We start from the raw sequence: 72,089 nt of genomic DNA on the forward strand, positions 1-72,089 counted from the left end.
TTATAAACTGTATTACTCGGTCCCCGTTTTCTTCATTTTGGGCAATGAAAGGCGGAACGTCACGTGCGTTTCGGGAAGGAGGACAGTACTCGCGCTTAAGCCCTTTTTGCTTCCCGGGACTGCGGTGAGACGTCTGTCACCAAGGCAACCGTCAACTACCCGTCGAAACCACGTGCGATGGAAGGCCCGAGGATCGGCAGCACACCCCATAATATCCATCTGCTTTACATTCAAGGCTCCATTTTCCCCTCTACAACAATAGAGAACTTGTTTCCCGTAATTTCTCTTATCCCGTCCCAGCGGTCGTTGCTTCGTAATCACATCCAACACCTTAAACTCCCTCCCTCACCCTTACACTTGCGCTCTTCCGCACCAGCACGCAGCGGGCCCCTGTTGCCTGGAGCATTGTTCGCTAGGGACGCGGCGCTTGTGCGCAGGCGCAGTGTGTGTGAAATTGGGCAAAGAAGATGGACGAGTTTCAGACGGTGGAGGAGGTGAGTCTCGACTACCGCGGTCCAACCTTGGTGGGGGTTACTGCGCCGTGTTCGGCGTAACTCATGCCGGGAGTCATTGCAGTGATTCGAGTAGTGAGGCTGCGTACGGTCGCGTCGGGAGCAGTGTATCCTGGCCTAGCTTTCTCTCTCTCTCGAGCTCCCTAATGTAGCGGGACGGAGTGCTGATAGCTAACGACGAGGCTGGTTGCGGCACGCCCCTCCCCCCCGAGCTTCTGCTGTATAATAAAGCTGCTAGCTCGGGGACATTTTCAGCAACATGCACTAAGTACGTGACAACAAGGAGGGGGAACTAGCTGCAACGCCCACAAAAGAAATCCCATAATACAGTAGCGTTCCTCGGAATGCTTATCTTTTATTTGTTTTTCTACTTTTTACAGTGTTTAGAGGTTTTTTGGTGTGTGTTTATATACCTTCTTACTTCAATAAGGCGATTTACAACCTATGCTACCTAGAAAATACAGTTATAACAATTATACAAATTGCATCAACTAAATACAGTATTCCTTTTTTTTTTTTTTGCTTTAAAGGAAAAATAATTTCTATTAACAGGCAGTAGTAAAAGGACAGCTTTCTTTAAAGCGCCTCCATTTTCTCTTGTGACATTCTAGTTTGAAATAGTTCTTTTTAACGTTTCTTTTGCTTTTTTTTCTATGTCGTATTATACCTTACTCCCTTTATTTTATTGTGCTCGGCTGTTCTCACTGGCCTCCCTCCATAAATCGGATGTATCTGTATCTGTGTGTTCCAGCATAACTTTGAAACGCATGGACAGATTTCAACCAAACTTGGTATACATATCACTGTCTGGGGGGAAATACTGTGAGGTGGGACGGGGGTAAAATACTGTAGGGGTGAGAAGGGGGTGACATTTAAAAATTATTGAAAACGACAGATATTAGTGTCTCATGGGGCTCCTTTTACAAAGGTGCGCTAGCGGTTTTAGCGTGCGCTAGCCCCTACCGCTTCCTTTTAAGCAGGTGGTAATTTTTCGGCTAGCGTGCGCTTTTATTATATTTGTTTCTTTATCTATTGTTTTACATTTGAAGCTCGGTGCCAGAGATTCTTACTTGTTGGGACCTCTGCCTGGGAGAAGACATAGACTTGCGCAGTGCTAGTAGGATCAGCCATTGGAGATGCCTATCTAGCCAGTCTGCTCTAATATTTTTAGGGCTCGGGGGCTGTCCCCTAAGTAGCTGCTCACATCCTTGATTTATCAGGAGATGAGTGCAGGCTGTTGGCTCCATCCCAGCTTGGCTGAGCTTAATAGTGGACCAACTGCATGGTCCTCCCCCCATTGTGGCGTGAGATTTTTCAGGGTTTAAGGCTTAGTCTAGCATCGGACCAACTGGCAGCCTGAAGCCAAGTTTGTAGAGCGAACCTGTGAGGCAGAGTTCTCCATTTGTTCTAGCTGCACTTCTGTGCAGGCAGGCACCACAAGGCACAGTGAATAAGACTATTATTGCCTATGGGGAAAATTGGAATGGTGGGAAAGGGTCTGAAAAAGTGAGTCATGGAGCCCAAGAGGACCTTCGGGGAGTCCCTGCTGGTATCCTCAAGACCCCCAATGCAAAACTTCACCCTGGATTTTGTGAGCCTGATGTGGAATGCATATTTAAACTGCCAGGGGTGCTCCGCATCTTTATTAGGCACGATTGTGGTGCAGTGCCAGAGAACAGTCCTCAGCATGTACCATGACCCAGAGTTGGACCAGGAGGTTCAGTCTGACCTCGAATGGGATTCCATGCTCCTTTTATCCCAGGGTGCAGTTTCCCTGGTAGTCTGGTTCTCTGTATGAGACCAGTGGTCAAGAAAAGGTAATAGCCCTGGACAAAGGAGGAAGACCCCATGGGGTGGCAGCTGTTCAAGGTATCCACGTTCCTGGGCATAATTTCTAATTCACTTTGGGAATTGAAGCTGGAAGTTCTGCCAACCTGCACCTCTCAGTGATCTGTTATGAGTAGCTCAGTTACACAGACCACATTCCCTCACATCCTGACAGCAGAAATCTAGTCACTGACCACTGGGAGATGCCAGAGGGGTTCCTGTGAGAGGCTAAGACTATGTCAAAGCTTTATCCTATGGCTCTTTTCCAACAGCTGTTTGTTCAGCCGAAAGTGGATTTGTTGGTAGTGCAGTTTACCAAATTATCTTTGCCCAGTGAAGGAGGTGTGATGTTGAAGGATACACAGGACCACAAGGTAGACGTGGTCCTCGAGACAATTTGAAGTCTTAGGAATTAAGGTGGCAGCAGCAGTTCCTCTGTGGCACGAGCTTGCCACATAAGCCTGACTTGGGTCCCAGCCTTGGAGGAAGATGATGACCCTCAACTGATCCTTTCCGGGGTGAATTATACAGCAGAAAACTCTGTATGACATGAGAGTCATGAGCATGATGTCTACCTATTCTGTCTCTGTCTGATGGATGCTCGTGGGCAGGATATTTGGCTTCTAATGTCACCCTTGGCAGGCTTCCTTTCCAGAGACAGATGCTTTTTAGAAAGGATCAGGATGACCTGAGTGGCTTGGGGTTCAGGACGTGGGAATTTTTCAAGTTTCAAGTTTAATAAGGTTTTTGATTGATCGCTTAATCATATTTCTAAGCGATGAACATAATAATAAAATTACAATATTTAGGGAACAATACAATACTTAACAATAATTAAGTCCTACAGGACTATTAACAGACTTAACAAACCCATAAACACAAGGAAGGAAAGGGAAGTGAACTACAAAATATTTAAAAGAAAGCAGAACAATCAAGGAAAATACATAAGGCAGGGGAAACAGAAAATTTCCATAATATTATACAACAGAAATAGAATTAGCCAGAAAACTGGCTAATTAGTTATCAAAGGCATCTTTAAAAAGAAAAGTTTTTAAATTACTCTTAAATTTCTGCAGATTGCACTCTTCCCTCAAATAAATAGGAAGAGAATTCTAAATTTGAGGGGCTGTAACAGAAAAAATAAATTGCCGTCTCGTATTAATAACCTTAAGAAAAGGAATCGTCAATAAATGCTGTTCATTAGATCTCAATGTTCTATTGGAAGTATAAGGGATTAATAATTTATAAATAAATGCTGGGGTTTTATAAAGTAGGGATTTGAAAGTAAGCAGGCATAACTTATGTTATCCGGTGAGATACGGGAAGCCAATGCGCCTTCCTAAGAAGGGGAGTTACATGATCAAATTTCCTGGCTTTTGATATGAGTTTAATAGAAGCATTTTGGATAATTTGTAGACGTTTGATTTCATTCTGAGCAATTCCCTTAAAAAGGGCATTGCAATAATCAATTTTGGAAATCACCAAGGAGTGAATGAGAATGTTAAGAGATTTTGAGCAAAGAAATTGTGAAAGTGAGTGGATTTGACGAAGCCTGTAAAAGGTTGCTTTAATAATACTGCTAATGTGATCATGGAAAGTTAGTTTATAATTGAAAATAACCCCTAAAATTTTAATGTTGTTAACTGATTGTAGGGGGACATTTTTTATGGAAATAGGAGAAATGAGTTTAGAACTATCTTTCCATGGAAAAAGCATCACATTTGTTTTATTAATGTTAAGCGCTAATCTATTAGTATCCAGCCATTGGTGAACTTGGTCGAGCTTCTTGTTAATTGCTATGATGTCCAAAGGGTTATTAGTATAAAAGATGTAAAAGCTGAATATCATCAGCATAGGCAAATACGTGAAAACTAACAGATTGGCACAAAGTCATCAATGGGGCAAGAAAAATATTAAATAAAAGTGGGGAAAGGATAGACCCTTGAGGAACACCATACGTAGTCAATTAACTTTTAGAGATCGAATCGTTAAAGGAAACAGTAGAGGTAAGATCTGTAAAATATGATACAAACCAGGAAAAAACTTGGTCTGTAATTCCAATAGATTGAAGTCTGTCTAACAAAAGCTGGTGATCGATTGTATCAAAGGCTTCAGAAAGATCAATAGAAATTAGTAGAACCGATTGATGATGATCTAGAAAGTATTGTATAGAGGTGGACATACCGATCAATGAGTGTTCTGTACAATGGTGATGTCTAAAACCGTTTTGATTCGGATGTAAAACATTGGTTTTTTCAATAAATTCTGAAATTTGATTAAAGACTACCTTCTCTATCAACTTTGCTAGGAAAGGAATATTTGCTATTGGTCTGTAATTAGACTAATTTTTTGGTCTTTAATAGGTCGGATGATTGATTCCTTCCAGGCCTTTGGCATGATGCTTTGACGTAGGCTTTCATTAACTAACGTAAGGATGAAAGGACCAAAAATCTCAAAGTAGGGTTTAAAGATAAAAGGAGGAATTAAGTCTGCTTTAGAACCCTTAATATTAATAGACTTAAAGATGGACTTAATCTCCTTAAGATTTGGTATATTAAATTGTGAACATTTTGAGTAAAATGAATCTAAGACAATTTGTTCATGATCAGTTATTGCATGATGACTTGCTGTAAAAGTTTTTCTGATCTTGTTAACTTTATCAATAAAGTAGTCTGCAAGTATCTGGGCAGTGGGCAAGGAATTGGTAGTTTGAATTTGTCACTTGTTTGAAGATGTTACTGAGTTTAGTATAGCATAGAGTGCTGAGGAGTTTTTGGCTTTCAAGATTTTGCCTGAGTAAAATTTCGTCTTTGCCTGATTTATTTTTGATTTGTAAAATTTTTGAGGCTCTTGAAGATTTTGTTCTTAACAGCAAACCTCAAGTTTAAAGGAAACTTGTTATTTCGATAGGCTTTTAACATGAAATTAGGATGTCTGTATATGTTTTAGTATTTTAATTATATTTTGTACATTGCTCATCTAGGATTACCAGATTTTCCAGAACTAAAATCCAGACCCATGGCCCTGCCCCCAGGCCCCCCAGTTCTGCCCAAGTCATGCCCCATTCTGCCCACAGCCCCACTCCCTCAAACTGTTCACTTGTTGGGAGGCCATCTGCGCATACGCTGGTGTGACTCGATAACATCACATGCATGTGCGTGATGTCACCACGATGCATCCGCATCGCAGATGCTGTCCTGAAGTCGCTCTTAGCTGGAAGCTTTCCAAAACCCGAATAAAGTGCTGGGATTTGAAAAGCCATCCGGACATGCCCTCTAAAAGGAGGATGTATCTGGGAAAATCTGGATGTCTGGTAACCCTACTCATATAACGCAGCTTACTAGCAGTCATGGGTTTAAATTGTAGTTAAATTCAGTTTTGTTTTGTTTTTTTGTGTTGGCATTATTTTGTTTTAGATATTTTACAGGCCAACTTCCAGAATCAAAATTTTGTGCATTTTATTAAGGACAAGTTTTGCACTGTGGAGCTACAGTATAATTGTAAATCTAGAGGTGAAAAGTAGAAACTAGTACCATATTTACCCATGTATAGACCGCTGCCTATACATGGATTTTACAATCTGATGCAGTAGGTGCGGCTCCCTTATATGGGACAGCCTGTCTAAAGGCAAACAAGCAAAAAAATCCAACAAAACTGCAGTGATATGTCGAATTGAGAAACAAAAGAATGGTGTACAAGATGCCAAGTCTTTAATGAACAAACGTATATAAAGTCATAAATATAATCAAAAGACAGTTTGTAGCCACAAGTGTTCGAAACACGGACCAGACCCGACATGGTCCGTGTTTCGAAGAAACACTCCTTCCTCAGGGGTCCAAAAATATACCATATACAGGAAACCTTATGGATGACAAAAGAAAATAATGGTGTGGTGAACGGCTTAGCAAACCAAAGTGAGCTCCTACGTGTGGTGTAGGAACAGTAGCGAAAGTGACTTGCGAGTATCACGAGAACTGACAGCAGGCATTGAGAAAGCAGCGTGGGGCCAGGCTGGATGCTGAAAAGATCACTCCTGCCCCGCACTGCTGGCTGCGACATTGCAGGAGGCAGCCGTCAGCCGTCCAGGAGGTATTTACTGACGAGGGAGGTATTTAAGGGGGGGAGGAGGATGTATAGGCCGATGTAGGTTTTAAAACTCTTAGATAAGCCGCGGCTAGTAACATGGGATGGCTTATCTAAGTGTTTTTAAACCTACATCGGTATTATCCCAGGACAAACAGGCAGCCTATTCTCACATATGGGTGACGTCATCCACGGAGCCTGGATGCAGACAGCCTCGCAAGCAGACTTGCTTGGAGAAACGTAGACGTTTCAAGTCTTCGCACCGCACATGCGCTAGTGTCTTCCCGCCTGGCACAGGGCGAGTCTCCTCAGTTCTCAGTTTTCCGCGGAGCCGAGAAGTCTGTCTTTGATGCTCTTCGTGAAACTTCGTTGCTTCATGCCTTCTCTTCACTGTGGTTTGTGTTAGTTATTTCACGAATCGCTGTGTTAATTTCTTTATTTTCTGTTAAAAAAAAGAGACTTATTTTTTTCTTCGTCGACTGGCGGGGCAGGTTGCTCGCCTGCGGGCTTCGTCTTCGCAGCGGCTATCTTCCCTTCTATGTCCCGGCCAGTAATGGGCTTCAAGAAGTGTAGCCAGTGGCAGCATGTGATTTCCCTCACGGACCCACACCGCTGGTGTCTTAAGTGTCTCGGACCTGATCGTAGTCCCAAGTTGTGCCCGTGCTGTGCTACTCTTCAACCTCGAGCCCTTAAATGTCGCCGGGTTCAAGTGGAAAAGCTCTTCAGGATGGACTCTTCAGCTACACCTTCAACCTTGGGTCCTGACTTGGTCCAGACTTCAGCCAGTGTCCTCCTGCTTCCACGATTCTGACCTTGAGTCTCATCAGACCTTCCTCATTTGTATCGTCTTTAGCCTCGAATACACCTGCTTTATCTTCCCCTGAGCTTCCCTCAGGTCAGATACCTAAGCAGAAGGTTCATGCGGTGGTCCTCAAGCTCTCCAAGCATCAGTCCAGGTCAGAGCATGTTTTTACTGCCACCTTAGAGCCTATAGCCTCAGCAAGTGGTCCAGTTTCAGACTCGGATCCACAATTGCAGGCTCTGCTCTCCAGACCATGTTAGAGCAGAAATTTGTTCAGTTACTGACCAAATACATTCCTGCCTCGACCCTGTTTCCTCAAAAACAACAAATAGGAGCACTATAAACTTAAAACTACTTTATAAACTGCCTAAAGGAACTCAGGGAGGGTTTCTGACTTAGAGGCGTTCAGTCAGAATCCCCCCTAAACGGAACGATAGAACCGGATATTAGAGAAGTCAGGAGAGCTTTGAAGAATGCAGTTCTCTTTTTGATTGTCATCTTGTTGAAGTGGGTTTTCTGAGGAAGTCGCCTTGGCAAAATACGTCAGACCTGGCTTTAGCAAGATAAGATTTTGCTTCAGAAAGATAACTTTTACTTATCTTGAGTTTTTTCAAGAAGACTAAGTTCAAAGTTTAAAATATTAGAAAGCTGTTGTGAATTAGTGAAACACTTTTGCACTTCTATTTACATTTTTTTTACACAATATGAAACAACTTTATAAACAACTCCAAAAGGGAGCAATGATAGACATTTGAAACACTAATCAGGGTTTTACCCTGGTCGTGTTCATTACACCATCTCATGGTTCTGAGCTCCTTTAGGCAGTTTATAAAGTGGTTTAAGTTTATAGTGCTCCTATTTGTTGTTTTTGATGAATGTTTCACCATTTTGGGACACTAGTTTGTAAATTTCTTACCAAATAGTGACTTAAAGGGGATCGACTCTGTTTCCTGCAATCCAGACTGGGCAATGAGCAGTCTCCCGCGAGGTCAAGTCCCTCTGCCTGTGCCTCGAGCTGAGTCTACACACTCTATGCAAGGAGTCGAGTCTTTGCGAGTGTCTTGACAAGAATCCTCACACTCCATGCAAGGAGCCGAGTCTTTGGGAGTGCTTCGAGATTCCTCGATCCAAACCACTGAGTCTTATGTGGTTTCGATCTACAGCTTCTAGCCCTATTCATTCGCCAATGGCACTGCCCGTACACGATTTTACAAACCGAGCATAACCATGCGCGTTATATGCGTGAGCGCGTTGTACAATTTTTTTTTTTTACATAGTTCCCCCCGACATCCAATTCATCTCCCAGCCCTGAAGGACCTGATGCCTGATGCCCCACCCTGAAGGACCGCTTGCACCCCCCCGACGTCCGATTCATCCCCCAGCCCCCCCCCCCGCACGGAGAAGCAGCCTACCGTTGGTTCCCGATGCCAGTGAGCCCTGCTGCTTCCTCTGCCGTTAGTCCCGCCCCTTCTCTGAGCCCTGCGCTGCTTCCTCTGCTGCGGTCCCGCCCTTTCTCTGATGTCAGAGAAAGGGCGGGACCGCGGCAGAGGAAGCAGCACAGGGCTCAGAGAAGGGGTGGGACCGCCGGCAAAGGAAGCAGGAGGACTCACTGGCATCGGGAACCAATGGTAGGCTGCTTCTCCGTGCGGGGGGGGGGCTGGGGGATGAATTGGACGTCGCGGGGGGTGCAAGCGGTCCCTCAGGGTGGGGGTGCGAGCGGTCCCTCAGGGTGGGGTTGCGAGCGGTCCTTCAGGGTGGGGGGGCCAGCGGTCCTTCGGGATGGGGCATCAGGCTTTCAGGGTGGGGACAGGCAGACCTTTAAGGGGGGACAGGACTTCAAGGGGGACAGGCAGACCTTTAAGGGGGGACAGGCAGAGTTGGGGCAGAGGGCAGGGCGGCGAGAGGAGAGTCGGGACGTCAAGGCAGGAGCAGGGCCGCGATTCGGGGCAGAGCTGCGAGAGGAGAGTCGGGACGGCAGAAGGAGGTTTTAATTCAAGGAGCAGCATGCGTGGTATACACGTGTACGCGCTATATATTAATTTGTTCACATAAATTTCGGTTTCCCGCACGCTATACCCGTGTGCGCATTTTACACGGGTGCGCGGTATATGCGTGAAAATACGGTACTTCCAGGCAGCACTCTCGTCATAGATCGAGGCCCTCATCAAGGCGCAGGTCTTCTTCCGCACAAAAGCCTTCCTCATCCAAGCCTCATTCCAGACCTTCCAGCTCTTCGAGGCCTCCAACCCCTCAATTGAGGTCTCCACTTCCAGACCCCAAGGACTCGGTTGATTCCAATACCTCCTCCAAGTCTGTATATTCTTTGGGTTTACTCTGTATATTCTTCGCCTTCCTTCTCCATTCGAGGCGCCTCGAGGTCATCGATTCCTTCTCGAGGCCAGCCTCTTTGGCAGATCAATTATCTTTTTCCTCCTTTCTTCGTCAAATTGCTGACGACCTGGAAATTAAATTGGACTAAATATTCTAAGGAGTATTTAGAGGAAATGTATCTGCCTCGGCCTCCTGCGGAATCACTCAAACTAACTCTTAATAGACTTGTCTCAAACTTTCAAACAAAATCTAGAGATTCCTTATGTTATACCTGCTGTTCCAGGTAAATTGGAATCGAGGTATAGAACGCTACATTGCAAGGGATTTGAGAATTGAGTTATCTCACCAATCCCTTCTTATTGAATCTTCATTAAAGAGAACCCATCCTTCCAGAGCCTGTGCCACAGTACCTCCTGGAAGAGAGGGTAAGACCATGGACAAGTTTGGCTGTCGCCTTTATCAGAATTCCATGATGGCCTCTAGAGTCCTCAATTACAATTTCATCTTTACGACTTATTTGAAGTTTTTGATTGACCATCTTCCAAGTTTTCTGAAGAACTTGGGATGAACATAGACATGTGGAGTTTCTGGATTTTGGTTCTACCTTGGCGTAATTCTGACTACATCTTCTCCAGTCATCTTATGATGCTTTTGAACTTTCTTCCAGGATCACTGCTTTCTCAGTAGCGATGTGCTGCCTGGCCTTGCTTCACACCATTGATAATCTTCAGGATCGTCTGGCTAATATTTCTTGTGAGGGCAATGACCTCTTTGTTGAATCCATAGAGGCTGCCACCAAGAAGTTATCTGAGCATGAAAAATCTTTTGCTTCAATTGTTAGACCAAAGCCAAAGCCAGCTCCTGCAAAACCTTCTCAACCACTTCCATCTTTCCAGAGGCGTTATCCTCCAAGGGTGGCTCGTTATTCTCGAGCACCCGCCAAGAAACAACAGGAACAGAAGCAACAGAAACCTCAGTCTTCTGCTGCACCTAAGGCTGCTCAGCCTTTTTGACTGTCTCACACAGAGCATAACCTCCATCGTTCTGCCTCTGTCCTCCCTTCCCCTCATAGGAGGTCATCTCCATCATTTTTACCATCAATGGAAGACCATTACATCTGACCTCTGGGTGTTGTCAATCTCTTCATTTCTCTCATATTCTACCAGAGCTTCCTCCAAGAGAGTATCCTTTCAATCCATCCCAGACCACCCTTCTTCTTCACGAAGCTCAAGCTCTGCTTCATCTCCTTGTCATCGAGGAAGTTCCTTTGGAACAGCAGAGTAGGAGGTTTTACTCCCGTTACTTTCTAGTTCCGAAGAAGACGGACGATCTACGACCCATTCTGGATCTCAGGGCTCTCAACAAATTTTTAGTCAAAGAAAAATTTTGTATGCTGTCCCTGGTGTTCCTTTATCCCCTTCTAGATCAGAGTGATTGGTTATGTTCTCTAGATCTCAAGGAGGCTTACACTCGCATCACCATTCATCCGGCCTCCGTCAGTACCTCGGATTTCGAGTGGGGAATCTGCATTTTCAATACAGAGTGCTACCCTTTGGCCTGGCATCATCTCCCAGAGTGTTCACCAAGTGCCTCGTAGTGGTAGCAGCAGCTCTAAGGAACCATGGTCTTCAGGTGTTTCCCTACCTAGACTACCGGCTCATCAAAATTCAACATCAGGGGGTTATTGTAGCGACCTAACGGACTATGTGGGTCCTATAAAGCTTGGTATTCAAAATCAACTTTCCTAAATCACAACTTCAGCCTTCTCAGAATCTACAGTTTATTGGAGCTGTTCTGGATACTATCTAACTCAGAGCATTCTTTCCTCAACAACGTCTGGATGCTCTTCTTCAGCTCTGTCACAAAGTGTCTTCCCGCTCTTCACTCTCAGCAAGACACATGATGGTACTACTAGGTCACATGGCCTCCACAGTACATGTGACTCCTTTTACCAGGCTTCACCTCAGAATTCCTCCGTGGACCCTGGCATCTCAGTGGATGCAGGCTTGCGATCCACTGTCATGACACATTACAGTCACTCCTTCATTGAGATAGTCTCTCCGCTGGTGGATGCTCTCTTCCAATCTCTCCAGAGGGTTACTGTTTCAGACGCCACCTCATCAGAAGGTCCTCATGACAGATTCCTCGACCTACGTAGGGGGGGCTCATCTTGATGGTCTCCGTACTCAAGGCCACTAGTCCAGCACGGATCGTCAGTATCATATCAATCTGTTGGAACTCGGAGCGATCTTCAAAGCTCTCAAAGCTTTTCAACATCTTCTTCACGACCAGGTTGTCCTAATCAGGATGGACAACCAAGTCGCCATGTACTATGTCAACAAACAGGGAGAAATGGGATCTCCCTCCCTTTGTTAAGAAGCTCTGAAGGTTTGGGACTAGGAAATCTCTACAACACCTTCCTGAAAGCTGTTTACATCCAAAGGGCGAAAAACTGGCGGACAAATTGAGTCATCTTGTGCAACCTTACGAATGGACACTCAAATCCTCGCCTCTTCATCACATTTTTTCTCAGTGGGAGACTCCTCAGATAGATCTCTTTGCATCTCCCCACATCCACAAACTGCCTCAGTTCTGCTCCAGGATATATTCTCCTCATCGCCTCGAGGCAGATGCTTTTCTACTGGAATGGACAAATCTCTTCCTGTATGCATGCCCTCCATTCCCAAAGTTCTTGTCAAGTTGAAGAACGATCATGCCACCATGATTCTGATAGCTCCTCGATTGCTAAGACAACCTTGGTACTCCCTTCTACTTCAACTCAGCAGCAGAGCCAAACCCTCTTACCAGTTTTTCCGTCTCTGCTTACACAAAGTCAAGGATCTCTACTTTCTTCCCAACCTGCAGTCTCTGCACCTGACAGCTTGGTACCTCTCAACATAACTCCTCTTCAGTTTTCTCAACCTGTAAGAGAGATTTTAGAGGCTTCCAGAAAGCCTACCACTAGACAATGCTACCACCAAAAATGGACTAGATTTTCTACGTGGTGCATCTCTCATTATAAGGAGCCTCAGCATTCCTCTTTATCTTCTGTTCTGGATTATCTTTTGCACTTACCCATCTCTGGCCTCAAGTCTACATCTATCTGAGTCCATCTCAGTGCAGTTGCTGCTTTCCATCAGCCTATTGAAGGGAAACCCCTCTCTGCTCATCTGGTGGTTTCCAAATTTATGAAAGGACTTTTCAATGTCAAACCTTCTCTCAAACCACCTCTGGTGGTTTGGATTCTCAATGTGGTTCTTGCTCAATTGATGGGCCTTCATTTGAATCAATGTCTACGGCTTATCTGAAATATTTCACTTGGAAAGTAGTACATAAGCACATAAGCAATGCCTCTGCCAGGTCAGACCTGAGGTCCATCGTGCCCAGCAGTCCGCTCATGCGGCGGCCCAACAGGTCCAGAACCTGCGTAATAATCCTCTATCTATACCCCTCTATCCCCTTTTCCAACAGGAAATTGTCCAATCCTTTCTTAAACCCCAGTACCGTACTCTGCCCTATTACATCCTTTGGAAGCGCATTCCAGGTGTCCACCACCCGCTGAGTAAAGAAAAACTTCCTAGCATTTGTTTTGAATCTATCCCCTTCTAATTTTTCCAAATGCCCTCTTGTTCTTTTATGTTTTGAAAGTTTGAAGAATCTGTCTCTCTCCACTTTCTCTATGCCCTTCATGATCTTGTAGGTCTCTATCATGTCTCCTCTGAGTCTCCGCTTTTCCAGGGAGAAGAGCTCCAGCTTCTCCAATCTTTCAGTGTATGAAAGGTTTTCCATGCCCTTAATCATTCGTGTCGCTCTCCTCTGGACCCTCTCAAGTATTGCCATATCCTTCTTTAGGTGCGGTGACCAATACTGAACACAGTACTCCAGGTGCGGGCGCACCATTGCCCGATACAACGGCAGGATGACTTCTTTTGTTCTGGTCGTAATACCATTTTTAATAATACTCAACATTCTGTTTGCCTTCTTCGCGGCTGCTGCGCATTGCGTCGTTGACTTCATTGTTCTATCCACCAGTACACCCAAATCTCTTTCAAGGTTACTTCCTCTAATACTAATCCCCCCATTTGGTAGCTGAACATCGGGTTCTTTCTCCCTATATGCATGATCTTGCATTTCCCTACATTGAATTTCATCTGCCATTTATTCGCCCACTCCTCCTGTTTGCTTAGGTCCTTTTGTAGGTCCTCACACTCTTCCGTAGTTCTGACCCTTCTACAGAGTTTAGTGTCATCCGCAAATTTTATAACTTCACATTTCGTCCCCGTTTCCAGGTCATTAATAAATACATTGAACAGCAGCGGTCCAAGTACAGACCCCTGCGGAACTCCACTCGTGACTTTCCTCCAGCCCGAGTAGTGACCCTTCACTCCAACCCTCTGTCTCCTGCCTGCCAACCAGTGTTTGACCCATCTGTGTACGTCCCCTTCCACCCCGTGGTTCCACAGCTTCCTAAGTAACCGCTCATGGGGTACCTTGTCAAAGGCCTTTTGGAAGTCAAGGTAGATGATGTCTACAGGTTCCCCTTTGTCCAAATGGCTGTTTACCCCCTCGAAGAAGTGCAGTAAGTTTGTTTGGCACGATCTTCCCTTGCAGAAGCCATGTTGGCTCGCTTTCATCAGCCCATTTTTTTCGATGTGCTCACAGATGCTGTCCTTTATCAGTGCTTCTACCATCTTGCCTGGAACCGATGTCAAACTTACCGGCCTATAGTTTCCCGGGTCTCCTCTTGACCCCTTTTTAAAGATAGGTGTAACATTTGCTATCTTCCAGTCCTCCGGTATCTCTCCAGTTTTCAAGGATAGGTTGCAAACTCGTTGGAGTATTTCCGCTATCTCATTTCTTAGTTCTTTTAGTACCCTAGGGTGGATTCCGTCTGGGCCTGGTGATTTGTCGCTTTTCAATCTATCTATCTGTTGGAGGACATCCTCATGGCTCACCTCTATTGCCGACAGTTTTTCTTCTTGATCACCATGGAAGATCACGTCGGGTTCCGGTACATTGGATGTGTCCTCGCTTGTGAAGACTGACGAGAAGAATTTGTTTAACCTGTCAGCTACCTCTTTTTGCTCCTTTATCACTCCCTTTTTATCTCCATCATCCAACGGTCCTACTTCCTCCCTCTCCGGTTTCTTCCCCTTAACATATCTGAAGAATGATTTGAAGTTTTTTGCCTCCCTGGCCAGTCTTTCTTCGTATTCTCTTTTCGCTCTCCTAACCACTTGGTGACATTCTCTTTGGCCTTTCCTGTGTTCATCCCAGTTTTCCCCAGTCTGGTCCTTTTTCCATTTCCGGAATGATTTTTTTTTGTCTCCTATCGCTTTCTTCACCTCATTGTTTATCCATGCGGGGTCTTTTGTTCGGTTTTTTTTGCACCCTTTTCTAAATATGGGGATGTACATATGTTGTGCTTCTTGCACTGTGCCCTTGAATAGAGACCAGGCTTGCTCTACAGTTTCTGTTTTCCTTGAGCTGTTTCTAAGTTTTTTTCTTACCATTGCTCTCATAGCATCATAGTTCCCTTTCTTGAAGTTGAGCGTTGTTTATCATTGCCCTCACATCTGCTCAAAGAGTCAGTGAGCTGCAAGCTTTAGTTGCTGATCCACCTTTCACTGTGTTCCATCATTACAAGGTAGTCCTTCGTATTCATCCTAAATTCTTACCTAAAGTGGTTTCAGAATTTCATCTCAACCAATCCATTGTTCTTCCAATGTTTTTTTCCAAAGCTTCATTCTCACCCTGGAGAATCGGCTCTTCATACTCTGGATTGTAAACATGCTTTGGCCTTCTACTTGGAACGCACCAAACCACACAGAACTGATCCTCAACTTTTTGTCTCCTTTGATCCAAACAAGTTGGGACATCCAATTTCTAAGCGTACCATCTCCAACTGGATGGCTGCTTGTATCTCTTTCTGCTATGCCCAGGCTGGACTGCATCTACAGAGTCAAGTCACAGCCCACAAAGTCAGAGCAATGGTGGCTTCAGTAGCTTTCCTCTGATCCACTCCTATTGAGGAAATTTGTAAAGCTGTCACTTGGTCCTTGGTTCATACGTTCACTTCTCCATACGGGATGGCCATTTTGGCCAGAGAGTATTACAAAATTTATTCTCCTAAGTTGCCAACACTTCCACCATCCCATTCTGGTTAGCTTGGAGGTCAAAGATAAGAAAAAAAATCCCTGAAGGGTATATACCACAGATAAATACTATAATATCAGAGCAATGTACTCAAATTACATATTTATTGAATTTAAAATTTGCAAAAGTATCATAAAATTTTTCATGGATATTATAGTATTTTTCTGTGGTATATACCCTTCAGGGATTTTTTTCTTATCTTTGAGATTTACTTTTGAATCCTGTTGTTTATTGGTTGTAGCTCTCTGTTTTATTCTTAGCTTGGATGTCACTCATATGTGAGAATAGGCTGCCTGCTTGTCCTGGGATAAAGCAGTTACTTACCGTAACAGTTGTTATCCAAGGACAGCAAGTCTGCTTGCAAAGCTGTCCGCATCCAGGCTCTGTGGATGACGTCACCCATATGTGAGAATAGCTGCTTGCTGTCCCTGGATAACAACTGTTATGGTAAGTAACTGTGCTTTTCCTGCGGCCTATACATGGGGAAATACGGTATACAGAGGATGCCTTCAAAGACTTAGGGCTCCTTTTACTAAGCCGCGTTAGGGCTATAACACATGGAATAACGCGTGGTAGACCTTAATGCCAGCATTGAGCTAAAAACGCTAACACAGCTTAGTAAAAGGAGCCCATAGAGCAGTCCTAGTTTGACAGCTCCTGCATTGTTCTCCTTCCAGATAATCTTCCTTCTCCAGAGAATCATCTCTACTTGTGTATCGGGTTTATGATTTACAGGGACAGTTAAATTCACCTCTTTTGTAGTAATCGGTTAATTTTTTTTTAATATTAGTAAATATTTGTTTTATAATAAGTGATTTCTGAAAATCAAAATGATTGAATTTAAAACCTTGTTTCTCTGTCCATACAGACCACATTCATTATCGATGAAGTAAGCAATATCATTAAAGAGGTAAGTGAGGATTTTTGTTTTCTTAAGTTGTCAAGCAATTTGAGGTTATTTTGTCTTTTTATATTAGGTGGTAGAGTTGTGCTCTCTTCTCACAATTGATACTTTGTTAGAAATTCTTATTGCAACAAAGCCTGGCAAACATTCATAATTAATATAATCAAGTGGGGAAAGCATATGGTAAATTGCTCATAGAATGCAGCCCTTATGTATGTGGTGTATGCATGCATATTTGTGGTCTTCAGTTTTAGGAAGTAGAAAGAAAGATCATTGCAATGCTGTAGTCATGAGAATTTGTAGTAATTCTCCAAATCAAACCAAATAGAATTATCTGGAGTTTAGCTAATTATCCCAGGACAAGCAGGCAGCATATTCTTACATGTGGGTGACGTCATCTACGGAGCCCCGACGTGGACAGCTTTTTCAAGCAAACTTGATTGAAGATTCAAGTTTGCTGTGCTGCACCACGCATGTGTGCCTTCTTGCTCCACTAGAGGGCACATCCCCTCCTCGTGGTCTCCAGTTCTTTCATTTCCGCGGAGCCAGAAAGTCCTGTTTTTGGTCTCTGCCCGAAAGTACCTTCTAGCACCGCGGCTTTATTGTTTTTATCAGTGAGTCGCTGTGCGTTTGTTTCTTTTGTTCCTGTGCGAGTTAGCGTTTTTTTCGGCGCCCGAGAGCTCCCGGGTTGTCCTGGCCGCGTGGCCTCATCGGCCGCGGCCTGTTTTTTGCTTCTTATGTCCCAGCCCTTGACCGGTTTTAAAAAGTGCACCCGGAGCGGTCCATGGTGTTGGCCCATCTCACTCCGGCCCCGACCTCGCGTGCGCCGGATCAGCCTGAGCCTCGCGTTGAGGCGCCTCGGGGCAAGGTGCGCTGATCCAGGCGTCTCTCTTCCTCGTCGGAGTCCTCGCCCCGGGCCTCGGGGCGTTCTTCGCCCCCGGGGCACCGTGAGGCGAAGCGCCAGTCGAAAGCCGCTCCGACCTCGTTCCGGAAGTTGGCCAAGCGCGCCCGGGATTCCCCTCCGAGGCGCGGCTGTTCTCCGACGACTCGCGCCGTGGGACCGCTGCGGGTTTCCAGGTTATCTCTCACTAACCCGCAGTTGTTGCTGACTCCCTCTCGGTCCGGGGCTCCGGGCCGGGGCTCCAGGCTTTCGCCGAGGGAGTCCGGGGACAGGTCCCTGACCCTTCATTGGTCGGTGCCTCTTACCCTGGGGTTGTCCCCGAGGGGCTCCTCGAGACGGCGTAGGTCCTCGACCCCGGTGCGCTCTTTGAGTGCCTCCTGGGGCTCTGAGTGTGGTGCCGAGAGGGAGCTTCGATATTCTCGGGAGGCTTCTCCCTCTTTTTCGGTGGCAGGGCGGTCCTGTTCGGAGACACCCCCCGGGGACAGGGGAGCGGCTCGTCCGTCCTTCACGAGGTTCGTGCAGGACATGGGGCGGGCGCTTAACCTGGACCTGCAATCTGATTCCCGGTACTCCAAAGAATATCTGGAGGAATTGGACATGCCGTCTCCGCCTCGTGAGTCGCTCAGGCTCCCACTGAACCCGGTGCTCCGGCAGGCTTTCATTTGCAACCTGGAGACCCCGTATGCGGTCACTGCGGTTCCCTCGAAGATGGAGTCCAAGTACCGGACGGTCCCCTGCCCGGGGTTCGAGCGGGCTCAACAGTCTCATCAGTCTTTACTCGTTGAGTCTTTGCTCAAAAAATCTCACCCATCCCGGGTCTCGGCGGCGGTCCCGCTGGGTAGGGAGGGTAGGACTCTTGACAAATTTGGACGCAGGCTGTATCAGAATTCCATGATGGCCTCTAGGGTGTTGAACTATTCGTTCACCTTTACCTCCTACCTTAAACATCTGGTGCGGTTGTTACCCGCGTTCCAGGCTGACTTGCCTTCCTCTCGTCAGGTGGCGTTTGGGCAGCTGATTGAGGACCTGTCCCATCTGCGGCTTCATCTGTTCCATGCGGCGTATGACGCTTTTGAGCTTTCGTCCCGTGTCTCCGCTTTTGCGGTGGCCATGCGCCGGTTGGCGTGGTTGCGGCTGGTCGACATGGATCCTAATCTCCAGGATCGCCTGGCCAACCTGCCCTGTGTGGGGAACGAACTGTTTGATGACTGCATAGAGGCTGCTACTAAGCGCCTTTCGGAGCATGAAAGATCTTTTGCTTCCCTGGTAAGACCAAAGGCGAAGCCGACTCCTTCGAGGCCATATCGGGCCCCTCCCAGGCGGTACCCGCAGAAGACGACCCCGGCGTTCTTGCGGCCGCCACCGAGACGTCAGCAGGTGCACCCTTGGGCTTTGCCCAAATCTCAGCCGCCTGCCGCTGCCAAGCCTTCCCCGTCTTTTTGACGGTTCGGGCGGATGGGGGCGGGCCCCCTCCACGCTGGTGTCGGGCCTACTTCCCATTGGGGGCCGCCTCAGAGCGTTCTACTCCTGTTGGGTGACTATCACGTCGGACGCATGGGTCCTAGGCGTGATTACCTCCGGATACTCTCTGAACTTCCGGGAGGTCCCTCCCAACAGCCCACCAAGCGCGTGTCCTTCCAGTCGGGCGCAGTTATCCCTCCTTCTTTCAGAGGCTCAGACTCTTCTTCGCCTGCGGGCGGTGGAGGTAGTCCCATCTTGTCAAAAGGGGCGGGGGTTTTACTCCCGCTACTTCTTAGTTCCGAAGAAGACCGGGGACCTGCGCCCGATTCTGGACTTGAGACGCCTCAACAAATTCCTTGTGCGGGAAAAGTTCCGGATGCTTTCCCTTCCGGTTCTTTATCCCTTGCTGGACGAGGGGGACTGGCTCTGCTCCCTCGATTTGAAGGAGGCCTACACACATGTTCCAGTGCACACTGCTTATCGCCGGTTGCTTCGGTTTCAGGTGGGGGACCTATATCTACAGTACAGGGTTCTTCCGTTTGGTCTGGCTTCGTCCCCGAGGATGTTCACGAAGTGCCTTGTGGTGGTGGCGGCGGCCCTGCGGTCGCGGGGCCTGCAGGTGTTCCCCTACCTGGACGACTGGTTGATCAAAGCACCGTCGAGGGAAAGGGTTATCTCAGCGACCCGACAGACTATTATATTTCTTCAGAGTCTGGGGTTCGAAGTAAACTTCCCCAAATCCCAGTTATGCCCCTCGCAATCTCTACAATTCATCAGGGCTGTGCTGGACACGGTTCGTCTTTGGTCGTTCCTCCCTCCTCCTCGACTGGGGGCGCTTGTCCATATGAGCAGACAGGTTTCTCTGCTGTCCTCGGTCTCGGCGAAGCGCATGATGATTCTCTTGGGCCACATGGCCTCCACCGTCCATGTCACGCCGTTTGCCCGGTTGCATCTGCTGATCCCTCAGTGGACGTTGGCCTCATAGTGGCGTCAGGATCGGGACCCGGTCTCCAGTCCCGTTATGGTGACTCCCTCTTTGAGACGCTCACTCCGTTGGTGGACCAACTCTTCCAATCTTTCCAGGGGTGGGGGGCTCATCTGGACGGCCTACGGACTCAGGGTCTGTGGTCGACGGAAGACCATCGCTGTCACATCAACCTGTTGGAGCTTTGGGCCATTTATTTGGCCGCTGTGGCTTTCCGCCATCTGCTTCAGGATCGTGTGGTCCTAGTCCGCACGGGCAATCAGGTGGCAATGTATTATGTAAACAAGCAGGGAGGCATGGGGTCCTGGTCCCTATGTCGGGATTTATTAGATTTATCAGCGGAATTTGATCACATGAATCATCAACTTCTAATTGATTGCTTAGAGGATACTAGAAATGTATTACAATGGTTCTGTTAATTTCTGAGTGTCAGATAATTTTATGGTTTTCATTCTTCTTAGTCATCACAATCATATGTTTTGACTTGTGGAGTCCCCCTGAGCTCATGTTGTCTTCATTGTTATTTTAATTAATTTATCAGCACTCTTGCTTTGTTAATTCAAGAATCAGAGGTATATGTATGCAGATGATATTCAATTAGTTTCATTTGTGAATCCTTTGAAACTGAATGCCCGTATTCTAAACTCTTGTTTAGATAAAGTGGCCAACTGACTAAATGCCCAGCATTTACAATTAAGCCCTTCAAAAGTCTAAAACCTTATGAATTAGTGGTAATGTCCCATCTGTTCAGCCCCAAACTCTTTTTGACATCAGTGAACAGAGTTTACAAAGAGAGGGATTATGGTCGGGCCTCACGCATTAAAAGGCACTGACTGTCCTGTTGCACCAGGTACACATAACCACTGGGAGTTTAAAGGGACATACCTGGAAAAATAGCCGAAGGGAAAGTGTGGCTCAGTGGTTAAAGCTATAGCCTCAGCACCCTGTGGTTTCAAACCCACACTACTCCTTGTGACCCTGGGAAAGTCACTTAATTCCCCCATTGCCCTAGGTACATTTATATAGATTGTGAGCCCGCTAGTTTTGAGGCAAAACAAGGTGATTTGAAGCTTCTAGAAAAAACTTTTTTTTTTTTTTTTTTTAAAAAAAGGGGAAATCCAAGATTGCCATCGAGGCTGCATTTTAACACCAAAAAACAACTCTAAGAAGCTAGCAATTTCAGGATTTTAGAAGTGGGGGGAACCTAAAGGAACAGGCAGAAACCTTTAAAAAACAGATTTACAGAACCCCATTCCACTTTTCCTCATAGGCTATAACAGTCTTACTCACTGTGACCTGTGCTGGCAATGTGCTTTAGCCTGCCTGAGCTCCAAAGGTAGCTGGATCTGGGAGGAAAAAAATCTGCCTCAAAAAATGGAATGTCCTTCCAGCGCTGAATCTTCAGGCTGCCAGTCTGGCCAATGTCCGACAGCCTCCAATCCCTGCAGACCCACGTACACGAAAAGAGGGGAGGCAAAATACAGCCAGTAACCTGCAAGACCCCACTGAGCCCCCTAGGAATGCCTAACAGCAAGGCCCTGCAATGCAGTAGGCAAGCAATGCTACAAGGGGAATGGACCCAGAATTCCAAAACTGATTCTTTTAGCTTCTTTTTAACCGTTTTCCTCATTTTATCATGGTCGCCCTTTCGAAAATTAAATGCCTCTACAGTAGCTGTCGCTAGTGCTGTTTAGCACTGATTTCATCGGGACAGGCAGTCCCGCAGCAGCCCGACCCAGCCAGCTGAGAGGGTCCTGAGGGAGCCTTGATATTCAGGTGCAGCCGCCGAGGGAAGCCTGTCGCTAGTGCTGTTTAGCACTGATTTCATCGGGACAGGCAGTCCCGCAGCAGCCCGACCCAGCCAGCTGAGAGGGTCCTGAGGGAGCCTTGATATTCAGGTGCAGCCGCCGAGGGAAGCCTGTCGCTAGTGCTGTTTAGCACTGATTTCATCGGGACAGGCAGTCCCGCAGCAGCCCGACCCAGCCAGCTGAGAGGGTCCTGAGGGAGCCTTGATATTCAGGTGCAGCCGCCGAGGGAAGCCTGTCGCTAGTGCTGTTTAGCACTGATTTCATCGGGACAGGCAGTCCCGCAGCAGCCCGACCCAGCCAGCTGAGAGGGTCCTGAGGGAGCCTTGATATTCAGGTGCAGCCGCGGTACGCGGCCCGCGGTCGTGAGCCTCGGGTCGCGAGCTGAAGGGGCGTGGCTAAAGGGGTTCGCCCCTTTTGAGCCCCTTCGGAGCCTAAGAGGAGCAAGGAGCAGGATTACCATTTCTTCAGCATGGGTAAGAGGAAAGCTAAGGCAATACCACCTGCTGCAACAACAGGCCCGATGGATCGTCATCTTGTGGTTCCCATCTTGCCTCCTGTTGAGGAACAGGTAACTTTTAATATTCAAGCTGTCTCCTTATCCTCTGGGGAACCAACACCACCTCCTCAACCATCATATTCCTTAAGGTTAGAAGAATCTCCTTCCCCTTTCAAGGAAGGAATAATTTCTTCTTCCCTGCAATCATTGTCAGTATCTGATCTGGAGGTTTCAGGACACTCCCTGGGGCAAGCTAAAGAACTAACCCCAGTGCAGATGAGTACTGGGCAAAGCTCGGATGTTCTCCCCAAGGATAAAGTGATCACTCTAAATGATGTTTGGCTTAGTATAAATAGAATAGAGTCATCTTTACAAAAAACCGTTTCGAACTTGTGTCAATTTTCATCTGATGTAACTGTGAAAATTAAAGAACAAAATAATAAAATTGGAGAAACAGCTGTAAAGGTTGAAAAGTTAGATCAGGTAGTAGGTAATTTACAAGCTAGCGCTGTTTCTAATATTAAGGATAGTATGATGTTACATGCCAAGTTGGAGAAAATGGAAAATGCTATTAGAGTTAAAAATCTTCGCTTGTTAAATTTTCCTACCACACACTACCTTTCTGCATTGGAACTTTTGAAAATGTATTTGAGGGAGATATTACACTATAACAAAGTGGAGACCCTTGAGGTCGATAATTTATATTACATTTCAAGAGATTCCAAAGAAAAGGTAGAGGAAGGTGGAATGGATAGAATAGTATCACCAGAAAGTTTGAATGTATCACAGTTTTTGGAGTCTTCTAAAGACATAATTGAGAAACGAGCAACGCTTCTCGTGACCTTCAAGACAGAACTTGAGAAACAAGATATCTTGAAATTATATTTCCTGAAAAAGCAAGAGATGTTCTGTGGTCAACGGGTGATAATTTTTCCAGATGTCTCTAGACAAACCCAGTTTAAGAGGAAACAGTTCCTTCAGCTAAAGCCTAAGGTTTTGGCAGTCGGAGCCACTTTCTTCTTAAAATTTCCTTGTAAATGCCTAATATCATATGGAAATGATAAGTATGTGTTTTTTGATCCAGCTCAGGTGGAAGATTTTATTAAAGAGAAACCTTTGTTGAAAGTTTAATTCCTTATTTTTGTTTACTTTTGGAGGATGATGTATAATATATATAATAGCCATTTGCCTGTTCCTAGGAAGTAGATAGAAGTTTTACTTTGACGTTTCATTTGTACTGGCGATCAGCTTTAATGTGGACTAGGAAATGGTTGAATTAGTTTTCTTATATTATGTTAATTCCTTTTTTTGGAATTCACATTTTTGTACTTTGTATTTTTATTTGTGTTCATTCATGTATGTTTATTACAGAGATATTGTAATGAATAATCCAATAAATAAAGGAAAAAAAAAAAAAAAATGCCTCTACAGTAGATTTCTTTTGTGACTTCACTCCTGGTATCAGTTCAAATTCGATCATGTAATGATTACTGTTTCCCAGCGGACCCAACACAGTTAACTCCTGTACTATGCCTTGCATTCCACTAAGGACTAAATCTAAAATAGTTCCCCCTCTTGTCAGTTCCTGGATCATTTGCTCTAGAAATGTTATCTCCCTAGCACTCCCCGATGTGACATTTAACCAGTCAATGTTAGGGTAATTGAAATCACCCATTCCCTAGCAACAGCAGCAGATGAATCCAGAGACCAATGGGATAGCTCACATCTACCAGCAGGCGGAGATAGAGAAACTGATTAACAGGTGGTCCTATTGGCTGGCACTCCTCCTGTCTCATCAGTAATCTCTATCTCCCAGCAGGAAAAGGTTGCTATTCAACTAGCTCCTGAATTCTGGCTGTGGCTGGAACTTTATTTTCTCCTGTTGAGGTTTCTCTTCAGTGAGACTGCCATTCTGTTTCTCCTGTTGAGATTTCTCTTCAGTGAGCTGGCAGTGTTATTTCTCCTGTTGAGATTTTTCTCTTCAGTGAGACAGGGGTGTCCGGCTGAACGGTGCCGGCTTTAGAGGTTACACTTGGGCCCCCCCTTGTCCCTGCCTCACCCTCCCTCCATTGCTAGAGGGTCTGACTGGGTCTCAAATTTTTTCTTCTTTCCCTTCTCTGTAAAAAAAAAAAAAAAAAAAAAAGAGACCACAGTTGCTACATTATGCCATGCTTTTGCTGCAAACTGGCTTCAACCGGCCCTAACAACAAGCTGCGAGTATGTCTGGCTTTTACAGTTGTTTGAACTTCAGGTTCTGTTTGGGAGTCTTAGTACTGTGGGTTCGGTCATCATACATTTAAGGTATGGATATTTTATTGAGGCTAAGTTTTATGACTAGAAATCCGTGGAGGGAGCCGGGATTTCCCGCCCTTTGCATGCATGCGCTTTGTTTCCTTTTTGGTTACAGCGCAGCAGTAGCGATGCGATTTCATGCTCGTACTTGTTCTCATTGTTGGGTTTCAGTGCAGCAGTAGTCCTGTTTATTCTGAGGCTCTCTTTCATCAGTGTTTGTCACGGCCATGTGCAGCTGATTGTGCAGGTGCCGGTTTATAGCAGCGCGCATGACATGGGATATGTTTTTTCCGGCGCTGTGGGCCATTCTTCTGGTTATTCCCCGAGTCTGATTTCTTTCTATGCAAGCCGCGGCAGGGTAAATTTTGCGGGGCTCGAATCCGACTATGTTTCTAGGAGCGTTGATGCAGCGGCCACGTGTCAGCAAGAATCAGGCGTGCGCATGGGTCTCCGGCGATGGCGGGAGAGCTGCAGCATTCCGGTAGTTTGTTTCCAGCTGACTTTGGTCAGGGTATGCCGGGGCTTCTCTCCTTTCCGGTTCAGACAAGTTGTATGTGTTTCACCAGCTTTGGGACAAGCTTGGGCAGCTTTATATGTCTATGTCTGTGCTCCTGCTGTACTCCCTTGAAGGAAGCTGCTTGTTTAATCGGACTCTGGGGTTAGCACTCAAGGGGTTTACCAGAGAGACTCTGACCTGTGCTAGGTCACCCAGTCTCGGTTTGCCTCCAGACTGGGGCGACATAAGGCAACTCACGGCACAGTGAGATCAGCAGTAAGATAGTGCCCTGTATTTCACACAGGTATCTCATTGTCTCTCTTGGGGTCCCTGCAGATTGAGCCTTTGTCTGTTGGTAACTGTCCTTGTTTGGGCATTTGTGCTGAGCTGCATGTGTCTAGTAGTGGCACAGGATATTTATGCCTAAAGGTAGTACAAGCAGTTTCCAAGTTCGGGCTGTCTCTATGGGCATAATGACACTGCGCATATTCCTGCGGCCAGGACTCTCTTTCTCTATTTCTGAGGGGGCCTGGACTTCAGATTTCCATGCTTATCACGCTGGTTTCTCCTGTCACCATTTTCTCATGGCACATGCTAGACGGGCCCCCCAACCAGACAGAAAGGGCTGTACAGCTCCTTTTAACCAGGAGCCAGTTACCTATTCTATCAAACCCATGGAGGATCACGCACTATGTGGCTGTTAGCCTCATCCCTGAAGCTCTCATTAATGATGTGAGCTTTGTCTGATACCTGTAAGGATGCTGTTGTTTTCCACGGGGCAGTAGATGCAGCATCTTGATTGAGTCTAGTACGTATTCACTTTAAAGGACATACGTATTTCGCTCATGTTGCATGGGGTTAGTACTGTTTTCATGGTTCCAGTATATTCCTCTTTACATTGTGAACCTTGATTTTTCCTAGGAGAATCTTCTTGCAGATCCTACAGTCTTATTCTGCCATTCCCTGACCTTCTGCACTTCATTCTGAGGGGATCTTGACTTCTTCCAATGACTCTTCAGGCTTTCTCATGAGGGAGAAGACACTATAATGTCAGGTCAGAGGGCAGTGAAGATTTTTCAGGATGCTTGCATCTTTGCATTCTCCTCAGGTTTTCCAGTTCGTTCTTGGAGTCTCTATGTTTTGTGTTTCCCTTTTCAGTGTTACTGGTCCTCAGGACGGTTCTTGTAGTTCTTCGGGAACTAAGGGACGTTGTTCCACTTACTGCATGGTGCCCGAGATAGGGGGCATTGGGCAGGCTGGATCCCATTCTGCTGAATTAGTTTCTCGGGGTTACACATTTCTGCAGACAACCTGGGAGTATATTTACATTTTCTCTATGGACTCCGAATCGGCACTTGGTTTGCCTGCCTCTCTTGGAGCGGCGCTTTCGGTTTTGGCATATGCCATTTTGCCTACCCAAGGCTTCACGAACGTTTTAGGTGATGTGGGCGGTGGTACCGTTTTGGCGCTACCAGGCGATTCATCTAATTTCTTCTTGACTGCCTGCTTGATTCGGACGACTTCCAGTCGGGCCATTTGACTGACACGAAAAGGGTGATAGCTTTTCCTCAGTTCTTTACACGTGCATCTTTGAATTTGCACAGCACTCTTTTCTCCTGTACTATTTATAGGTATATCGGGGTGATGTTTTTATTCATATTGGAGAGACATGTGTTTCTTTCCAGAGACTTGGGCGTGGGGTCTCGGTCTCAGATTGGTATTCTTCTTCGCTTACCATGACCAAGAGTATGGGATTCTGTACAGTTTCTGGGATCCATATTGCTGACTCCACTGGGGACTTCGGCTTGCTTTCCCCTTCTTACGCTACAGCAGTCGCTTTTGTTCCGGTGGTTCCCGGTATCTCAGGGCACCAATTATTTGGTATGCTCCTCCTGCATCACTCTGTATGATTTGGTGGCTCCGCGCGATTTCTCTTTTCAAGGCATGCCTCGGTCTTTGCTGGACTATCTCATGACCACCGACCATCCCGGGCTGTCGGGTTGGGGGGCTCCGTTGCTTCCATCCTCAGCTCCTGGAGTCTGGTCTTCAGAGGCGACTCAGTACTTGTTCATTCTTCTGCTCTTGAGCAGGGTCAGGCTACCTTTCTGGAGCTTCAGATCATTCTTCCGGATTGCCGCTGAGGGTCCTTTTGGTCAGTATTAGGATGGGGGTATTTCTCTACTGCTTGGGCAGTAAGTGTTGTACTCATTGGCAGGTGAAGTTGTTCTGCTTCAATGGGTGGACTCTCATCTTCGTCTTCTGTTGGCAGATCCTTTTATGGATCAGGATAAGAGTTTGGATAGACTTTCTCTCCGCGGAATCTGAGCATGGCCCATTTCTTGTATGTTACAGTGTACAGCGCTGTGTACACTCTGGAAAGTGTGCATGTTAGTAATAGTGTAATCTTCTGCATCCTGGATATTGAGATTTGTGGCTCAAGCGTTCTAGCTCTTTTTATGGAAGTGAGATCTGCTTGACCTAGACCTCATGGCCTTGTCTCTCAATTCTAAGCTTCCTAGCTTCTTCGGTGGGCCCAGGGAGTGGGAGTTAGAGGGGGTAGCTGCATGGCTCCTTTCTCGCTTCTGCCTTCTCTTTTTCAGTGTTTTCCGCTGGCTGATGATGGCTTGGATTTGCCACCTCGAGCTCGCTTTCCGGGCACAGTATTTGTAGAATCTCTGCATTGGCGGCGCCATCCTTACTTTGCGGATTTGATGAGTCTTTCAACAGCCGGACTAAGAAGTTTCCTGGTATCTCCAGCTTTGCTCGCCTAGGGTCCGTTCAACAAGGATATTTGTACTACTTTAGTATTACGACCTAGTTTTTTGAAAAATCTTGGCTGACGTGTAAGGATTATGCGAAGCAGGTTGTTTCTTCTCTTATCCAGGTGCTACGGACGTCTTCTCCTGTGGCTTCTGCTTCCTTTTGGAGGTTTTTCCTTTCTTGGGTGCTTCTTAACGTTTGAACCACTCCAGAGTTCCTTTTTTGTCACAGATGTATTGCCGAGGGCTTAGCGTTCAATTCCCTTCAGCTTCTAGTGCCATTCTTAGCTTGTTACAAGGGCTAGGTATATTGCTCTTCGCTTACTTCTCAGCTTCATGTAGTTCAGGTCCTAAACAGAGTCCGGTATATTCATGCACCTCTTAGAAAGCCCGGTTTGGAGTACAATCTTCATGTACTTCTTCTCAGTATACCGAAGGCTTCATTTCATCCTTGTCTTTTGGGACTCTAAAGGGCTGTGCCGTTGAACATGGGGTTTCTTGTGGCCATGGCTTCAGCTCTGCAGTTTTCTATGTTGCAGGCCTTGTTCAACGGGGATTCCTATTTCTGATTTCCGAAATATGGGGTATCAGTTCGGATGGTACCATTGTTTCTTTCTAGGGGGGTGTCATCCTTTCTTTTATGTCATGCTCGCTTTTCCTTCCTTCTTCCTGGGAGGGGAAATTGGGAGCAGTGCTTTTATTCACTGCATTTTTTGATATGTACGTAGCGTTCTCTGTGAACTCGGTTTCTTACGACTTTTAGTTGTTTATATCTCCTTTTTGCATTCTTCAAGGGACGCCTCAAACGTTTGGTGGCGTCCGAAGCCTCCATCGCTCAATGGGTCCAGGAGGACATTCTTTATGCTTGCTTGCTGGCAGGGAAGCGGTTGGCGAAAGAACTTCATGACCATTCCGCTGGAGCGATGGCTACTTCTTGGGCTCGGCCCAGAGGTTTTTTCCTTGGAGGAGATTTGTCTCGCGGCTTCCGAGCGTGCTTTCTCTCCCCATTTCTGCTTGGATTTGGGGGCGCATGCGGTAGGGGCGTTTTGTGCTTCGGTTGTTGCGGAGGCGGCGTTTGCTTCCCACCCAGATTGAGGATTGCTTTGCTACATCCCATTGGTCTCTGGATTCATCTGCTGTTGCTAGGGAAGGAAAAATTATGTTCTTACCTGTTAATTTTCTTTCCCTTAGACGCAGCAGATGAATCCAGAGCTCCACCCTTTCTGGATATTGTGTCTCGGTTTTTTCTTTTGCAACTTTCGCAGTTTGTTATTATGGCAGGTTGTTTTCTGTATTATTGCATTTTGAGATTTGTTATGGGAAAGAAGTTTTTTACATGCTATGCCTATTGCTGGTTACGTGTGCTTGGGCAAGGAGCTATACTGATGAGACAGGAGGAGTGCCAGCCAATAGGACCACCTGTTAATCAGTTTCTCTATCTCCGCCTGCTGGTAGATGTGAGCTATCCCATTGGTCTCTGGATTCATCTGCTGCGTCTAAGGGAAAGAAAATTAACAGGTAAGAACATAATTTTTCCTTATTATACTGTTGCCCAATTCTTCAGCTTTCAAAATCTCTGAGAATATTTTTCATCTGTCTGCTCATTTTGTTCCGGGAGACGGTAGTATAACCCTACCTTTATATTCCTCCTCTTCACACATGGAATTTCTATCCATATGGATTCCACATTGCTTGCTATATGCAGAATGTTTATTTTATTTGATTCAATTCCCTCTTTAACATATAGTGCAACCCCCACCTCCAATTTGATCTACTTTATCCTTGTGATATAATTTATACCCAAGTAATACAGTGTCCCATTGATTGTCCTCCTTCCACCAGGTCCCTGAGATGCCTATTATATCTACTGCATCATTCAGTGCTCTATACTCTTAATTCTCCTATTGTATTTTATTTTTTAGGCTTCTAGCATTTGTATACAGATACTTCAAATTGTGTTTTTTCCTTTCAACTATAGGCTGCTGAGAAGACAGGGAAAATTTGAATCATTTATTCTGCCTTCCTCTTAAACCCTCCTGGCTTTCTTTCACCATTATTGAAACCTCTCTACTGGGACTCCCTAAATATCCTGTTTCAATAATATCCTTCAAGGATACCTCACACTGAACCATCTGCTACTGGGTGACTGACAGCAGTTTAAAAGCTGCTCTATCTCTTTTTTTTTTTTTTTTTTAAACATTAGCATCAGCAGCCTGGTTCCAATCCAGTTAAGGTGGAGTCCATCCTTTTGAAACAAGTTCCCCCTTTCCCAGAAGGTTGGCCAGTTCCTAACAAATCTAAATCCCTGCACCATCATTTCAACCACGCATTGAGACTTCAGAGCTCTGCCTGCCTCTTGGGTCCTGCGCTGGAACAGGGAGCATTTCTGAAAATGCTACCCTGGAGGATCTGGATTTCAGCTTTCTACCTTAATTTGGCTTCCAGAACCTCCCTCCCACATTTTCCTATGTCATTGGTATCTACATGTACCAAGACAGCTGGCTCCTCCCCAGCACTATATAAAATCCTATCTAAGTGATGCGTGAGGTCTGCCACCTTTGCCCCAGGCAGACAATTTACTAGGCGATCCTCATGCCCACTAGTCATCCAGCTGTCTATATGCCTAATGATTGAATTGCCAACCACAACAGGTGTCCTAACCCTTCCCTCCTGGGCAGAAGCCCCTGGAGACATATCCTCAGTGTGAGAGGATATTGCATCCCCTGGTGGGCAGGTCCTTGCTACAGTATTATTTCCTACTTCACCAGGGTAATGCTCTCCTTCTAGGAGATCTCTCTCCTCCAAGGTAGCACAGGAGCTACCAGATTGGAGGTGGGGCTTCGCTACAACATCCCTGTAGGTCTCTATGTACTTCTCTGTTTCCCTCAGTTCCTCCAAGTCTGCTACTCTAGCCTCAAGGGAACATTCTCGTTTTCTGAGAGCTAGGAACTCTTTGAAGCGAGCACACACATGTAACTTCTCGTCAACCGGGAGAAAATCATACATCTGGCACTTAGTACAAAAAACTGGATAGCACCCCTCTTGCTGCTGGACTACTGTCTGCATCTTATTATTAGAAACTGACTGATTAATTTTATAGTAGAATAGAGTCTGATAAATTATTTTTATTTTTTTTACAATAGGTCTAATAACTGCCCTTTCCCAAGCAGCTGGAAATAAACCTACTTGAAGACTGGAGTTCATTATATCCACTATTTGTGGAAATAGTCTGAAGTTTCTGAGTTTAAAAAAATGAGATGAGACTGGATCTAAAGCAGAAGAGATTAAATGAATTGATGATAGGAATTTAACAAAATCTTGTTCTTTTAAAAGATTAAACTGTGACCAGGATCCTTGTAAACTAAGGGCTCCTTTTACGAAGATGCGCTAGCGTTTTTAGCACACACAACGGATTAGCACATGCTATAGCGTGCGCTAGCTGAAAAACTACCGCCTGCTCAAGAGGAGGCGGTAGCGGCTAACGCGTACGGCATTTTAGCACGCGCTATTCCGCGCATTAAGGCCCTAACACACCTTCGTAAAAGGAGCCCTAAATGAATTTTCTACATTTCTTGAATTCAGTTTATCAGATGTTGAAATGGGTAAAGTGTGGAAAGAGGGTTGTAAACATTTGATTCTCTCAGGGGATGGAACAACTTACCTGGTTGGGAAAAAGTTACCTGGAAGACAAACTCAGCACGATCGTACAGCCACAGGAATAGTCCTGGAACATGGGCATTGCCCAGAAGATCTTTTATAATAGGATTGGCTAAAAGATGCACAGAAGTATGGTTTTCCGTTTTATGTATAAATCATTTTGTTTTGAGCAGCACATTGTAAAAAGAACAACAATATCAACATATATGTAGTCGTTTTTTTTCTTTTTAATATCACTATTAAATGAAAACATTCTAACCTTTAAATATTTTGGAAGCTTTTAGAAGTAGCAATAATAATAATAATAATAGTTTATATACCGCAATACCGTGAAGTTCTATGCGGTTTACAAAGATTAAGCGAAGGTACAAGTTGATTGAGCTTGAGAGAGGTGGAAGAAAGTGATTAGTAGGACAAGAAAACCATTGTTTAGGAGAAAGGGTTGAGAGGGTCAGTTGTTTAGATACTTTAGGAATAGGTGTGTTTTTAGACGCTTCCTAAATTCCTCATAAGTAGTGGATGATAGCAATTGTTCTAGATCTTTACCCCATGTTGCTGCTTGATGAGAGAGAAGGTGTTCATGGTGTTTTTTCAGTTTGCAACCTCTAACTGGGGAGGAAACGAAGTTGGAATGTGAGCTTCTCTTGTGTCTGTTGGTTGATATTAGCACACTTCTTTTGTTTTTTGTAGTCTATAGAAAGTGCAATTGGTGGTAATGCTTACCAACACAACAAGGTGAATCATTGGACTACAACTGTGGTAGAATCAACTCTGAGTCAACTAACAAAACTGGGGAAGCCTTTCAAGTATATTGGTAAGTGTCTCCTAATTTGCCAGATATTTCACTGACTTCTCCAAGTTTCCAAGTATGTTAGATCAACCTTTGGAATTAGTTCACACCACTTCCCTTAAAGTTCCATCAAGCAGTCGCAAGCTGCCTATAATTATGCATTTTGATACTATATATTTTGATCCCTTTTTGAAAAGTGAATCATAAAATGTGCACTTAACTTGGACATTCATACTTTCTTTATAGAATACTAGTTTAATAGGTAAGTCAGCCATAGAATTGGTGTAAATTCTCCCATCTGGCTTGAAAAAAGTGAATAATTTGTGTGTAATAGTGTGCCCCATTCACAATGTGCCCAGGCTCAAATGTATGCCCACCTTCAATCTATGTGTTGTGGCTTTGCTTAATGTCATCAGTACAGAAATGGGGGAGTTGTGACTATCGGCCAGAAGACAGATAAATTTCTAGACCTAGTGGAAGGAACATAACCAGTGGGACACTGTCTTATCGGGGTACAAACTATATTGCAGTGATAGGGTGGATCAAATTGGTGGAGGCTTAGTGTTATATGTTAAGGAGGGCGTTAAATTGAATGTACTGAAAATTGAAAAAGGAGCTGAAACACAATTTGGAATCCCTATGGGTAGAAATTCTGTGTGTAAAGGGGAAAAGGATAGCATCTTTTACGGTAAATAGCTGTGTTTTATGTGTGCAAATAAGTAGTATTATATGTGTGTATATGTAGGATGATTGACTATGGTATAAATGTGTCTATAGAAAATCATCTCAACAAACAGTAACTCTGTATTGTAACACCTTTACAGAAACTCATGTATTGTAATAACATTACAGAAGCTCATGTAAACCGCTCTGAATTGACTCCCAGTTATTAGTAGCTATATAGAAGCTTTCAATAAACATAAACATTCTTTGGATATATGTACTGTTTGCTTCCTGCTGTATTGGATATTTTTATTTCTAATAAAAAATTTTCAAATAAATCAAATATTACTCAGAAAGGAACTCCAGCAGAATAATAGGAAGTATGTTGTATGCTTTTTGGTTTGGTTTTCTCTTAAAGTAAAGTGGGCCCTCAAGATAAAGGGTAATCAAGCTCTAAACATGCCATTCTGATTTGACAATAAGATACTTATAATAGAGGCCAAACAGAAAGAGAGGAAAAAAAAATCAACAATCATTTCTATACATTTCTGTGTGTATATAATAATATATAATACGAAGTGGTAGGGCTAACTTTTTTTTTTATTTATTTCTTTGCATTAACAGTTACATGTGTCATTATGCAAAAGAATGGTGCTGGACTACATACAGCAAGTTCATGCTTCTGGGACAATTCTACTGACGGTATATTATTAGCCTTGCTTAAATCCTTAATAATATATGTATCATTTTAAAAGCTGCATATAAGAATCTTTAGAAATGTGTTTTTGGTTTGTTAAAAGTAACTGTATCGAAGCTTCTATGTGTGCATTGCACTTGCTTCTATCAATGTGAATTTTTTTCTAGCATAATTTTTCTAACTCTATCTGAGAAATTGACATTTATAGTCTTAACACATAGATAAGAGTAGCTCAGATTCTGTTACATAAACATAGGAGTGTATACCATATATACTCAAATATAAGTCGAGACCCCCCATCACCCCCCCCAAAAAAAGGAGGAAAAATGGTTTACTCGAATATAAGATAGTGGCTTAATATTCAAGTGCCATGTCCTGTCAGAATCTGCACCCAGTGTCTCCTTCCCTCACGCCCTCCTCCTGCTAGGCTCTGCACCCATCCCTCTTTCCTCCCTTCCAGGCTCTGTACCCAGCCCCCCCCTCACTCCTTTGTACCCCCTCTGGTGGTCTAGTGGTAGGCTGGGACAGGAGAAATCCCTCCCGTCCCAGCCGACTAACAATTTTTTTAAACCCCCCTCTCCACGTGTACCTTTTTTTTTTATATACAATTTTATAGAATTACCAAGCATAAATATCTTGTACAGAAAAGTACGATCAAGAACCAAATTAACTTAATTTTTCAAAAATTGAAAAACATAGCAAAACATAAAAATGAAAAATATATAAAATAAACTCACTTAATCACACACTAGTCCTCAATAACTTAGATCCAAGATTTAAAGAGTAGAGTTTAAATTAATCAAAATATTTGTCAAAGAAAGCCGTATGTCTACTGCAGTACAGAGAGCTAAACTTTATTAGGCGCAGCTATTCCTTTCTCAAGACGTTTCATTGAGAGGAAACTTATCAAATGAGATGGATCTGTAAAAATATACTTCAAAGAACAGTATCTGACTACACATTTGCACAGGTATCTCAAAAAGAAAATACCCCCTATTTGAGTCAATCCGGGTTTCAAGATTAAGAATTTTCTTCTTCTTTTTTGAGTCTCTCTAGAGACATCAGGAAATATCTGAATATGGTGTCCCAGGAAGTCCCTGGATCTATTTTTGAAGAAAAGTTTTAATATCCAATCCTTGTCTGGAGCCAAAGCCACAGGCATCAAGAGAGTGGCTGAAACAGCCAATTCTCTATCCGATTGTTCCAATATGGCTTTTTTGCCGTTTTTAATCCCTGGTGGTCCAGTGGTGTATGGGACAGGAGAGATCTTTCTGCGTTCCTGCCCTATGCTGAGCCTCTCCCTCCCTGGATGTTTGCTTCCGATTTCGCAGCCAGCTGCGCACCCAACAGGACCGAGCTTTTCATGCTCCCTGCTTGTCCCCGCACTGCTCTCTGGCTGCCGATAGTTTTCGTCAGCCCAGAAACTTTTCCTCTGCTACTTCTTCGTGCCTAAGCGGGGACAGGAAGCAGAGGGAAAGCTTCCAGGCCATGGAAGGCAGCGGGTTTACTTCACTCACACTGCAGGAAACCCAAAGGGAAAGAACAGCTGCAGTGATTGGAGAGGGAGGTAATGGAACCTTGGCCTGCTGCCTGAGCTGCCAAAAGGACTCTGACTACGGGTCTTGCAATGAAGACCGCTTTAGTACTATGTCTGCAGTCATGTGAGGTCCCAAAATTATTGGAGGTGCTCAAGCACCCACAGAGCTGGCACCTATGCTGCTTGGGCCATTTTTGGTGTGAATTTGCTTGTGGTGGCCATCTTGGATTTTAAACAGTCTTATTTTTAAAACCTCCATCTGCCTCAAAACACCTCAATTTTGGCTAAAAATTGACTCCTCAGACTGTTCTACCCTCATATCATGCCAGTTTTGTGCTGGATGGTTGGCTGAGGAATGTCCATGAACATAGAAAATGATGATGATTTTGAGGTTGAAGGCGATAGAATAGAAGTTGTAAAGGATTTCAATTTCCTTGACTCTTTTCGTAAACAAGGAAGCAATTAGCAGGGAAGAAATCCTCCACAGAATAGCACTTGGTTGCTCTTCAATGAAGGCTCTCAACAAAGTATTCAAAGGCAAGGAAATAACACTCCAAACGAAGATCAAACTTGTCAACCCAGTGGTCAGTTATGGATGCGAAAACTGAACACTACGGAAACAAGACAGAAAGAAGATTGACTCATTTGAGCTTTGGTGCTGGAGAAGTATTTTATGTGTGCTGTGGACCACCAGAAGAACTAACAAATTGATTCTGGAAGAGATCAAACCGGCTATGTCACTTGAATCCCAAATGATGAAGTTATGACTATCTTATTTTGGTCACACTGGCAGAAGAGAAAGATCATTGGAGAAGGACATCATGTTTGAGAAGATCGAAGGAATTGGGCGAAGAGGGTGGCCTGCAATTAGATGGATGGACACGTTGAAAACAACCATTGGGATGACGCTGGAGGACATTTCCAGACTAGTACGAAACAGATCTCTTTTTAGATCTGTATTTCATCAGGTTGCTAGAACTCGAGTACGAGTCAATGATACCTAACTATGTTTTCAAATAACATTGAAAATTTTTAAATTTTATAGCAGATAATTTTCCACCATCATGAGAAACACAATTGTCTTACCTTCCAGGTTTTTTTTTTAAACTGTGCTCACATGTGAAGTGAGGTGCCCAGGGTTTGTCTTGATCTCCAACAAGCATGCTGAAGTATGACTTGTAGGCATCGAACATCTTAGCAGATGCTTGTGTGGAGTATTTTTTCCCTCTTGTGTTGATAAATTGGCCGTATGCATAGCAAAATGCATCTGTTGGATGTTTGCAGCCTTTGGATGCCTAATACAGTTGGAACTTAGGCAGTTGGAACTGAACTGAGCTGGTGGGCTTAAGATCTAAGAACATAAGAATGGCGCTGCTGGGTCAGACCAGTGGTCCATCGTGGCCAGCAGTTCGCTCACGCATCGGCCCTTAGGTCAAAGACCAGTTCCCTAACGGAGACCAGCCTTACCTGCGTACGTTCTGGTTCAGCAGGAACTTGTCTAACTTTGTCTTGAATTCCTGGAGGGTGTTTTCCCCTATAACAGCCTCGGGAAAAGCGTTCCAGTTTCCTACCACTCTTTGGGTAAAGAAGAACTTCCTTATGTTTGTACGGAATCTATCCCCTTTTAACTTTAGAGAGTGCCCTCTTGTTCTCTCTACCTTGGAGAGGGTGAACAACCTGTCTTTATCTACTAAGTCTATTCCCTTCATTATCTTAAATGTTTCAATCATGTCCCCTCTCAGTCTCCTATTTTCAAGGGAGAAGAGGCCCAGTTTCTCTAATCTCTCACTGTACGGCAACTCCTCCAGCCCCTTAACCATTTTAGTCGTTCTTCTCTGGACCCTTTCAAGTGGTAATGTGTCCTTGTTCATGTACAGTGACCAGTGCTAGATGCAGTATTCCAGGTGAGGGCGTACCATGGCCCGTACAGCGGCATAATAACCTTCTCAGATCTGCTCGTGATCCCCTTAATCATTCCTAGCATTCTTTTCGCTGCCGCCACGCATTGGCATGGATGGCTTCATTGACTTGTTCACCAGTACTCCAAAGTCTCTTTCCTGGGGGGTCTCTCCAAGTACTACACCGGACATCCTGTATTCGTGTATAAGATTTTTGTTACCAACATGCATCACCTTACATTTATCCACATTAAACCTCATTTGCCATGTTGCAGCCCATTTCTCAAGTGTGCTTATGTCCCATTGCAGGTCTTCGCAATCCTCCTGCGTCTTCACTACTCTGAATAACTTCATATCGTCTGCAAATTTAATCACCTCACTTGTCGTACCAATTTCCAGGTCGTTTATAAATATGTTGCACAGGTCCAAGCACCGAACACTGCAGCACTCCACTTGTGATGCTTTTCCAGTCCGAGTATTGCCCATTTACCCCCACTCTTTGTTTCCTTTCTGCCAGCCATTTTTTAATCCACATGAGTATTTCACCCTTGATTCCATAGCTTGCAATTTTTCAAAGTAGTCGTTCATATGGAACCTTGTCGAATGCCTTCTGAAAATCCAGATATATGATGTACTACTATTTATCCCCCCCCTTCTGCTACTATCCAAACTGATACATAAAATAAAATGATGCAACCTATATATTATACTCAAAGCTAGAGAATGAGGGAAAATTTGTCCCCGTCCCTGCAGACTCTGATCCCATCCACACAAGTCTTGAATAGCTATTTTATATTGAAATCATTTTATTAAAGTATAAAAGGGAACAATATGCTATACAACTGTCATTTTATAAATCAAAAATACAGAAGGATCAACAAAACCCATCCCCCCTCACAATATCCCCTCCACTATCGGGAAAACTGAATACTACATAGAAAATTCATCCTAACAGAATACCTTGGTCACACACACAGAACACAAATGCCAAATACATAACTGACCAAAAATGATAAACATAAATTAAACCAAAATCCCAAGAAGCCACACCTTCCGTATAGTACAACACCAAAGAAATAAAAAGATAAATTTCCTCCTATACTGTACAAAATATAAATATCACACATGCCAGAGTGCTGCCCTAAGCCTGCTGGAAGCTGAAGATGGCACGGGCTAGTAGTGGGCTTTTGGGTCCCCTCCCAAATTTCTGCCCTGGGCCCTACCCATGTCTAACACCAGCACTGGCAGGATAAACATTTCAGTTCTCATATATTTTAATCACAAAATAGAAAATAAAATTATTTTTCTACCATTTCTTGTCTGGTCATTTTATTTTTCAGACAATGTTGGTCCCAGGCTCTGGTTTCTGTTTCCCTCTGCCATCTCTTAACTCGTTCACCAGAGTCTCTTGCTCATTTGACATTTCTTCTCTGTGCTCACTATCCATCTTCCATCTTTCTGCATTTATCTTTCTCTTCTCTGGATTCCCTATACCTCCCCATCCAGCATCTCCCCTATGTCCATCTCCCTATATTTATCATCACTACTCTACGTCCTACATTACTCATCTCCCTTATGTGTTCTTATTCTCTCCCTCATCTAGCACTTTCCCTCTGTGACCATATACCCCCTCCTATGTCTGGCATTACCCCTCTGTCCATATACCTTTCCTATGCAGTATCTCCCTTTGTGTCCCCATCCCTATTCTCTTCTCCATGCCCATTATTTCCCCTCTGTTTCTGATACCTCCCTGTGTCTTTCCCTCTCTCTGCTGTGTTCAGTATTTTATGCCCTATTTCTTCATTCGCTTAATATGGCATCTTCTTTTCCCTTCTCTTCCCTCCAGCAAGCCCCCCTTCCACAGGTGCAGCATCTCTCCTTCTTCCCTCTAGCTCCTTCTTGCAGGTCCTGTAGCTCTCTCTCTTCCCTTTAGTTCTAGCCCTCCCCTCCATAGATAAAGCACCTCTCATTCTCTTACCTTCAGCTCCAGTCCCCTCCCTTCCTGAGCCAATTCCTCCACTTACTTTGCCTTATATTGCTCCCTCTCTTCATCGGAGCCGACAGCTTCCCTCCCTGCCGCTGGCACACACCTTGCCGAGTGAGTCGATCTCTACACAGGCTTGCTTGACGCTGCTCACGGCTGCCTCTGCCGGGCTCCTCATGACACAACTTCTGGTCTTTGCCTAAAAAGGAAGTTGCGTCATAAGAAGGAGCCCGGCACAGTCTGTGTAGAGATCAGATCACTTCAAGGTGTGTGTCGGCGACAGGGAGGGAGAGAAACCGGTTGGAGCAACTGGACCTGCGAGCGAGGGGAGGTGGGCTGGATCCACCGGACCCACAAGTGAGGGGGGGGGAGCTGGAGTCGCCTGACCAGCAATGGGGGGGATGGTGGGATATTGGGGAGCTATGGCGGGTGGGGGTTCTTCGCAGGAACAAAGCTGTTTACTGCTCTGCAGAGTGGCAAAAAGCTTTGTTCCTTCACCAGCGGGGAGCATATATAAATTCTACCCGTTCCTGTGGGTTTATTGTGGTTAGCCACGGTAACGGGTCACCATGTCATTCTCTACTCAAAACACCATTCTAACCTCATCAAATCTGATTTTATTATCTGTATTGACTGCTTTTTCTTATGGAATTGCCTAATTCAAGCTCAAAGGAGGATGGATGTCGAGTACACAATAAATTAAAAAAGAAATGTAAAAAAAAAAAATTGGAAGTTCAGTTTCAAAAAATATAATATACATATAAAACAAATAAAAAATTATAATCTAATGATTTTCATAAAGTTAGAAAACCCTGAAAAATGGTATCTAGAGCAGTGTTCTTCAACCACCGGTCCATGGACCGGTGCCGGTCCACAGAAATTTCCTGCCGGTCCACAGGGCCAGCACATGCATCAGGCCCAAAACAGTGTTCTTCAACAACCGGTCCACGGTGCGATTGATGTGGCATTATCTTTGAGCCAGCTCCCTCTTCCTCACTGATTCAGTGCACAAAGCCACGGGCAGTGGCTCCTACGGGCATCCTGCGCCTGAACCAGAAGCCTTCTTTCTGACGTTGCATTATCAGAGGGAAGGCTTCCAGATGAGGCACGGGACGCGCAAGGAGCTGCTGCCCGCAGCTTTGTGCACTGCATCAATGAGGAAGAGGGAGCTGGCCTGAAGATAATACCGGGGGCAGCATAAAATGGCTAGGCGGGAGCAGACCAGAAGGTAAGGTATAGCATGGAGGGAGGGAGACAACAAAGATAGGGGGGGAATGATTTTATTTTTTAATTTAGTGATTGAATGTCAATTTTGAGAATTTACATCTGCTGTCAGTATGCTTTGTGTAGTTTAATTTTGTGGTTAACCATTGTGTGTTGTTAATAAGATTATATTGTGTATGTGTGAAAAATGAATGGAAAAAAATAGTGTTACAATTAGTACTATTATGGGGGCGGGGTCTGGGGTGGAGATTGGGTATAGATGGGCGGGGACTGGCCCACGACTTAGCCCAGTGTTCTTCAACTGCTGATCCACGGACTGATGCCGGTCCACAGAATAATTTTTTTATTTCTGCCGGTCCATAGGTGTAAAAAGGTTGAGAAACACTGATCTAGAGAACCCAGACTGTTTTACCTGGTTGATTGTATTTGTTTATATTTGGTCATTTTAGTATTGCTATGTTAGCAAAATTTAAGTTTTATGTCAAGCTTTATACCACCCTGGGTGAATCACTTCATAAATCCCAATCAACAAATAAAAGGATTCATTTGGCATTCAAATTGCTGTTCCAGTTATATAAGGGGGGGAAACCTTTAGGGTTGTTAGGTTGAATTCTTTTGACTATTAATGTTGTGAACAAGTTTGTTGTATACCTGGTCTGGGTTAGAAGAAAGAATAGAGCTATCTATGGATGGAAGCTACAAGATTAAACCGAGGAGAGAGGGTTCTGAAATGAGACAGGATAATAGAAGTTGAAAAACACAAGGTTGCTAGATATGAAACCAAGTGCATTAATTGTAGTATTTTATAAAAACAAATTTGGTGAGGAAATTCAACCAAGATGGTATACATAACTAACTATATAAAAATGTACAGTTATAGTGACAGTAGGATCATAGCACTCAAATATCAGCATAATACAAAGTTAGAACAGAAAGGTAAACATGAGAATATTTGAATTAAATCATGGTAATGATGATACTCTTGTCAGTGGACAGAAGGAGAAAGCAAAACATCTAAGGCTGAGATGAGGCCTCCCTCAAATAGAAAGTGAGTAGTGAGACATTTCTATTTCTGTTACAATGAAATAAATGTTAAACAGGATATTTGTGAGGTAGGTGCGCCTCTTGCCTTCAGATATAAATGTCTTCTGTTGTATATGGAGTAGTGCTTTCCCTATTTTATAGTAAAACTTCTCATTTTCTCTTTTTCAGGAAGTTGCACTGTGAGATGGGAGAACAAGACCATGTACTGTATAGTCAGTGCCTTTGGACTTGCAATATAATTTCATTTGAATTGCTGTAACATATTTATTGAGTTTTCAGTTTCATTATTTCAGCTGCATATTTTCTACAAATGTGAATGTAACCATCACCTTTCTTTTCAAGTGATTTGTTTCCTACATTCATGAATTTGAACACTGTGAAGCCAGGTCACATTAGCAGTCCATTTCATCTCATCATAAGTCACCACATACTGCTGTTGCCAAGTTACTCTGTCTTAACACACTGAAACTGACGCAAATTTTTCCTCTAAGGTGCTAAATCTGAATTCTGCTGCAATGTAGACTTTTCTTTAGCTTTAATCACGGTAATGATGGAAAATAACAGATGCCTAATTATACACACTTTTTACCTTGACTAGTAATCTAATAAATTCTACAAATACTAAGCTGCAGTGGACTTTTTACTAAGAAAAAATTATGAATAAGAAGACACAACTATCAACTTAGGTACCAGCATGTGTCACTGTTAGCTAGTCAGGTGCTTTCAGTACACAGCACATTGTATTCCTAGGTATATAAAAGTAACTATCAGTTCCCCCCCCCCCCCAAACAAAAAAAAAAAACCCAAAACATCATCATAGCAAGGATTGGTAGAATTCCTTTGCTTATAGATTAATGTAATTAATGTCTTTGCCCACATCTTAGGGTTAAAGTGAGAAAGTAAAATCAGATTCATATTTTACTAGTGCATTCTGGATTTGTACAGGCTATATTTGAGTACTTTATTTGGCTGGTGGTGGCTTTATATCCAGATATTTAATGCAGGCCATATCTGTGCACTGGCATCGCATAGCCAGCATATGTGGTTGGCTGACACACATGCAGTTAAGTGCGACATTCAACACTTAATCACATAAAACACAGTCTTATCTTTATGCAGTTAAGCACTGAATATTGGCACTTAATTGCATAAGTGCCAAGTCCATGCCTTGATCACCCATAAAATAGCCAGTTTCAGCTTAGGCACTAGCCAGGCATAGTAGGTGGCACTATCCACTGCTGTTAAATATGGCCTGTTAGCCCCTGCCAACTGATTTAAATGCCGTTAAAAAGGCATACAGGGACTCAATATAAATACCAGTCAGAAAAGGAATTATGTTGATGAATGAGAGACTGACTGTAATAGTATTAAATACCAGTGGGGAGAGAGCAAATGACTCCTAAAAACGCTCAGAAAAGTGAAACTCTGAAAGGGAGGTGGATACCTCCCCTTGAGGCAAGAGTTTACCGTCCAATCATTGCATTTGCTTTGTAGAACATCACTTTCTGACCACTGGTAAAAACTAGTATTGTTTAAATAAACTCTGTTAGATTGACTAAAAAGTTCAAAACAATTATGCACAACTCTTGCTTGGAACGATGATACCATTCACTTATCTGTACCAACTTTAAAGTTTGTAGTTGTAAGGGCTCTTGGGGGTCTCAACACGGCCCCGTTTCGAAAATTCTGCTTCAGGAGACCCAATGCTACAATGCTACACACTGTTAAACGTATCTGTCCAAGAGGTGATCTGAAATTACAACAAATAATTCATAAATACCACACACACCGCAAAACCTTCTATATAATGCGGTGTGGGGAACTGCACTACTTAATGACAAAATAGGAGAGAGAAGAAAGCACTGCAATAACTCACATACCGTTTGTAAAACTTCAAAACTATTACAGTCAGTCTCTCATTCATCAACTGATTTAAATGGCCAGGTTCTTGGGTAGGCTGTATCTGAGCCTCTGAAGGAAGCATCCTTGATGGATCTCGCACTCTCAACAATTTTTCTAGTGACTCTTACCTCATCGAGAAGGGTCTTGGAGTTGCAGGCTCTTTGCTTGCACAAAGCCTTTCCTCAAATTTACTGAAGCTGAAGTTTCTCTCTACACCATTCCATCTTTTTTGCTGAAGGTTGTTTCGGTATTCCATGTCAATCGGGAAGTCAGATTGTCAGCGTTCTAATCCACCGGTCCAAGACAAAAGAATGAATTTTGAAAAAGTTGGATGTTAAGAGTTTCTCTAATAGCCTGAACTCGTTAGTGACATTTAGATATCTGACCATTTTTTTCGTGCTTACGGGTAGATGCTGTGTGCCTGCTTCCAAGACCATGATTTCCAGATGGACCCATAGAGCCGTTTCATCAGCATATTTTGTTTGTGGGAAACAGTCTCTTGTTTTTGTAAAGGCGCATTCAACTAAAACATGGCTTCTATGCAGTTTACTATGTTTCCTTTGTTAGTGTTAGGGCTTTTGGGGTGGTAGACAGATGAGTATAGTAGGATTTGAGGGCTCACCATGACCTATAAGGGTCATGGTGAGATGTTTATGTGGCACCCTTTTTGTGAAGTTCACAGAAGTGCCCTGTAAGGTGCCTCACTACTGTGTTGCCATGTCTGGGTGTCCAGTCCATCACTTTGCTGATCCCTCTCACGTCCAAATGGTCTTGTTCTAGGCATTTTTGACTTGGGACAATTTTTTGGATGAGAATGGGGTATAAAGATAGACAGTGGTCTGGATAATCAAATGGCTGTACATAGAAGTAGACAATTCTCCCAAAAAAATATTTTGGATGTATTTTTCGAGGATGGACTTTGGATGTTTTCAACTTTGGGTGACTAGCGTCTTAGGTCCAAAACAGATTTTTATTTTTATGCTGCTTGTATTCTGTATTTCCAAATATCAGTATACAGTCAAACCTTGGTTTGCGAGCATAATTCATTCCAGAAGCATGCTTGTAATCCAAAGCACTCGTATATCAAAGCAAATTTTCCTATAGGAAATAACAGAAACTCAAGACGATTCGTTCCACAACCCAAAAACTTTAATACAAAATACTTTATGTACTCGTATTGCAAGACTTCGCTCGTTTAGAACAGTCACTACACTTCCGCAGCGTCAGAGAGAGAAGAACCATCGGCTCAGTTGTGATGACATGACGCGTGTATACTGTATGCGCTCGTATTGCAAGACCTCGCTTGTTTAGAACAGTCACTACACTTCCACAGCGTCAGAGAGAGAAGAACTATCGGCTCAGTTGTGATGACGTGACATGTGTATACTGTATGCGCTTGTATTGCAAGACCTCGCTTGTTTAGAACAGTCACTACACTTCCACAGCGTCAGAGAGAGAAGAACTATCGGCTCAGTTGTGATGACGTGACACGTGAATATTGTATGCGCTTGTATTGCAAGACTTCGCTCGTTTAGAACAGTCACTACACTCTTGCAGCATCGGAGAGAGAAGAACCATTGGCTCAGTTGTGATGATGTGACATGTGTATACTATATGCACTCGTATTGCAAGACCTCGCTGTTTAGAACAGTCACTACACTTCCACAGCATCAGAGAAAGAAGAACCATCGGCTCAGTTGTGATGACGTGACGTGTGTATACTGTATGCGCTCATATTGCAAGACCTCGCTTGTTTAGAACAGTCACTACACTTTCACAGCATCAGAGAGAGAAGAACTATCGGCTCAGTTGTAATGACGTGACGTGTGTATACTGTATGCGCTCGTATTGCAAGACCTCGCTTGTTTAGAACAGTCACTATACTTCCGCAGCGTCAGAGAGAGAACCATTGGCTCAGTTGTGATGTGTGTATACTGTAAGTATTTGTATTGCAAGACATTGCTTGTATATCAAGTTAAAATTTAATCAAATGTTTTGTTTGTCTTGCAAAACACTTGCAAACCAAATTACTTGCAATCCAAGGTTTTACTGTATATGTGTGTATATTCTGGAAAATTCCCCAGACATGTGCAATTGTAGATTACCTTGGGAGGAGGGTTTGAAGGAGTGATTGTGCTTCTACTCTAGCACTGAAACCTTGAAATTGTAAAAATACTGTACTTAAAAGTTTTGGAGGGGCAACCTTTAACCAGCTCTCTTCTTTGCCACTATGCAAAATATTCCTCATGTGCAAATAGCAACATTACTAATTAAAGATGTGGGTAGCCCTACTTATACTGCAAAGCACTAAGTAATGATGCTTTTTTATGTACCTTGTTTTTTTTAATATAGTTTATTCTGAAATGCATCTCAAATATTTGTACAGTAGTTTTTCTGCTGGATTACATGTATTTTACAAGAGATGGCATTCAGGTGCCTTTCATAAAATACCATTATACATTTTGGACATGCTGAGTTGGATGGCTGTTCTACACATCCTAGACTCCCTGTACAGGGACATTTACATCAGTCTCATGAACAGCTTCCCATTGGGCTTTTGAGCAGAATGTTTTGCCTTTTCACAAGAGGCCATGTTTTTGGTCAATGTTGGTGGGGACATTGAAGCCATGTGTGAATTCTGCTCTCCTTCAGCTGTCCACTCTCATGCCCATAATAATTTGTGCTTTTGAACTTAATTTTTAAGACCAAAAAAAACTTTCTGCCTGTTCCTGTTAACATATGCTTGTGAGCTCAAACAGCAGTAAAATATTTACCAGTAAAATGCAAATGCCCCTAATAAGAGTATTACTATTTTGGCCAAATGATCATGAAGCAATTTATATTATTAAAAAGCAAGCATGTTTATTCTTTACAGCCAGTACCACTCTTTTTATTTAGCTACTCTTTTTGCTCCCTTTTAAGACATTTCAAAATGATCAGTGTTAATTTAAAAAATGATTGTAAAATCAGGCTGCAACAGCTAATTTTTCAAGATCAAACATTTAAAAGAAACATACTAACATATTTACAGTAGACTTCACTACAAACCTAACTGAAACCAAGACATTAACACAAACATCTCTCTCAGCCTATGGGTACCTTTAAAACCGGTGGTAGTGATGCTGCCACAGTAAATGCACCAAAGCCCATAGCCATTGAATGTGCTTTGGCGTGTTTAGCATGGCATTATAAAAGGGGCCTTATATAAACAAAATGTTACAGTATGGTTACATATTCTGCAACATGAATAGTACTGCATTACAAGAGTGTTTAATGAAGGATTTTTGAGGCAAAAGGCTAGGCCACCAAATTAAAATCATTTATTACAAGTCTCAGCATTACATTGCAACTTAGATATAAAACAAAATTTATGTGCATGGTTTGTATACATTGTCTCAGAAACAAAGGACAGAACTGCTGGGCAATGTCCAGTTACAGTGACAAATGGATTGTGAACTCTCAGTTGCTGCTGGTCCTGCTGCAACAATGGTTGAGTGGTTGTGTCATCAGCAGAGAGCAGTCTGAACCAAGAACTTACCTTTCCAATGAGATGGCATCGCTGCATTTTATTTCCCAGAAGGACGCAGTAGTATGGATCACACAAAACAGGCATGACACACGGGAAGAAACTAGCCTGAAAAATTGCCAACAGTTTGAAATGTAAATTGAAAGGACACACAACCCAAAAGAAGGTAGTGTGAATAAAACTCCACAACAAAGCCTGGGCTTTTTCTCCCCTCATCGCTATATAAAAGGAAGGTTTTGTGAGATCAATGAATCTACATACAGCAAGACACTAGAATCCAACCAAAAATTAGGCTACAAGTGGAGTTTAACAAAGGAAAGACACTGTATGTATTTTGCTATTAAGAATGTCCTAAAGTGTGCAATAATTCAGCATTTTTATTTACAGCAAAATTGCAAGGCATCTTCTGATTTTTGTGAACCATACAACTGCGTCCTAGCACAGAAGTCTCAAATAGTAATCAGAAATATACCTGCATGACACCCCATCACATATCCACAGGACAACTAAGTTTAAAATGTATTGCACTTAAAAATCAATGCAGTTTGTAAACTTTTTTTTTGTAAATTGAATCGTTATCAGCTAATGGAATTGCTGTCACTTTCTGTTGAATGACAGTTATCCATGGTATCTTATGTCCAAAATTCATAGTGCACAAAATAAAGGAGGAAATTTTACAAAAAAAAATAATGCATGTGACCTTCTGAAACTGAATGGTGAATAAATCACATACTCTTACCTACATCTGACTTCACTATGGCAAAGACCAGCCTTTCAGGGTGATTCTCTCATTCATATGTACCAATAGTAGGATCAATGAATATATAACCCTGTACCTGTGTATACTATAATACTTAAAACCCAAAGCTTCAGAGGTGAGAGTATCAGAGTAGAATCAATGATAACCTGGTACTCTGATACTCACCTCTGAAGTCTTAAAGAAATTATTTAATGAAGAATGTGAGGATGTATGTTTAGCTTTATGTTTTAAGAATATTTCGTTGTCACTAAGAGATTTACCCCCTCTTTTACTAAGGTGTGCTAATTGATTTAGTGCATGCTAAACGCTAACGCATCCATAAAATATAATGGATGCGTTAGCGTTTAGCACGCGATAAAATTAATTTTAAAAAAACCAAACCACCCTCAAGCTATTGTAACTAATAAGAGGAGGAATAATTTTTGTCAGTTCAAATACCCTCCCCAGCATTATGCCATCTACACATGGAGATAAAGTGCACTGATATACATCCTACTGTAGTTTTATTTCAAGTCCTTTTGATGTTTGGAGAACTTCATTTGACTTTTTGATGCCTGAAAATACAACAGACATATAACTGTATATCATATCTATACATGTAAACCCAAGTAGTAAAAGTCAAATGAGGTTTCCTGCAACAAATCTGTGCATTTCTGGAGAAAAGCGACAGAAGAGCAAGAAATGCAGCTAAATACAGTTGTGTGACATTAAATCATTCCCTAATCAACTTAAACATTCTGACGACAGGGCTATAATCTTACACACTGGATATAACTGCTCATACTTCTGGTTTCTCAGCTCAGCCACCAAGGAACAGACTGTGTGGGACCGTAAGAGGTCAGCTAGCTCAACAGTTCTCAACCAGGCTCTCAAATACCTTCCAATAGTGACTTTTCAGAATATGCATTTTTATATATATTCATTGTAGATATCTGACAGGTTGTGGGGGTCACCAAGAGAGGCATGGGAATCACTGAGCTTGAACTCAACTGCCAGCTGGATGAACTTCACTAAACTGAAAGTTAAAATGGTTATTCAAGTTTAGTGGGAGTAAAATGATCAGCAACATGTTATTCAACAACTTCTTTCAAACTAAAAAAGAACCAAAACCGAACCAAAAAAGAAAAACCCCCAAAACCCACACCATGTCAAACAAAAATGATGTCAGCTTGGCTCCTAAATAAAATTGAGGCTTAAGGTACAAGTACTTTTCAAACTGGTGGCACAAAAGAAAGTATTTCTTTTGCTACTATGCTACATTTTTCCAGCAATTTCTCATCATCTGTATTCCTTCAACTCCTGATGATACCGTAAACAAAGGAATTAAGACATAAAATTAAGCAGTTCTTTCTTGATGAAAAAGCTCATTGATGAACAGAAATGGGAGAAAAGAGGGAGTGCACCCCCCCCTTTTTTTGCAAGACAAAAATCCCATATCTTTGTCCGTTGCCCCTGGCAAACTTCTTCCTTGTGAGTTCAGTCACTGTCCGACTCTTCTTTGTACTTGGCCCGAATGGCTTGGCCATTCTGAAGTGGCATCTCCTCATAATCACTCCTGTCAACACAGAGACTTAACGTAAACATTTCTCACTACTAAGAGGTCAATTTTCAAAAAAACATTTAGCATTTTCGCTCAAGCAAAATTTGACTGCCTAAATTTAAGCAAAGTTTACAAATGAAAGAAGTTGTTTATGTCTTCAGCTCTTGGCAGCCTAGATTTATTCTGTTATTTATACATGTACTGTAAGTTAGGCACCTAATTTTGAAAACAGGTGATAAGACATCCTGACCATAGTCCTTGTCTATTTCTGGCCTCCTAAATTTAAGTGCCTTATGACATCAGGTGCGTAAATTTAAGTATACAGCTTTCCTCATTTTTCAAATGAGCCAATTTAATCTCCTAAACTCCCAATGTTAGATAGCTAAACCCTTTGAATAGTGACTCTGAAGTTGGCCAAAGAAAATCAAGGCTAGGAACAAAATGTGCAAATGCATCTCATTTGCTCCATGAACACGTACAGCCAGAGCAGATGGGGGGAAGCATCTGGGGCAATGGTGTCCGGCCGTGCACCCCCTACTTTACCCTGCCGCTCGAGCGCCACCCCCATATATCTCTTGAAATGTTCATTGGCACAAGCAGCATCTTCCACCTCCTGCTCACGTCACCCTTAGCTCCCTTCTGACATCACATCCTGATCCCTCGACCAGGAAGTGACATCAGAAGGGAGCCGAGGCCAGTGCGAGCAGGAGGTAGAAGATGTGGTCACACTGGCGAACATTTCAAGAAGTACATGGGGGGTGGAGAGGGAGAGAGGCATCAGTACCACTGCCAAGATAGTGCCTGAAATGGTCTGCACCCCCCCCCCCCCATCTCCCTTTGCTATGCCACTGAGTCAGGGGAAAACCAGACCACAAGCAGGAATGTCAAACTCCAGTCTTCTTGTGCCACATCAGGTCTATGTTTCCAGATTATTATTATCATTAACAAAAATATCCTCAAAATTTTGGTGATTAGATCTAGAGAACTAGAACTATAAATATCTTTTTTTTCATAATGAAAATAATAATAATAACAGTTTATATACCGCAGGTCCGTGAAGTTCTATGCGGTTTACAATAATTAGAAAGATGCTACAAATAGAGTAGAACTTACATAGTTGAAGAATAGTGGCTAACAGTTTAAGGGAACAGTTGTGATGGGGGGGGGGATTGAGGTGGGAGATTGTGATGGGAGAGACTGTGCAGATTCGCTACCTAGATATTTCAAGAACAGGTATGTCTTTAGGTGTTTTCTAAATTCACCATAGTTATTTGCGTTTATAATTAGTTTTTCCAAGTCTTTGTCCCATAAAGCCGCCTGGAATAAGAATAAAAAAAATATTGCACTGAATATAATAAAGACTATGCTTAATAATTTTCCTTAACAAAAATTCCTGAAAGTGGAATGAAAATTATCAGGGTATGCTGTTCACCCTTCCTACCTGAGCTGGTGTATTCTTAGCGGTAGCTGGCAGGAATCCCAAGCCCTGCCAGTTGAAGATAACACTGAAAACACTTCTCTTCAGTTCTGCAGTTTGCTTATCTCCTTGAGACCACCAACATCAGCAACCATGCATGCTCAGTTTTCAGCGCAAAAACCAAGCAGGCACCACTGTCAGCAGAGCTAATGAGCAACATTTTCAGGGTTATCTTCTTAAGGCTCTAGGTCAGGCTTGTCCAACCTTTTTTTTCATAATATTTGGAGTGCACTCACTTTCTATGCTCCCCTCCTGTCAATAGGGAGTATTGCCTCTGTCTCTCTCCCCCTTGCCATCCAGTATCTCCTTTGTCTCTCCTTCTCTCCCCTTCACCCTCCAGCATTTCTCGTCTCTCTATCCCTCTCCCCCCACTGCAACATTCATCACTGCCCTGCCTATATTTCTTCCCTTATCTAGCACTGCCTATTTATTTCCACACGTGTATTAGCTCCTCTGCATCTCTCCTCTTTCATCTCTCCCCACACTCTTCCTGTGCACTCTGCTCATCGGGTAAATCTCTCTTATCTGTACCCTTCTCCTCTACAGCCAACTCCAGACTCCATCTCTTCTACTTTGCTGCATCGTATGCCTGGAACAAACTGCCCGACTCATGTCAAGTTCCATCTCTGGCAGTATTCAAATCCAGATTCAAAGCACACTTCTTTGAAGCTGCTTTCAATTCCAAACTCCAACCCACCTTCTAAGCACCAATATCTGCCTTATCATTCCCTCTATAAATTCCCCCATCTGAGTACTGTGCATAGACAGTAGCGTAGTAAGGGGGCCGGTCCGCCCAGGGCGCCGTCTTGGTGAGGGAGCCGGCACCCCTTCTCCTTTCCGCTCTCCTCCCCCAATTCCTTCCCACTCCTCCCTCTGCGAGCAGCAACTCCAACCTGCTGCTCGCGCCAGCATCGACTCTCCCTCGGACATCACTTACGGGTCCTGTGACAGAGGGAGAGCCGATGCCAAGCGGCTGATTCTGCTTGCGCCAGGGAAGTTAAAAGAGGTATGGGGTGGGGAAAGGGGTGCATGCATGGCAGGGGGGGTCCAAGAAAAGGGCGGGAGAGGGGCGCCACCACCCCAGGCGCCTATCACCCTCGCTACACCACCGTGTACAGATGCACCTTCTTGTCCAGTTTGTCTCTCTTGACTAGATTGTAAGCTCGTTTGAGCAGGGACTCTCTTCTATGTTTTGATGGCTTGTAGCGCTATAAAAATAATAAGTAGTAGTAGACTTTCTCTCCCTCCTCTTCTCTAGCCCATTCAGCATTGCATTTCTCTCTCCCCATCTCCTTATTCCCTACTGCCCTGTTTCTCTCTCCTAATCTAGCATTGCCCTGATCTGGTTTTCTCTTTCTCCCCTCCCATTCAGGTCTTGCTCCGTTTCTGTTTTCCTTCCCACCCATCCAGTATTGCCCCATTTCTCTCTCCCTTTCATCCTGCCAGGCTTGCCCTCTTTCTCTCCGTCTCCCATCCCATCTACCTCAATGCAGCACAATTTTCTTCCCTTCCATTGCACTTCTGCCAGGTCCATACTAATGAACAACCAAGAAAGAAGAGCATGACCTTGGCTCTAAGCACGCTGCTACTGCGTCCTGCGCTGGTCCCATCTCCTCTGACATAAATGGAACCAGCACAGGTTACAGAGAGTTGCAGTCTTCGCTCCTTCCTTAGTTGCTTATTAGCACGGACCCAAGGGAGAAGAGGCAGCAGGTATGTGGGCTGGAAAGGTTGCGGTTGGGGCTAAGGAGGTTTAACCTTTCCCAAGCCTTTTATACTGGGCACCTGTGAGTTTCCCATCAGAGGCATAGCCAGCCCTCTGATTTGGAGGGGTCAACATTTTCCTTCCATCCCCCTGCACACTAAAATTAGTACTTTGTTGGTGGGGAATGTCAAAGATATTTCCTGCTGAGCTGCTCCCCTTCCTCCTGGTGCTGCTGCAGTAACCCAGGACTCCCAGCATTAGCAGTTGGAAGCATCCTGCTTACTTTCAGGTTACTAAGCAGCATTCAGGAAGACTTTGACTGATAGAGCTTTGGCATTCTTGCCAGCTATTTAATAGGTTCAGTGCAGGTTTAGAGGGGATCTGAGTCCAAAGAGAAGGGGGTCCAGGCCCTCCTCCCCCTGTGACTATGCCACTATTCCGCACTGTAACAGTAACGTCAATGGCAGTTTCAGATTGAAATTCCATGCTTTCTTGTTCCTCTGACCCTCCCTCTCCCCAGCTGTTGTTTTTTTTGCCTGCACTTTTGACTCCTCATTTACCTTTTTCCCAGTATCTGATTTTCTCTCTCTACCTCACACAACCTTCACCAGTTCTCTCTCTCATATGTACTTCCCATCTCTTGCTTCCCTTACCTGACTGCTTGCTTCCTTGCCTTCCTACCTGATGCTTTGATGGATTCTCATTTCCTGCCACGATGCTTCGACAATCCTCCTTCCCTGCCTTGAGTGGTCCGAGAAAGCTCCATGAAGTCCTCCAATGAGATTCCTGCTTCTCTGATGCGACTGGTTTTCACCACGAGGATAAGCTGTGCTGCACCAGAAGTTAAAGTCGGTCTTGCGGTATTAAGTTTCACGAGATTTGATACTATGGGATTAGCCTCAATTTCTGGCATTAAGTGGCTCAAGCTCCCGGTTAGACCAGTCGCTTCACGGCAACAGGAATCTCATTGGAGAGAAAAATGTTTGAGTACCTGAATAATTTGTAATCCGCATAGAATTGTAGGATATGTGGAATACAAATAATTAAATTAAAATTAAATTGGAGGATTTCACAGGGCTCTCTCGGACCACTCACAGCAGGGAAGAAGGATCATTGAAGCATCGTCGATGACTTCACAGAGCTTCTGCGGGCCAAGAAGTTGAGGCTGGCAAGCTAAGTTCTGATCCGCAGAACTTAGATCTTCTGTCAGCACAAGTCTCACAAGCCTATGTGGAAAGGATCTTTTCTCTGCATGGAATGATGACTGCTTGGCAAAGAAATAGACTAGAAAGCTGCTTGGAAATGAGAGCATTTCTGAAAATAAATGCTAAACTCAAACAGTTATAGCGGACATTTATATTCTTTTCTCTCTTTGTGCTATTGATTTGATTTCACACTAAAAAAAGTACTAAGCCACGTACATGTGATATTCTGAGGACTTTCTTGATATGTTTGTAATTATGTCTGTTTTGCTCACAATAAAAAAAAACCAAGAACTGAAATTTGTATGAGTTTGTGAACTAAATAAGAACTAACATTTTTGAGAAAGGATGGAATAAATACCAAAATGAATATTGTTGACAGATTAGAATAAAAATTACATGTCTTCACATGAATAAAAAAAAGTTTCCAACTAAAATATTACTGGTTAAACTATACAAGTTAACCAGGTTATTGAATCAAATGTGTGTAATATGTGTCATGAATATTCACTGCTGAAATCCTGAAAGACCAACTTATTTGAATCATTCAAAAACTGGAGTTTACCATCCCTGATGTAAAGCACTGGATTATCCAACTAGGATGAAAGAACATTTGAAACATTTGAAAACTTGGCTTTTCTCTAAAATGTAACTACTCCCTCCCTCTCCAGTATACTAAGTCCCCTCTTTCTTTCATTTTTACTAAGCCTTTCTTCTTTCCATTGGAGTTCCTTTCTTTATTAATTCCTGTAAACCGTGTCGAGCTCCACTTCTGTGGAGATGATGCGGTATACAAACTTAAGATTTAGTTTAGTTTAGTTTAACAATCTGCAAAACAAAAAATTATATCTTCCCTGTTAATTTTCTATCCTTTATTTTTAACAAATCAGTCCAGAACTGGTGGGTTATGTCTGTCAACCCAGAAAGAAAGTGGTTCCTCATGATTCACCCTTTAAGGGTATTGTGCATCCCTGCAACCTTCAGTATTTCAAATGATAAAGCAATGGTGCTCACACATAAAAAAAACACAACAGAGCATGAGCTATATTCATGTTACGATCAAACTAAAAATTCACCATGGATATTTCTGACTGAAGCCGAGCTAGTGAAGACAATTGACAGAGAGGGTTAACCAGTTGAAGCAGGAACCATCACACTCCTATGACATAGGATGATGAGTGAGGTGATTAAATTTGCAGATGACACTAATGTTTTCAAAGTTGTTATAACACATGCAGACTGTGAAAAAACTGAAGGAAGATTTTAGGAAATTGGAAGACTGGGCAACCAAATGGCAGATAAAATTTAATGTGGACAAATACTAAGTGATGCATATTAGGAAGAATAATCCAAATCATAGTTACCAAATGTTAGGGTCCACCTTGCAGGTTAGTGCCCAAGAAAAGTATCTGGGTGTCATAGACAATACGATTAAACCTTCCGCCCAATGTTCGGCGGTGGCCAAAAAAGCAAAGATGCTAGGAATGATTAGAAAAGGAATGGTTAACAAGACTAAGAATTTTATAATGCCTCTGTATCGCTCCATGGTGTGCCTCACCTTGAGTATCATGTTCAATTCACTGTATCTCAGAAAAGACAGATATAGCGGAATTAGAAAAGGTTCAAAGAAGAGCGATCAAGATGATAAGATAATGGAACTCCTTTGATATGAGGAAAGAATAAAGAAATTAGGGCTCTTCAGCTTGGAAAAGAGGAGGCTGAGAGGAAATATGATTGAAGTCTACAAAATCCTGAGCGGTATAGAACAGGTACAGTGAATTGATTTTTTTACTCCATCAAAAATTATACACAGACTAGCATTATATAATATATGAGGGGGTGTTGAAAAGTTACTAACAGGGTACAGAAGATGGTGAAGTGAGGTAAATTGGAAATATCCACAATGGCAAAACACCCCACTTCTGAGGGTCCAGTGCAAGACCCACTTAATTCAACACTGATTGTGTAATTCCAAAGCTTGATGGGTAATGGTATGAATCCTTGGCCCTTATTAGCACCTCCTTTTAAGAAACAACAGTAAGTGTTAAGCAATACATCAAGGAGGAGGTGCTAATAAGGGCCAAGGATTGATACCATTACCCATCAAGCTTTGGAATTACACAATCAGTGTTGAATTAAGTGGGCCTGGAGACCCTTTCGCCCTCCTTCTTGCACTGGACCCTCAGAAGTGGGGTGTTTTGCCATTGTGGTGCTGAAAAGTTCTCAGCCCAACCGAGAAGGGAAAGACGTGGAGCCACGAAACTTACAAATTATTCACCCTTATGTTCAACACACTTGGCACACTGTGTCTGAATTTCTGTAACCCTTCCCAAAAAATATTCTGATATCTGGTCACTGAAATACCGATCTTCTGCTTCAATCATTAAGGCCTGACCATTCATTACTGCTCAGGCCTACCAACTCTAAATGACAAAGGGCTGCCTATTTTTCCTGCACAGCTAAGGAGAAAGAAATGCCATTCTGTGAAGGAAAGTGCAAGAAAGACAAAAGGATAAACATAAATAAGTCTGAGAGAATAAATGGTAATTACAAGTGATCCTGTGAGGAAGGCCAAGTTCAAGCTACGATGCTAAGCACAGCTGAATCTTCAAAGCATTGATGAAGTCAAAGCAATAGATAAGGCAAGAGCTAATAAAATGTGCAAGTGCAAGCACAAGCAATACATGAAAAATGAGGGAGAAGGAGAACCCAAGGTTTAGAAGCTGAAAATGCAGCTTATTAAATAGGTAAGTTTGGCTCAATTAAGGAATTAGCCTAAACTTCTCATAAATGACTCCTGTGACCCTTTAAAGGAGTATACCAGATCAACAGAGCTTGGATAAGCTATATCCGATTCAGAAAGAAGAAATGCAGAAGAAATCCTGAGCAGAAGCTGTCAAGAAGAAAGCTAGTTGACAGAGCCAAGATGAAAGCTATCTGAACTGAAATGATGGATGGAATAAAAAAATAAATAAATAAAATTCATATCATATCATGGAATTTGGCTGAGAGGCTGTGCAAGGATTGTACCTAGAAACCATAAGGTGGAGAGACAAACTGTTCTGTCAAAAAAAACCCAGAAAGCTCACATACGAGTATGATATGCCAAGAAGTTATAAAGTGACTTGATGTAGCAGAATGCCAGAGACCAGCAATATTCCAAGAAAAGAACTTGCAGATATATCACATGAATAACCCAAAATTAACACAGCAAAAAGAAGGGGGTAGGGGGCATAGAGACCTGGAGTTCTCTGTTAGCTCTGACTGAATTATTTTTTAGTCCTCAAAAGACAAGCAGCAAAGATGACAAAGTGGTAGAGCCACAAACAGTAGCATAACACCATATATGAGAATCACTTGAAATATTTGAAATCTAGAAACAAGCAGCCATCAGCAGTAGGAGACACAGCCTATATTTTGGGCAAAATTACCACGGACAGAGAGCTCATTTGGAGAACCATCAAAAGGATAAACTATAAACAGAAAGAATGTAGAGCAAAAGCCTCAGAACAAGTGCAAGACAAAGAAACAGAGTGAAGGAAAACAACCCATCAGCAAGAAGATTTCTTGCTCTGATCAGAAATTCTAGATGAGACATAAAAGGAACCACACAGAGAGTGAGGTAAGCCAAGCCTGCCTGCCAGAACAAAAAAGAAATAGGAAGTCCTTTGTAGGATAAGGGATTAACATGAATAAAGGTCCCTGAGGAATTAAAACCTTAACACTTGCAGGGCTGGCTAGATCCACATTCAGATGTTATGAGTAATGCCAGAAGCTATCAGAACAGACTGAAAGAACCCTGTGCAGAGCAGGTAGGAGAAAAACTAAAGGTCTCTAGATAAGCCAAGACTAAGAAGACTTCAGTTGTCTCATATAGGGTAACCCAGATAGCACAAAACAACTGAAAAGTTAAATTCTATGGGCACTGCTGCTATTTGTCTTAAAGGCATTTGCACAATATCCAGAGGAAACAGTCCCTTTTTAGGGCAAAGGAACAGTTGTGACAAGGGAAGGAGGGTGAAGGATGGGGAAGGGACTCAGTACCACAGTGGCACCCCAGCTACAAGTCAAAGCTCTATATAAGCAAAACACATGAAAAATGGATCATACACCTCATAAGATAAACCCCACTATGAAAAATGGAGCATATACCTCATAGGAGGAATTCCAGGCTTAACCGATACACAGCAAATCAAATTGACAAGAAGCAGTCACCAAAAAGCAATCCAGGAGCTACAAAGTCCATCCATAATCCACTGGAGATAGAAAACACTGAAGGTTTCAGGGCTGCATGATATCCTTAATGGGCAAAACATGAGGAACTATTTTCTTTCTCTGTCTCCATCTGCTGGTCAATGGACATAACACATACGTTCTAGACTAATCTGTGGGATGATAATGAAAATCAAGCTTCACTGGGCTAAAGTGAATTTTGGAAGTTATGGGCACAGAAGAAAATGGCTCCAATTTAGTAATTACTGCTCACAAAATGAAGACACATCCCTATTCCTCTATAGTGTGATAATAGTAGATTGTCTAGTTACAGTAGCTAAAAAGATCAACCATCACTGGCCATCTTGCTTAAAACAGATTACTGCAACTTGCATGCTGCATCTTGGGTCCTAACCTTTCGGTGCCTTTTAAGGAATTGTCCCTAAACGCATCTCTTTACTTCCCCTTAGACTGTGATGGGGGTTGAACCACATCAGCTAAAAGGGATTTGGATTTTCAGAGGACTGCATTCATTTGGTTCATAACTGCTGGCTTTTTTGGATCAATTACCCTATCTGGTTTGTTCTGTATGCTCTTTCTTATTGTTGCATCTTTGATCCTACCCTTAAGGCTCCTTTCTGTTTTATTTATTCTCCTTTTGGCTTTCCCTGGGGCTGCCTTTGCTTTATAAGGGAGAGAGGCATTGACATACATCTGGGGCCTTAGCTACAGCCGTCACAGGATCTCACACCTCAGACAAATCATTTTTATTCCATTATAAATCTGTTTCATTTACACTATGGCTACTTACCCATAGATCACTTCATCATCGGAATCATTGAGCATAGAAAAAGCAGGGTTGTCTTTCAACTGTGATTCTGCAAGAGAAAAGTGAGTAAAACACTTTTATTCTAAGAGCTCAACTGGGGGATAAATATGGAAGCACACAGGGAGTGTGTGAAGGACTGCATAGGTAAGCTTCTGAATGTGGAATAAAAAGCAATCTTTACCTGAATCAGATCCTATACAATAAAGGAGTGGGGCTTGGGCGGATGAAAAATATATCTAGAAAGATTCATATTGCCTCTATATAATAGAGATGCTAAAAATCCACAGGAGCTATGAAACCTTGACCTCTTGAGCTGTATTCCAATCATAATTCCTGGGAATTTATGGGTAGACATCAGTATTATTCTACACATGATATTCCAAAAGTACATCAGGTATTAACAATGAATGTGACTTTGCTGTGACAAAAAGTATAAACTACTCTTCCAAGATTATATCAAATATAACTGTCTATATGCGGTTGGTACTGCGGCTAATTGCTGACTGCCCTAATTGTGATGCCAGATTTTGATCACGAGTAAGTGCAACCTATATAGAGTAGCATGAGCAGCTCTGGCCACCTTGCTGGGCAAACTGGAAGGACTGTGCAGGCAGTGGCATAGTAAGGAGGAGGGGCATGGGGGGAGGCAGACCGCACTGGTCATCATCTTGGTGGGGGCACCGGCACCTCTCCATCTTTCCCACGTCACGCTCGTGCCCTTTCTTCCCTTGAACCGCTTTAAAACTTCGCCAGAGCGAGCAACTTCTCCTGCTTGCGCTAGTCTGGTTCCCCTCTGAAATCACTTCCTAGTCGCAAGGCCAGGAAGTGACATCAGAGGGAAAACCAACGCAAGCAGCAAGCTGGAGAAGCTGCTTGCACTGGCGAAGATTTAAAGAGGAATGGGGGAAGGGAGGGTGTAAGTGTGGGAGGCAGAGAGGAGGGCGCCTCCTACCCTTGCTACGCCACAGTGTCTTTATCTGCTATCACTTATTATGTTATTGTGATCAATATTTACAAACAAACAAAGGAAAATAAATACCTCTGTGGCATAGGCGGGAGGACTTTTTCAATTGAAGGAAACTCTAGAATGAGGAGGCATAGGATGAAGGTGAAAAGGGATAGACTCAGGAATAATCCAAGGAAATACTTCTTTAGGAAAAAGGTGCTGAATGTGTGGCATGGCCTCACAGTGGACATAATGGAGACAAGGCTTATCTGAATACAAGAAAGCAAGGGCCAAGTACAGAGGAACTCTAAAGTAGAGAAAATGACTTTGTGAAGTTTGTTAGTTGCTATAGATGGGCAGACTGGATAGGCTGTATGGTTTTTGTATACACAGAAACAGAGAAAAGGATGGCAAAGTCCATCAGAGGCACATATGTTGAAAATATTCTTTCTACACTTCTTATTGTTTTACTTTGCATGCTGAAAGACAGAAAACATCAGAACATAGGCAAATCAGTTCATTTCCCAATAACTTGGAAACTGGATTTAATCACTTGTCCTTCTAAAAATCTGAGCTCAAGGGAAGATTAGGTTCTTAACTCGATAATCTTCTTTCTAGTAGAAAGGCATATGAGGGTTATTCTCCTCTAATCGCGAGTTGTGTAGAAGGCATCATCTACTTTTTTATGCTCTGCCTCCTCTACCTCTGCTCTGTTCACATCTTCCAGTGCTGAAAAATCTTCCAAGCCATAGCACAGGCTGCAAGTCGCTGGGTTGGTTTTTTTTTTAGATCTTAGAAGGGTAGCCATGACCACCTCTGAGTAGCCCTTGTGCGCTAAGACCATAAGCTCAAGAGCCATGCCGTATTCCTAAAGCTTTCTGGATCCCCTAGGGTCACTGGACCCTGTGAGAGAATTAGATGAAGTCACAGTTTGAGACATTGCTCTCTCTGTAGACAGACCAGATCCGTATACCACATCCAAAGTGGCCAATCTGGGGCAACTAGAATTATCAATTCGGAGTGGGTTGCATTTCTTCAAATGACCAGGCCTATCAAGGGCCACAGGGGAAACATGTACAACAGCCCCTTTTCTGGCTATGCCAGCACTTCTGGGTTCAAATCTTTCTTGTTGGCTGCCAACGCCATCAGATTGAATGTCAGACATCTCTATCAATGCACAATGCTGTTGCAGGCCTTCCAGGAAAGAGACCACTCCCCTGAATCCAGGGTCTGCCAGCTGAGATAGTCAGCCTGCACATTGTCCACACCCGCTACATGTGCTGCAGATAGTGTCTGTAGGTGGCTTTCTGCCCAGTGAAACAACTGGGCTTCTATTCTCAACAGAGCACTCTTGGTGCCTCCTTGTCTGTTGACATATGCCACAGCTGTGGCATTCTCCGAAAAGACCCTGGCCGCCTTCCCTTCCAGTCTTCAAGGCCTGCAGTGCTAAATGTATGGTTTGCAGCTCCAATCTGTTGATATACCATTTCCTCTGAGATGGTGACTATTGGCCTTGAACCGGGTGTCCCTCACAATGAATCTTCACCCAGCCATAAAGACTGGCATCTGGCATCCAAATCACCCAAGAGGAGATGCATAAAGGCAAGCCTTTCAAAAGGGACTCTGGCAGGGCAGCAGCATTGGAAGGGAATCCATCTGTGGAGACCAATGGGACAACAGCATGTCCTGCAGAGGATGAAGGTAAGCTTTTGCCCAAGGAACCACTTCTATGGTTGCTACCATCAACCCTGGTACCTAGAGGTTGTGCCAAGCAGAGGGGGCTGTCATTACCAAAATCTCCAAATTTTGTAATTGAAGCTTCAGTATGCTTGGCTCTGTAAGAAAAACATGGTCTTCCATTGTGTTGAAGTGAATCCCCAGGTACTCGAGACTGTGTAGATTTCAGGTGGTTCTTATGGAAATTGATGATCCAACCCAGATCTTGCAGGAGTTGAATAATTTGCACAACTGCTCTGATGCCGTTGATTTTGGAAGGGGCTATAATCAGCCAATTGCCCATATGGATGCACTTGGATCCCTGCCTTGAGTAAGTGCACTGCCGTAATGACTATCACCTTGGTGAAGGTGTGAGGAGCCATTGCCAGACCAAATGGGAGCGCCGAGAACTGAAAATGTCTCCCAGCATATGGAATCTCAGGAACTTCCTGCGAGACAGAAATATGAGAATATGCAAGTAAGCCTCTGATAGATTCAGCAAGCCACCTGCAACTCTATTACCTTAGAGGGACCAGAGGGGGCTAAGCTCATGGCTCTCGCCTACAGCATGTGGCACAAGGATGCTCCTCCACTGACCATCCAATGCAAATCTGGCATAAATCAGTGATAAAAAAGCACAAAGAGTCAATTTCTAAAGATTTTAATCAAAATTGAGGTATTTTTTGAAGCAGATAGAGGCTTTTAAAATTAGATCGATAAATCTAAGATGGCCGCTCCGGTAGCGGTTTAGCGCCAAATAATAGACCAGGTGAGTTCAAAAAAATATTGGAAAGGTGTTTCTGAAGGTAGGGGACCCAAACTCAAGCCCCAGAAACCCCCCAAACTACACTTAAAGATCCCCCCTCCCCCTGATATCTACCATAGACTACAATAGACTGTACTCACAATTCTGTTGGTGCTGTTCCTGCTTCAGTTTAAACAGTAGCTGGAAATGGTGAAGACTCCTGCCTCAAACAAGCATAACAAAAAAGTTCTAGATGCTTGGTTCTTCAGGTTGCCAGTCGACTGACCTAAAGTCTGAGACCCCAGACCCCCACAGCCTGACGTGCGTCCTCATGGGGGGGATGCAGCCAGTAACTAATAAAGCCCTTAGAACCGACATGGATGCCAGACAGCCTGTGCTCCAGCTCTAGTAACAACCAGGAGCAAGTATACTACAAAGGGAACGGCCCCCGAGCCACTAAAGGTGCCCTGCAAAGGGGATGCCCTCCCAGCTACAGACCTCTGTCACTGAGAGTCTATGTCTTCACCCAGGCAACCTGGGGACCTCTGTAGCACCAAACAAGACTCCAAATAAATTTTTAAAAAACCCTGAACATAACAAATTGAGAGCAGAGCAGAAAGACACCTTAAACTCGCAAGTAGAAGGAAAAATATTAAGATCAGGTGCACAGAGCAGAGATAGAAGGTGGAGCTGAAAAAAAGCTGAGGATACCTTGCTATATAACTCATTACACGTTAATAACCCACTAGTAACAAGCTAAGTTGTATTTGAGATAATAGAGGGTAAAGTGACTTCCCAAAGTCATAAGGAGGGAGAAGTGGGATTTGAACTTTGACTTCCATGATTCTCAGCTCACTGCTCTCACCATTAGACTGTTCCTCATTGTCACCATACAACTCACTTACCATACAGAGCATTCTTTGATGGGGAATAGACGAAGGCTAAGGTGTAGAGGTAGAAGTTTAACAAGCCATAAAAAGATAAAAACTCTGCAGGTGATAATAGTTAAGGATACTACATGAAGAAGTGCTGAGTGAGAACCTGATAAGGGGAAGAAAACCTTCATTGGAGTAACTTACCATACCTGCTGGCATTCAGACTTAGGAAAAGGAAAACTTGGGCTTCAGTGTGCGATTTCACTTTTTTTTTTTTAAATTACCAGCACTTGACTTATTTGGCAGTCGTTTAGACCAGTGGTCCCTAACCCTGTCCTGGAGGACCACCAGGCCAATCAGGTTTTCAGGCTAGCACTAATGAATATGCATGGTGCAGATTTGCATGCCTGTCACTTCCATTATATGCAAATCTCTCTCATGCATATTCATTAGGGCTAGCCTGAAAACCCGATTGGCCTCCAGGACAGGGTTGGAAACCACTGGTTTAGACAATAGCATAGCCTTTAAAATTTATGTTAGGGCTTTATATAAAAAGTGTTTTAGAGTCTAGATTAGTATTTCAGATTGCATTTTAGAGCATAAAATAACATCAGTTTATATCACAGATAGCAGTTGAGGAAAGCCTCTGTTTAGTGTTTAATTCTTTCCCATCTACCCCATGGTTGATCCTTTGATTTATACGCTCTTCAGCCAATTATGAGAAAGACATTGCTTTGGTAGGGCTTTTTCTGATTTCTCTTCTCTTTTATCAGGTGCGAGTACTTCTACAACCACAGTATGGCTGAGAAACATTGCGTCACCAAAGATGTTGCCCCGGTTACAGCTTCTGCCTCTATGCAGACAGAAATATATTACCAAAGAGAGAGGGTCTGGTTCCATGTTCAAGATGTCTTTAGCTTGTATTCCTCATGAAGGAATTGAAGGAACAGAGTGAGATGGTGGCAAGACTAAGAAGCAACCACAAAAATGAGAGGTACATTGATGAAATGCTTCATGAGTTTACAAGTTCATTAAAAGTTTGATATCCCGCCTAATCAAGCTTTAAGGTGGTTTACGTATTTAAAATAGAGGGGGGATACATAAAGAATATAAATAATCAAACGAACAAACCACAAATAAACATGAATTACAAAACAAAACAGGGACGAAAGGGAAAGAAGGGAAGAACTACATTATTCGGATAGAAAAGAATAATTGGGAAAGGACATTAGGCATAAAAATTTTCCAGAAGAAGAGGCCGTGCTGAGGGAGGACAGATGGACTCAGATTATAGAACCCTAAAGAATCGATACTGTGACTCTACCCACACTCAAAATGAAGAACCAGTATGCAGCCCTGGAAGTAGAGAAGATAAGAGCATCCCAGGGAAAGGAAGAACCAAAGCTCGAAAGCCTAAAAGTTGCTGGATCCGTGACCACTAGTAGGTGAAAAGCAGTGGGATTGGTGGCATCCATCTGCAGAACAGATATGATGTCCTGGGAGGTGTGCTGTCTACCTGATGCCAGAATTTGAGATGTTACAGATAGCTTGCCAAGACTCATCAAGCCTAATGATTATTATCCGATGCTGCTCATTCGTGTTGGCACTAATGATACTGTTAGGAGCCCCTCCGAATATATCTAAAGTGACTTTGTGGCTCTGGGAGAGAAGGTGAAGCAGACAGGTGCACAGGTAGTGTTCTTATCAATCCTCCCTCTTGAGGGTAAATGCCAAGACAGAGAAGCTCGTGTAGTGAAGATGAATGTGTGGCTGCGTGGATGATGTCAAGAGCATGTTGGCTTCCTGGACCATGGGATGATTTTTTTCAAGGGCTGCTGAGCAGAGATGGTGCACATCTATCAAAGTAGACTGGCTAACCTACTAAAGAGGGCTTTAAGCTAGAATCATTGGGGCTGAGTGATCAAAGCTCCCAAGTAAGTATAAACACTCAGGTAAGTGAATCATTGAATACCTCAATAAACATGGGAAAAAGGGGCAGTGTCTGGAAAGCAGCATATGCTAACTCATGTAGTATGGGAAATAAGCTTCTAGATCTAGAGGCTGTGATAGAAGAGGCTGATTTGGATTTAGTTATACCAGGCTATAATCTGTTCAGGAAAGACAGGGTAGGAAGAAAAAGAGGGGAGTGGCATTTATGTTACGGATCCTATTAAACAACACTGGCAATGGAAAAACCGTTTGTTCAATTGATTAATCTCCAATTAACTGTGAACAAAATTGTAGAGTTCTAATTCTACTCAAGACCTCAAACACTCAAGACACTACTTTTATTGCTTTTCATGTCCTTACTGGGGTGAAGTGTTCATCATTGGTCTTGGCAGGATTTTTTTAGTTAAACTAAATACTTCATTGTGGTGGAAAATTCTTATTAAGAAGAGCACTTAACTTAAAGCCCAACGGCTACCCAGTTGTTTCATTGGTAAGTTTCCTTAGGGGCTGTTGTTCTGCTCCAACACACTTTTGTATAGTTGGACATTAGAAGTACTCATGTGTTCCTCTCACACCACTGGTCAGATTATTATTCCAGTGGTGTGAGAGGAACACATGAGTACTTCTAACGTCCAACTATAACAAAGGTGTGTTGGAGCAGAGCAACAGCCCCTAAGGAAACTTACCAGTGAAACAGCTCGGTAGCCGTTGGGCTTTAAGTTAAGTGCTCTTCTTAATAAGAATTTTCCACCACAATGAAGTATTTATAAAGTATTTAGTTTGTCAACTAAAAAATCCTGCACAAGACCGATGATGAACACTTCACCCCAGTAAGGACACGAAAAGCAATAAAAGTAGTGTTTTGGGTGTTTGAGGTCTTGAGTAGAATTAGAACACTGTACAAATTTGTTCACAGTTAATTACGGATCACATTAAAACCACACAATTGCAGGACCTACAGGATAAGGAAGAGGCACTGTGGGCCAACCTTGAAAGAGGGCATGGAAAATGTATTTACATTAGTGTGATATACAGGCCTTCTTCACAGACAGAAGTAGATAGAGATTCAATTGAAGACATTCAAAATATAGCTGTAAAAGGGGAAGTACTACTAATAGATTATTTTAATATGCCAGATGTTGACTGGGGTATCCCTACTATGGGGTCTCCTAGAAGTAGGGAGATCCTGGATTATCTAGAGGGAGAACTGTTCCAGAAGCTGGGTAAAGAAACCCATGAGCGATGGGGCCATACTAAACTTAGTGCTTACGAATGGGGAAAATGCTTCTGACATTATAGTGGGTACTCGCTTTTAGGTCAAGTTACATAATTGTTACTCCTATCACTCGCTTTTAGATTGTTATATAACTGTTACTCCTATCACTAAAGATTCCAGATTGTTGATTACACTAGTTTCAAATTTTTGCCCTATTGCTTTAATCCCTCTGTTTACCAAGCTGATGGAAGGATTGGTTAATTTACAACTACCAGATTACTTTGATTATTTTGAATTACTGTCAAATTTCCAATCTGGTTTTAGATCATTACACAGTACTGAAACTGAACTAATCTTTCTTTTGAACCATTTATTTAACATATTAAGCAAAGGTCAAAGTGCATTCATTTTACAACTGGATTTGAGTAGTGCATTTGACCTGGTGGATCTTGTCAAACAAATCTGATCAATTTCTTTGACGGGTGACCAGACAGTTGGATAAAGGGAGAGTACTAGATGTGGTGTATTTAAATTTTAGCAATTTAACACTGTAATTTAACAGTATTAAATTTTAGCAATTTGATACTGTTTTGCATAGACGTTTAATAAATAAGCTGAGTGACCTCAGTATGGGCCCCAAACTGACATCTGGGTCAGGAACTGGTTGAATGGAAGGTGACAGAGGGTTGTGCTTAATGGAGATCGCTTTGAGGAAAGGGATGTTACTAGTAGTGTGCCTCAAGGTTTGGTACCTGGGCTTGCTCTTTTTAAAATTTTTGTAAGCAATATTGCTGAAGGGCTGTCTGGTAAGATCTGACTCTTTGCAGACAATACCAAAATCTGTGATAGGGTAGACACCCCTAAGTTTGTGAAGAACATGAGGAAAGACCTAGTGAAGCTTGAAGAATCAGCCAGAATTTGGCAGCTAAGATTTAATGCTAAGAAATGAAAGGTTATGCATTTGGGCTGCAAACTCCCAAGGGAACAGTACAGTTTGGGGGGGGGGGGGAATAATTTTTGTGCATGAAAGAGGAGTGGGACTTGGGTGTGACAGTATGTGATGATCTTAAGGTGGCCAAACAGGTTTAAAAGACGATGGCAAAAGCTAAGAAGGTGCTTGGGTACACAGAGAGAGGAATGGTCAGGAGGAAAAAGGAGGTAATGATGTTCTTGTATAAGATTCTGACAAGACCCCATTTAGAATATTGTGTACAAATCTGGAAACTACACCTTCAAAAAGAAATAAACAGGATGAAATCGGTCCAGAGGACAGCTACAAAAATGCTTGGTGGTCTTCGTCAAAAAACATATGGGGACAGACAAAGATCTCAATCTGTATACTTTGGAGGAAAGACGGAAGAGGAGAGATATGATAGAGATGTTTAAATACCTACATGGCATAAATACACTTGAGGAGAGTCTCTTTGAATTGAAAGGAAACTCTGGAATGAGAGGACATAGGATGAAGTTGAAAGGGATAGACTTGGAAGTAACCTCAGAAAATACTTTTTCACAGAAAGGGTGGTGAATGTGCAGAACAGCTTCATTTTGGTAGTGGTGGAGAAGAAATCTATCCACCTCCTTTGCTCTTCCTTTTCTACTCCTCTTCTCCTGTAGCCCTCAGACATCCTTCCATCCCTCCACTCTACTCCATCATTTTCCTCTCCCTGTTGTGCCCCATCCTTCTCCTTCCCTTCTATCCAATCATTTATCCTCACTCTGCCCATCCTCCTGCTCTCTTCTCCTTTCCCTCTATCCCATATCTCCTCCTCCTTCTCTCCATCCATTCTGCTCCTGAGGTTTCCTCCTGCCATTCCACTGTCTTTCTCCCTTCCTCATTGCTCCCTCCATCCCCATCTTCTTCCACCCTTCCAGCCACCCCCCTGCATTCTCTTTCCTTCTTTCTTGCTTCCTCTGCCTACATGTGCCACTCCCGTCACTCAGACTGAATGAGAGAGAAGAAAGGCAAGCCTGTAATGATAGAAATGTTGCCAAGCCATTAATGACTGGAAGTGGGGTGGATACAGAATGCTCGATCCTTGAACCATAGAGTTCAAAACGCAGAAACACTACTTGGGTATTGTTCACGCTTATTTAATACCTCTGAAACATCTACTTTCTAGTGTGGCATAAGTGCAACATTACAGAGTTGAAGGCACTTCTGTGAAAAGTTTACCATGGGAATAAAGCTGCATGTCACCACTCAGTGAGACCCTTAACAAAACAGAACATCCAACTGGCACAAAAATAAAGCAAGGATACAAATGCTAAGTATCAGTACAGCAAGTACATATAAAATCTCTCTCTTCTGATTAATAAAAATACAGCCATGAAATAAATTTAAAGGGACAGTTTTCAAATTGTCCACATAAGGACAAAGACCATATGCACATTTTACCAGTTTTCAAGGTAACATATGTATGCATATTCCTTTTTAAATTTGCTTTAGGTACTTGCACCTGCTTTTTTTGTAGGTACATTTTTGCTAGACCAATATGTGTGAAGATATCACTTACACTTGTACTTCTGTCCCCATTGAATTCATGCCTAAGTATTCCTGTTAGTTTCCTTAAAAGTATAATGTGTGGAACAATTATTTTAGCCATGCTGAGGGATGGTAAGATTTCCAAAGCTTTTAAGTCTTGTACAAGTGTGTTCTCTCTGAAGCCCCCCCCCCCCCCCCAATATCTCTCTTCACTTATCTACATAAGAACATAAGAACATAAGAACTGCCATCTCCGGATCAGACCCATGGTCCATCAAGTCCGGCGATCCGCACACGCGGAGGCCCAGTCAGGTATACACCTGATGTAGTTTTAGTCACCCATATCCCTCTATGCCTCTCATAAGGAGATGTGCATCTAATTTGCCTTTGAATCCCAGCACAGTGGATTCCTTGATAACCTCCTTTGGGAGAGCATTCCAGGCGTCTACCACTCGCTGCGTAAAACAGAACTTCCTGACATTTGTCCTGGACTTGTCCCCCCTTAGCTTCAAACCATGTCCTCTTGTCCGTGTCGCGTTGGACAATGTAAATAATTTATTTTCCTGCTCTATTTTATCGATGCCTTTCAGCATTTTGAACGTCTCGATCATGTCCCCTCGCAGCCTTCTCTTCTCAAGGGAGAACAGTCCTAGTTTCTTGAGTCGTTCCTCATATTCCAAGTTCTCCATACCTCTTATTAACTTCGTTGCTCGTCTCTGCACCCTCTCTAACAGTTTTATATCCTTCTTTAGGTTGGGAGACCAATGTTGGACACAGTATTCCAAGTGTGGTCTGACCATTGCTCTATAAAGCGGTATTATGACTTTCTCCGATCTACTCGTGATTCCTTTCTTTATCATGCCTAACATTCTGTTTGCTTTCTTTGCCGCTGCCGCGCATTGTGCCGACGGCTTCAGGGTCCTATCTATCAGTACACCCAGGTCCTTTTCTTGTTCGCTCTTACCCAGAGTTGCGCCTGACATTCTATACTCGTATTCCTTATTCTTACTACCTAAATGCATTACTTTGCATTTCTCCACGTTGAACTTCATCTGCCATTGATCTGCCCATTTCTCTAACTGATACAAGTCGCTCTGGAGTTCCTCGCTATCCTCCTGCGATCTGATTGCCCGGCATAGCTTTGTGTCGTCTGCAAACTTAATGATCTCACTGGATATTCCGTCTTCCAGGTCATTGATATAAATATTAAATAGGATCGGCCCAAGCACGGAGCCTGGGGCACACCACTAGTCACTTTCTCCCAGTCTGAGAACTTTCCATTTATGCCCACTCTCTGCTTTCTGTTTTCCAACCATTTGCCTATCCACCTTTGTATATCTCCCTCTATTCCATGGCTTTGTAGTTTCCTGAGAAGCCTTTCAAGTGGAACTTTGTCGAATGCTTTCTGGAAGTCCAAATATATTATGTCCACCGGCATTCCACTATCAATTTGCTTGTTCACGGTCTCGAAGAATTGAAGTAAATCCGTCAAACATGATTTCCCTTTCCTGAACCCATGTTGACTGGGTTTCATCAAGTCGTGTGTATCTAGGTGCCGGACTATGCTATCCTTGATCAGTGCTTCAACCATCTTTCCAGGGACAGACGTAAGACTCACAGGTCTGTAGTTGCCCGGTTCCCCTCTCGATCCTTTTTTGAAAATTGGCGTGACATTCGCTATCTTCCAGTCTTCTGGTATCTGTCCAGTTCTGATTGTCAGATTGGCAAGTTTCTGCAATAGCTCTCCGATTTCAACCTTCAATTCCTTTAAAACTCTCGGGTGAATTCCATCCGGTCCAGGGGATTTGTCACTTTTAAGTTTGTCTATCTGGTAGTATATCTGGTCCAACTCCACTTCAACTGTGGTGAGGCTGTCTTCTATTACTCCACTAAACACTTTCACTGCTTCTGGTATTTTAGCGGTATCCTCCTCCGTAAAGACGGACGCAAAGAAGGAATTTAGTTTGTCCCCCTATGTTCTTCCCCGTGATCTCCATTCGTAGGGCAAACCCCCCTTATCTGTACCCTTCTCTTCCAGTGCCAACTCCAGACTCCGTCCCTTCTTTCTTGTGGCACCGTATGCCTGGAACAGGCTGCCTGAATCAATACGTCGTGCTCCCTCCCTAATAGTGTTCAAATCCAAGCTAAAAGCCCACTTTTTAAAATTTGCTTTCAACTCCTAACTCCCACTCACGGCTGTCAAATACCTATACCTACTGTATCATTTCCTCTACCATAATCTCTCCAACCCTGAAAAGTCCTGTCTAAATTAGATTGTAAGCTCTTCTGAGCAGGGACCGTCTATTGTATATTAAAATGTACAGCGCTGCGTACACCTTTCAGCAATTTAGAAATAATAAATAGTAGTAGTAATAATAAACATCACTTTCATAATTGCAGTTCTCAAGAGCAGTTACTGCATAAGCTCTGCTATTATATAAGTTATGAGAAAGAGTGATCTGCTTGGCCAGTGAGGGGCTCATACAATAAGGCCTGTAGAAGGACAGCCCTAGCAGCACCTGTCATTCAAGCTGAAAAAGTTGAATCACTGCCTAAAGATGGACAATAGTAAAACATAGTGACAGACAGGGTCAGTGTTAGACATGCTGGGGCACTACTCAGAATTAGAGACGGGGGCCTTCTTTTAATGTTTGGCAGGCTTGGGCACCAGGGCAACTGCCCTGCCTGCAGCTTATACCACCAGTCCTGAAGCCACATATACTGTATTTTCCAGCAGAAAATGGCTTTGAAAGTCTTTTTACTAGGCTTCATGGTTTAATTAGACACTTGGGGGGGGGGGGGGGAGAAACCTAACAGTCTTTATAGGACCTGGCAGGGAGCATTTCAACCTGTCTGCTATAGAAAACTGCACACACACACATGTCTAAAAGCCAGGATAAAAAATTAAGACAGCAACCAGTTCAGACAAGTAGGTAAGCAATAAAACTCCAAAGCCTTGCAAATGCTTTTCCTAAGGCCATGGTATAAAGTAAACAGCCAGCAGGGAATGTTGGATTCATACACTTCTCAGGTAACCCCAGAAGAGACGTGAACAATGCTAGTATGTTGACACTGTTCCCTCTCAGCTGAGCAGAGTCCTTGAACTGCACTGCTACCAGTAGGGGGTAGTGTTTCAATATTGTTGTCAATGGCTAGAGATAGGCAGGTTCCCTGGAGTCCTGCAGGGCTTGCCTGTCCCTAACTATTGCAAATGTAATAGTGGAACAGCATCCCCTACTGGAAGGACTGTAGCTGGAGGACTCCCACTTAGTTTAAAAGGAACAGTAATTGGGAGATCCCATGTGTATTCTGTTCACAGTCCTCACAGTACAAGGATATAATTCTGATAATGAGTAGATAGCTCAGTTACAAAGTTGTCCTGTAGAACTTGTGCTCCAAACCGCAGGTAAAGTATAACAATGCTGTAAATAAAAGAACAGATAAACATGGTGAGCAGACATTGAATTCGAACCAAGGAAAGAGCTGGAACAGACCAAGCTATTAGTAAAGATGAAAAATGTTTCATTGTTCAGCATTGCTACAAGACAGACATTCCTACAAACTATCAAATATGTGATTTCTTTCAGCCATTCATTCTAAGGGCAGCTGCAATGAGCAGCGCCTTTAAAAACTAGGACTAAGCAAGAGTGAAGAGAAATGTGTCTATATCTGAATACACAAACACAGAAAAGTCGC

General features: G+C 43.3%; 2 protein-coding genes across 9 annotated transcripts in view; one reads left to right on the forward strand and one right to left on the reverse strand.

Moving 5' to 3' along the window:
- The first annotated feature begins 226 nt into the window (after window positions 1-226).
- LOC117358168 (dynein light chain Tctex-type 1) lies at window positions 227-41,932 on the forward strand. The gene is made up of 5 exons (XM_033939765.1): window positions 227-494; window positions 16,580-16,621; window positions 32,161-32,284; window positions 33,548-33,625; window positions 41,476-41,932. The coding sequence occupies exons 1-5, from the start codon at window positions 468-470 to the stop codon at window positions 41,544-41,546; spliced, it is 342 nt and encodes a 113-aa protein (XP_033795656.1). The 5' UTR covers window positions 227-467; the 3' UTR covers window positions 41,547-41,932.
- Window positions 41,933-46,507: 4,575 nt separating this feature from the next.
- The window catches only part of TMEM181 (transmembrane protein 181), a 126,391-nt gene continuing 100,809 nt past the window's right edge, over window positions 46,508-72,089 (reverse strand). For all 8 annotated transcript variants that reach the window (XM_033937788.1, XM_033937791.1, XM_033937789.1 and 5 more), the window contains 4 exons: window positions 71,733-71,815; window positions 62,773-62,862; window positions 58,443-58,509; window positions 46,508-49,050 (listed from right to left, as the gene is read on the reverse strand). In XM_033937788.1, the coding sequence (XP_033793679.1) occupies window positions 48,972-49,050; window positions 58,443-58,509; window positions 62,773-62,862; window positions 71,733-71,815 (319 nt within the window). In that variant the 3' untranslated portion in view covers window positions 46,508-48,971. The remainder of the gene's footprint in view (window positions 49,051-58,442; window positions 58,510-62,772; window positions 62,863-71,732; window positions 71,816-72,089) is intronic.

The sequence above is a fragment of the Geotrypetes seraphini genome, chromosome 3 (genome assembly GCF_902459505.1).
Source record: "Geotrypetes seraphini chromosome 3, aGeoSer1.1, whole genome shotgun sequence".
NCBI lineage: Eukaryota > Metazoa > Chordata > Amphibia > Gymnophiona > Dermophiidae > Geotrypetes > Geotrypetes seraphini.

Excerpts from the sequence above, each read along its gene's own strand:
- LOC117358168 (XM_033939765.1), top strand. The coding sequence starts at position 468 with ATGGACGAGTTTCAGACGGTGGAGGAG. Across the intron at positions 32,285-33,547 it reads GAAGCCTTTCAAGTATATTG|TTACATGTGTCATTATGCAA; the intron begins GTAAGTGTCTCC and ends TTGCATTAACAG. Across the intron at positions 33,626-41,475 it reads CTGGGACAATTCTACTGACG|GAAGTTGCACTGTGAGATGG; the intron begins GTATATTATTAG and ends TCTCTTTTTCAG.